This window comes from Aegilops tauschii, chromosome 3 (assembly GCF_002575655.3).
Source record: "Aegilops tauschii subsp. strangulata cultivar AL8/78 chromosome 3, Aet v6.0, whole genome shotgun sequence".
In the NCBI taxonomy this organism is placed as follows: domain Eukaryota; kingdom Viridiplantae; phylum Streptophyta; class Magnoliopsida; order Poales; family Poaceae; genus Aegilops; species Aegilops tauschii.
The window spans coordinates 376,751,965-376,824,053 of NC_053037.3; positions in this window are offsets into that span (position 1 = coordinate 376,751,965).

Below are 72,089 nucleotides of genomic sequence, written 5' to 3' on the forward strand. Positions count from 1 at the left end.
TGAAAGGGAAAATGTTTTTAAACACATATTTCAGGGGTATATCCTTCCCAAGGACAAGCGGAGCATGATATCCATGACAGGATATAACAAAGAAAACCATTTAGGTAAGGGGAAACAAATTTCATGACGTTACCCATACAACGATGTTTGGATAATTGATCAAGAAAAATAAGCATTGCGCTCCAAATATTCTTGTTGATGAACGGAGTACCAGAGACATGCTTCGAGATAGCATTGACATGGTCACTGGGTAAAGATCAGACTTTGGAAACACAAAGGATTCATCAGGAACAACTTATAGAATAAGTCTTTCAATTTCCTTAAGGAAGAATGGTTAACCTTGCTAAAAAGGAAACTATAACAATAGGGCCTCCGGCCAGGTGCTCTAGGCATGACATCATCTTACCGGGTCATATAAAGACCAATATTATAACTCTTGGAAATATGTTGCAACCATCATATCTGACCGAGATTCAGATCTGATTGATGTTAGGATACCTCAGACTCAGCATGCCTGAAAACAAAAGGTGCAACACAATTGACGAGATGACATTGTTAGATTCTCGGAAATAAACTATGGAGGCGAGTTCTGAAACAAGAGTTCATCATTAAACAAAGGAAAGGGGGTGAGGGGTGGCTGATGGACTCAGAGACAATTCCTCGGGATTTCCAAAAGATGGATTCACACAATTAAGTGAACAAGGTAATAGCATTGGACACACCAAAGTATATAATGAGGTATGTTCGATGATAACATCCACAATTAAATATTGAACGAAAATGCACCTGGAAATATGGACCAAGTAGGACGATCAAAGTTAGAATAGTGATTCGATAACGAAACTATCGACCATTCACTTCGAAACAATAGGGTTGCTAGAGATATTAAATTCTCACAACAGAGTTCACTCGACACGGGGGGCCAAGAAACAATGGTGATGGCGAGAAGCATCACCGCATCAAGAATTTCTTAAGAGGTGGTGAAATTCTCACAACATTCTTGACATAAAAGATGGTAATACTCCAAGGTAAAGAAGAACAAATGCTGGATAGCAAGGAACTCAAGGTATAACACAGAACACGAACAACTTTGTGTTGGAGGGAAGGCAATAAAGTGGTCGATGACAACACAAATTCCAAGGGACAAGGATGGTATTTCCCATGAAGAATTCAATAGATATCTTGGAAGAGCTCGGAATGATGATGATCACGACACATTTGTCGAGAGATTTCAAGATGTAATCGATCGGCGATGACATCAATTCAAAGGAATGGTGAAGCAAAGGGTTATTGGAACCAAGGGTACGTCACAAACTCGAAACCAAGCTCGCTGTTCAAGGCGAAATGATATGATGAGGAAGATCGACGTAAGCTTAGCTCATCGTCGAAAATTATGCTCCAAGAATAAGGACCAGGTAGCACAGTTTAAGCTTTAACATGACGATGATGATGTAGCCAATTGGTTGGGAATGACATCAGCAAGTACAACTCGCGGGTAATAAGGATTACAAAGAGTAGTTGAACCGTAGAACGGACTCGATTCAGTTATCGGTGTTTCGAGTGACAAACAACTCAAAACCCGAAGAAAATTGGAATCATCGAGAAATAATAGTTGATGAAGAACTCACAAGAAGTTATGTAGTTCGGTGATATTCTCGAGATACCAGAGTGTAATACTCGACGACAGATCAAAGTAGAGGTTGGACTGGGGTATTGACCCACAGAAGACAAATGCTTAAACTTGCCCGAGAAATGGGATCGAAGGAGAACAATATGGTCAGAACCATAGCTGCAAGGGATCCAGTAATGACACCGAAAGAATTACCTAAATGACTAAATATTTTGCAAGAAGCTTCCATGATAAGTTCCACATCGGGTCCATGGGCATGAACACAAAGTTCAAGGTCGACTCCCACTTCTTTAATGCATGACCTCTCATTCACTTCTCGTCTTCAAAGAAGTTGTATGGTAGAAAATTATCTGGTAAAACACCAGAAGGCTATGACTTATCAAAACTTTCGGGTTTACACGGTTTTTAGAGAAGGTATAGGTTCAACCCATCGGGGCATCGTAGAAAGATATACCACAAACTTCAGGAGTAAATAACACAAGCTCGAAAGTAGAGCATGGTTGACAAAGCAGATGATACAATTTACCAAAGGCATTATGTATCCGAGGAAAGGCTCACAGGCTTATTGAATATGAAGTACGCTGTCGGATAAAATCCAACAAAGGATCTGGTGGTCCACAAGGGATCTGATGTGAGCATCGGTACTCCACTAGAGGAAGAAGAATGCAAGGAGATCAGATTATAGAAACAACTGACTAACTCAAAGCTCAAATGCAAAGGAATTATGATTTCCAAATCAAGGGATCCGAAGCAATGCTCTGATTAGGGATGGATAAGTTGAATAGCCTTAGGGGTACAATCAACGGCAATTTGATTGGTCGAGAACCAATTCTAGTTAAAAGAATGGCAGCTCAGCCGGAAAGGTAATTTATAAGGATCAACGATGATTGTGGGCATTCGCAAACATATTGAATCAACATACTCAAAATGATAATGACAAAGAATGCCAATATGATTACCGGACTTATGGGATTAATCATAATGCTAGTAAGCAAGAATTTCAAGAGCATTAGGATGTCAAGGATTTCTAGAAGAACGAATGGTATTTCGAAGACTTTTGTGAAATACAGGAATCAACTATGGATGAGCGGATACTCGATAAGTGAGAGCAATTATCCGTAGGGGTATTCATGTGGTAAGGAACTGCAAGGCAGTAAGCTCAAAGGATTCTCGGGACAACAGAGAGTATTTCGGGACATCTTGTAATAACAAGATCAACGGGGAATGATTGTATGAATGGCAAGTGTATGCAGTTTTCATAGGGGTTGACAGTGGAAGGAAATCGCAATGCGATGGCTCAAAGACTCGAGAGAACATCGTAGACTAACTTCGGAATCTTCTAGTGCAGCAGGCGATCATCTGAAGTGAGGGGCTCTCCGGGACGAAGTACTTTCGAGAACCTAAAGTAAATTTTGTTTTTAGCAAAATCATTTAACCAGAATAGAAGAGAGCTCAGAGTCCCAGAGTAAAGATTGAGGAGTAAAAGATCCTAATACCACCCACTGGCGACGTGGGCCCGTAAGGCACACAGCCATGTTAGTAAAAGTTTTGCAATGACTAGACTCGACTTCGGCCAAGGAGTGTTGAAGGGGGATTCCTACAGGCAGTCGGCTCTGATACCAACTTGTGACGCCCCCGATTCAATCGTACACTAATCATGCACGCAAACCTGTACGATCAAGATCAGGGACTCACGGGAAGATATCACAACACAACTCTAAAACATAAAAAAGTCATACAAGCATCATAATACAAGCCAGGGGCCTCGAGGGCTCGAATACTAGTGCTCGATCATAGACGAGTCAGCGGAAGCAACAATATCTGAGTACAGACATAAGTTAAACAAGTTTGCCTTAAGAAGGCTAGCACAAACTAGGATATAGATCGAAAAAGGCGCAGGCCTCCTGCCTGGGATCCTCCTAACTACTCCTGGTCGTCGTCAGCGGGTTGCACATAGTAGTAGGCACCACCGGTGTAGTAGGAGTCGTCGTCGATGGTGGCGTCTGGCTCCTGGGCTCCAGCATCTGGTTGCGACAACCAGGTAGAAAGGAAAGGGGGGAAAGAGGGAGAAAAGCAACCGTGAGTACTCATCCAAAGTACTCGCAAGCAAGGAGCTACACTACATATGCATGGGTATATATGTAAAGGGCCATATCGGTGGACTGAACTGCAGAATGCCAGAATAAGAGGGGGATAGCTAATCCCATCGAAGACTACGCTTCTGGCCACCTCCATCTTGCAGCATGTAGGAGAGAGTAGATGGTAAGTTCACCAAGTAGCATCGTATAGCATAATCCTACCCGGCGATCCCCTCCTCGTCGCCCTGTTAGAGTGGGATCACCGGGTTATATCTGGCACTTGGAAGGGTGTGTTTTATTAAGTATCCAGTTCTAGTTGTCATAAGGTCAAGGTACAACTCCGGGTCGTCCTTTTACCGAGGGACACGGCTATTCGAATAGATAAACTTCCCTGCAGGGGTGCACCACATAACCCAACACGCTCGATCCCATTTGGCCGGACACACTTTTCTGGGTCATGCCCGGCCACGGAAGATCAACATGTCGCAGCCCCACCTAGGCACAACAGAGAGGTCAGCATGCCGGTCTAAATCCTATGCGCGCAGGGTCTGGGCCCATCGCCCATTGCACACCTGCACGTTGCGTACGCAGCCGGAGAGCAGACCTAGCAACCTCCAACTCAAAGGAAGTTGCGTTACGCGGTCCAACCCGGCGCACACCGCTCAGTCGCTGACGTCACGAAGGCTTCGGCTGATACCACGACGTCGAGTGCCCATAACTGTTCCCGCGTAGTTGGTTAGTGCGTATAAACCAAATGGCCAGACTCAGATCAAATACCAAGATCTCGTTAAGCGTGTTAATTGATGTAACCACGGACACCGACCAGGCCAGGCCCACCTCTCACCTAGGCGGTCTCAACCTGCCCTGTCACTCCGCCACAAAGATCCACCCAGAGGGCCGTCGGGACAAAGGTCCTTTCAGCCCCAAATCCGTGAATCACTCGCGGGTGCTCCACAAGCCGACCCGACTTTAGTCACCACATGTATAATGTATAAAGTATATAGTATAAACCCGTGATCACCTCCCAAGTGATCACAGCCCGATAGTATAGCACAGCAGACGGACAAGAATGTAGGGCCACTGATGGAAAACTAGCATCCTATACTAAGCATGTAGGATTGCAGGTAAAGGGAACAACAGTAGTGGCAAAGACAGGCTATGCAGCAGAATAGGATTAACGGAAAGCAGTAACATGCTACACTACTCTAATGCAAGAGTATAGAGAAGAATAGGCGATATCTGGTGATCAAGGGGGGGCTTGCCTGGTTGCTTTGGCAAGAAGGAGGGGTCGTCAACACCGTAGTCGTACTGGGTAGCAGCGGCGTCGGTCTCGGTGTCTAACGACAGAAGAGGGGGAAGAACCAATAAATATAATGCAAACATAAGCATGACGATGGAAGACATGACAATGCGGTGTGCTAGGTGTGCCCTAACACGGTAGGAGGTGGTACCGGCGAAGGGGGGAAACATCCGGGAAAGTATTCCCGGTGTTTCGCGTTTTCGGACAGATGAACCGGAGGGGGAAAGTTGCGTGTTTGCTATGCTAGGGATCTGTGGCGGGCGAACGGGCTGCGTATCCGGATTCGTCTTGTCGTTCTGAGCAACTTTCATGTACAAAGTTTTTCCATTCGAGTTACGGATTATTTTATATTAATTTTTAAATTTTTAAACAATTTTCTAAAAATTGTTTAAATTATTTAATTCAAAATATTTCAAAAGTAATTTGCTAGGTGTACTCGAAAAGGTACCCAGCAGAACAGCACAGAGGCTGACCGGTGGGGCCCTGGTCAAACCGTGAACAGTGTACGTGGGACCTGCATGTCATTCTCTTTGGTAATTTTAACACTGATATAACATTTACACTAAGCAGCGGACCCCATCTGTCATTCAGTGATCTATTTATCAAACTTTTAATTAACCCCAGTGATGTTAATTAGGACGGTGGGGTTCGATTTCAGTGGGAGTTAGCGGTTGATTAGTGCTTAACTAAACAGTTAAAGACCCAGGCCCATGCGTCACAAGACACTAGCCAGATTCTAATGCATGCGCGTGCTGGTGCACGCCGGCGACCAGCAGAGGCAACGGTGGCCCACCGGAGACGCTCTCTGACGACCAAACGGGCGGTGGGCGCCACCTACATGAGGTGCACGACGCGCCGAGGGGGGAGCAGGGTGCGGCCCCGGACAGGAGTAACGCCGGCGAGGCGCGGGCACGGCGGGGCGGCCGGGCACGGCCGGTGCGGGATTGGGTGAGGCCAGCCGCGAGCGACGATGGGTGAGCAGCAGCAGAGGGAGGCGAGGCCATGCGCGGGCGAGGTGGTACGCGGAGCGGCGTGCGAGGGTCAGGCAGTGAACACGGCGAGGAGAAAGAAGAGGAGGGAGGCGCTCACAGCCGTTGACGGGCAGCGAGGGCGGCGAGGCGTGGCGGCGACCCGCGAGGAGGAGGTCGAGGAGGTTCCAGCGATGACGACAACGGCGGCCGGCGGTGCTGCAGGGGCGGCGCGAGGATGGCGAAGAAGCTGCGGGCCGAAGGCGGCAGTCATCGGGCGCGGGTGTGCTCGCCGGGACAGCAGGGAGCAGCGGTGAACGCGGCTGGGACGGCGAGGCGTCGGCTCGGGAAGGGCTCCGGCGACGGGGAGGTCGGTGATGGTGATGGGGCATCGGGGCGAGTCGGCGGAGTCGGGGCGCGTGGGTGCGCGATCTAGAAGGGGAGGGAGAGGTCGTGGGGAGTCGTGGGGGAAGTGGGGAGGAGAACGCTAGGGTTCGGTCTGGTGGGAGGGGATAAGGTGAATGGGTGGGCCGGCCGGCTGAGGGAGTGGCCGACTAGGCCGGCCTGTTGGGTCGGTGCCCAGTGGGGGGGAGGGTTACTTTCTTTTCTTTTCTTTGTTTTGTTTTCTCTTAGTTTGTTTTTCTGTTTTCATTTTAGTAACTGATATTTTTAGTTTCTTGAAGATACTAAGTTAGCACCTAAATTAGTATCATCAAAATAGGACACTGCCAAACCTAGTTTGGACCCAAAATAAATTAGTTTAATATTTCTATATTTTCAAAAGCAATTAAATTATTATTTTAGCCACTGGTTTTAATTAGTTTTAGGGCATTTAAGCACTTTGAAAAAGGTTGGTTCCACCACCAAAACTAGTTAGGAATTATTTGCCACATGATGAACATTTTAGTTTTAATATTTGAAAACTTTTATTGTTTGCTTGATTTTGAATTTGAATTTGAATCGGTTTTAAACTAACGCGAGTTTATCGACAGTAACCGAGGTGACATGGCATCATTAGCAGAGGTTCACAGTAGCTTAATTACCTGGGCATCACAAGTGTGAAGAGAGCAACACTAGCAAGCAAGCGCAGAGGCTCATGCCTATATAGTGGAGTACTACTAGTTTTCTTTTGTCTACCGGAGCCGGCTTGACCTCGTCAATGACTGTCGAGAAGTCTTCATGCACGTGCCCCGGAGGCGCAGTTGTCGTCATTTTGATCTGGAGCACCGGATAATAACATATAACACGAAAAAATGCCACATGACAAGAAACCATAACCTCACTGCCCAAAGGAGACAACATGAATCCCGACGGACAAACTAGAAGAGGATCAAAGCTCAAATTAAAGATAAACTCGTAGAAAAGGGGTCCATCGATAGATGTCCTAATTAACATAGCTGGCTTGACCTAGATGGCAGCCGGGTAGTCTTCATGCATGTGCCCCCCATGACTAGCGCCTTGGAGGAACTCAGTTGTCGCTGTTTAACCCTCGCAGTGCTCCGAAGCACATGACACCTAATTTTGCGAGATGACAAGAAACCATTTTTTAGATTTCTCACCAGAACTACAGCCCTGTACAACACAGCCTGCACGATATGTAGACGATAGCCAATCCAGGTGTGTGTGCTGGAGTCTGGTCACATGCATGGACGAACTGATCTTCCGTGTCATGCAGGGATCATCCAGGCACCAACATCTATACAACACTTCTCTAGTACTACGGCTCGTCTCTCTCTTCTATTAACTCACCCGACTTGCGGGGCCGGGGAGTGTGCCTATGGTCGGTTCTCAATTGCGGTCCCACATGTGTCTACAAACGCAATATGACGCGTGTTCCATTCGGAGAGCGGCGTGCCAGACCGACCGACCGTCTAGGGTGCGACGCGAACGCGACGGGCGTGCTGTATACTCCGTACATGTGTACCGCCGTTTTCTTGAGGCTTTGCTCCATGACGCAATCCATGGATACAAAATTAGTATGTTGTACTATTTAAAAGTCGAGGGCGAGGCTTTTCCCACGCGGTAGGCGGGGCAGTTCCGCCTAGTCGGTTCGATAGAGACGCGAGAATATGAGGGAGTATGCTGCTGCAAACGTAGGGCTGTGTGATTTGACAGCGAGCTACTGCTGGACAGGTGGGGCCCCGTGATTTGAGTTGCCATTATCATTTTAACTGCGGCGGTACGATCGGCGTGAGTCTCCCGATTCCTGACCACCTCCATACAGGTGCCTCTCCAGATGCTCCACCATGTAGAGGCTGGCTCTTGCATGAGAGCCCACTCCTCCACTTTTTCCTTGCCTCTTTCCCCCACATATGCAAAAATACCATGTGAAGCGGGCTTATAGCCCACTATTGTACTTGATCCTACAGGTGCTAAGCCTGCCACATAGGCATAAAGTCTGATGTGGCAAGTTAATTAAGAAGAGAGAGACTAGTTTGGTGACCCCAGGAAGAAACGGTGCTAAGCGCGTGTACCTAGGTGAAAAGACAATTTTGAGTCTATAGTAGCTAATTAAATGAAGCAAACTTAGCAACAAAAAACTAAGCACCTATGCATTGGGGACTTGAGTTGCTAAGCTATTTAATGCCCATAGCACCTCATCTAAGCACCATTTCATTGGAAGAGGTCACTCCTTGGCAAATGTAATAAATACTACGAAGAAAGAGATAGAGAGAAGTAAAAAAATAGTCTTATAGCCAACCTTATAGCTAACCTTGTTGTAGTATGAGTGACTAAGTGATGACTATGTATGACATGCCAACATCATATAGCCTAACGCACCGTGTTAAATCTCCAAGGGTGCGACCGCGCAAGCGAGGCGACGGTCGTGGTAGGCGCGACCATGATACGGGCTGCTGGCAGCCCTTGGATCTGAGATCGAACGGTCGCATGCTAAGTTGCTGAAATTTCCAGAATAGCCCTCCAGGATAGGATATTCACCCATAGGTCTAGAATCACACCATGCAACCGTTCGATCTCATATCCAAGGGCTCTCGGAAGCCCGTACCATGGGAGAATGGAAAGCTTCATATCACCTGTAATTTTCCCGATGCTTGACATGACATCAAAAGCCATTTAATTGGGCGTCGAGTAGACATGACATCTAATTGGGCCCCCATAGTACTGTGCATGAATCCATTTATCCACCAGGAAAGCCACTACCCTGCCGTTCGCATGCCCCACTCAGCATTTTTACAATCGAAAAACCGCTGGCAGTTCGCTCCTACTCGTCCCCAGACGTCCTTTAACATTACGGCAGTTCTCTCCTAGTCGTCTCGTCCTTTCACATTACGGCAGTTTCACTAATCCTAACCCTCCTCCCAAATCCATGGCGTCCTAAATCTCCATGATCAGCGGTGAGTATAAGGTTAGAATCATCACCGGCGATGAGTTCGACATCATCTACACCCGTTCTTCCGCAACGGTGAAAGGATGCCTTGCTCGCTTCAGACGCATGTTCAAAAACTCAAATGATGAGTGGGTCGCTGGGCTAGATGTTGAGTACACCACAGTCCTGGAAAAAGAGAAGAATCTAAAGGAGGAAGAGAAGAAGAAGCCCGCCGTGATCCAGGTTTGCGTGCATGACTTATGCTTGGTCTACCACGTATGCCATGCTGACGTTGAGTGCGAGGAATTTAAGAACTTCCTCAAGGCAGGCCGAGTCAAATTTGTTACTGTAGACTTTACGAACGACGGAAGAGTCCTGGATCGGATAGGCCTCATTGTAGGCAACCCCTTCGACCTCCAGAATAATGGGTTGGTGTCCTCCCATGAACAGCCTTCAATGTTGACCCTGGCAGGAGCCATGGTTCATCCTTCGTACGGTAATCTGAAGAAACCTCCGCACACGTTTCATCGTGCATGGCAGTGGAATGTACTAGATATAGACCACATCCACTACGCTGCAATGGATGGCTACCTTTGTTTCAATATCTACAAGGGTTGGATGAAGAGCAAGAGCCGGTTCAAGCAAAGAAGTATCGGCCAAGAGGAAGAGGGACAAGGACGAAGTCGAGGACGTGGGCGAGGACTCCGAGTAAGGTGGCAATGTCGTTGCTCATGATGGCTCTAATGCAGTGTCTACCGGATTAGTTGCTTAGTTTAATTTCAAGTGTGCTTAGTTTTATTTGAGGGGTGTGTTGTGTTGAGCCCCCAGCAGAACTATGTTATGTTTCTTCTCGTTATTTTAACTCTTCAGTACGTACATACTAGTATTTCTTACGGTTCATCTTTTAGTTGGTATAGTACTACCACTTGTTTCTTCACATTATATACGTACAATATATATGGCCAACATCATATAGCCAGGAGTTTAGTTGTCAAAGAATTTCAGGGTGCTTAGTTTTGTCAAAGAATTTCAGGGTGCTTAGTTTTATTTGAGGGGTGTGTTGTGCTGGACACCATTATTGTGACTCAAATCTCTTTTTCCATGTTATAATGACATAAATACCAATGGACCAACATGCCAGCTCTCCCTCTATCTCACTACAGTAAAATAAAGTGTGGGCCCTACTTGATCCCAACAGCGTTCTTATTTTCCAGTAAAATTGTTCGCTTGGTTACTCCAGACAAGCGGGGCCACACTTATCATTGTGAGAATTGGCTCGTTTTTGTCATGTAACATGGTCAACAGGTTTGATGTGAAAATCACAATGTCTAATTGCATTTTTGAGCAAACATCTAACTTAACGATGGCATTTTTGAGATATCTAATTGCATTTTTGAGCAGGCATCTCACGGATCGATGGTATTTTTGAGTAGTTGTAACTTCTAATGGCAAAACTGAGTAGTGATACACAACTAGTGGCATAAATAATAAGAACCCAAGAATTAAATAGGTATGCTAATTTCTTTAATAGAATTTAGCACCCCATTTAAGCACGTACTAGCTTTTTTAATATTACTATATGCATAATTTGGCGATGAGCGCTCTCTATATGTACCACCTTTTTTCTTTAATTTCATCTTGTTAGTTTTGCTCCATGGCGCAATCCATCGATCCTACTACTGTACAAAAGTATACATTTTTTAAAAGGTTAGAGGGTGGGACAGTCTAGCTAGGTCGGTTTCAAGAGAGGCGAGGGCCTTTGTGATTTGACAGCTCATTACTGCTAGAGGGCGGGGCAGTCTAGCTAGGTCGGTTTCAAGAGAGGCGAGGGCCTTTGTGATTTGATGGCTCATTACTGCTGTAAGGCGGGGCCTTGTGATTTGATTGCTCGTATAAATGTGCCGACAACCTGAGGAGAGCAAAGAACCGTGCGGTATACTCAAGTTTTCCACTAGAGTATGATGGAGGAGCACGAAACACGGCAGCCCAGTGCCATATCTCTACTCTCTACTCTTATTATATATTACTAGCAAGAGGCCCATGTGTTGCATGGAACATCAAGATGCATTTATACGAGCTGTTTATCTCGTGGGAGACGAATATGAACGAGGGAAGTCCTTATATGCAAATGTGGAGAGGGGTGCGGGTATCTTTTTGCAAAATTTTCATAGTTTGCTTTCTATCCGTGAGATATAGATCGGACGGTCTATATTGCAGGATGGCAAGCACACCATCATCACCAACTCGGTTTTTTTATAAGAGTAGAGATTATAAAAAACTGAGTTGGTGATGATGTTGTGCCTGCCATCTTGTAATATAGACCGTCTGATCTATGTCTGACGGATAGAAAGCAAACTATGAAAATTTTGCAAAAGATACCCACACCTCTCTCCACATTTACAGATAAGGCCTTGCCTCGTTCATCCTAATCGCCCACAACCTCATTGCTAAGCAATTAAAAAAGGAAGTCTCTGGAACAATCTAGCATGGTGGCCGCTGCCGCGTGCCGGCGCTGTCCATCCCCATGCCTCCGCCCAGTCCGACCACCATGCCCCACTCCTCCTCACCTTATCTCTCATCTTTCTCGAGATATCATTTTTTCGATGAAATTCTCGAGATACCATTTTTCCGATAAAATTCTCGAGATATCATTAGTTTTTATACATGGGATTACTCCTGCATGGGTCAATCACAACAGGTGTTTTGTAAAAAAATGCATCTTGATGTTCCGTGCAATGCACGGGCATCTTGCTAGTGGCGATAAAAAATGATCTAATTTGCTAGTCATCTCATTGTTAGCATTGTTCTATTCATGCCTCGTAGAGAACGTGACACGTGCGGCGAAACACCCGAACAAAAAGAAGAAACACAGGAGCAAAAGAAGAAGGAAGATTATCAGCCCAAAAAAAGAAGGAAGGCGCACACACAAGTCTGGGGCGCTGCTCTCACTACATGAAGGGTTGCTACCTGCGGAGTCGTAACTGCTTCTTCATCGCCTCCATGACCTCCATCTCCTTGCGTGTCTCCTCCGCCATCTTCTTCATTCTGTCCATGACGCGGGATTTCTCGACATGAGCCTTCATCATCTGCTCCACGGCTGCATTACGTACCATGACAGCCGTCGGGTGCTCGATGCAGAGCTTCGCCAACTCCTACTTCTGTTCCATGACGAGGGCCTGCAGCATCTTCATCGAGGAACTACTATGCTCATGCAGCTTCTTCCAGCCGGCGTTCTCCTCCCTCAGCAGGTTGAGCTCGTGGAAGAGCTTCGCCTTGTCCTCCTGAAGTTGCAGGATTTCGCCGGTCGCCTTCTTCTCCGAGGCAATGCTCTTCTTCAGCATTGAGCTCAGCGGGCATGTCGTCGAGGCTCTCCTTCAGCAGCTCCACCAAGCCGTGGTGAACTCCTTCTGCTTATTGAGGTGCTTATTGAGCTGATCGGGCATGTCGTCGAGGGATAACGACTCCAGCGCTGCCAGCTCGGCATGTTCCCTCCGCGGCTAGGGCGCTCCTGGGAGCCATCGCCTGCCCGTGAGAGATCTTTCGAGGTCTCAGCGTGGCAGCGAGCCCTCTCTTTTTTCCGCAGCCTTGGTTACCGCTCCCTTGTTACGAGTAGTTCTCGACCTAGAGCTCTGCACACCGGCCATGGCAAGGACGGACAAAGAAGAAGGACTTATGAGGAGGAAGGTAGAGTAATTTTCGGTTAGGTAGTTCCCCTTTTTATAACCTAAGTACTAGCACTAGTACTAAAACCTGCCTAGTGGGAACACGTTCAGGTTTGGTACGTACTAGTAGGTGTGAGCAGGCTTGCACTTAATTGTAGCACTAGTACTTTGGAATGTAATGGGAACAAGGTAAAGATTAATTGATGGTTTTGGTTTCAAGGCCCGAAACGGCTCCCGATGAGTTTAGTGGAACATAAATTTCAAGTACTCCCTCCATCTCAGTTTACAAGGCTTGCACGTGTATCTAGGTCGTCAATGTAACTTATATAAAATAAATTGTTTAACGTAAAAAATATATCATTAAAAATAGAATATTTGAAGTTTGTAATGATATATTTTTCGTAATGTATGCCTCTTATTAAGTTGGTCAAATTAACGACCTAGGTACACGTGCAAGACTTGTAAACTGAGATAGAGGGAGTACTACACTGCTCAAATGCGGTCGCATAAGTCAGTGATGTAACTGGTCGTACATGTCAGACCAAAGCCAATGTGTGTTCCTTCGGTGAGATGCGGGTCCGACTGACCGTCTGTTGGTGTGATCGATCGTAAAGTATTACGCGATGGAGACTTCTGGTTGTGGCTTTGGTTGATTAACCAAGCATTCTAAAACTAGTGATAAATCAATTACTATCTTTTTCCAAACGACCAAGTATTTTCACAGGAATACAATACATATAGATGGAGTGATTGTCAAGGTTGCAAACCAACATGGCGTTGCAATTCACTGCAGCAGCAACCGACTAGGTCACTGCATCGCTGGCGTGGAAGGAGGGAAGCTCACCTCGCCTACGATGCGTGCCCAGCGACGCCGCCGCAACTGGTCTCGGGATTTGGCTTCTCCTACCGCCCATTTGAACAGTTGCACCGGCTGCTCATGCCATTGCGCAGGCATGCACGTTCTTTCCTCCGCGGTCGACTCCGTGAATATGATCTCTGCCATTAGCCCTAGCTTGAAATCAACGCGACGCTGCCAGATGCTGACATCCCTCAGCATCTCTCCCCTGAGATCGACTTGCGCCTCCGCCTTGTGCTGCGCCAGGTGTAGCTCCTTGGAACTTCTCTCCAATCGATGCGACGCTTCCTCGATTCGATTTGCCCTTGCTGCCCACCACCTGAAATGCAGCCTTGGCATGTCCTCCGGCGCCACCGATATGTGATTCCAGAGCAATGGATCCCCTCTAAAACACATGTGGGTTTCGCTCAAAGGCGGCAGTGTTGCGGGCCACAGCGAGAGGGCATCACGCGGGATCCTCCATGGCGGGATCCGGTGGGCCAGGCGGGGAGGCGAGCCTAGGCGCTGGGAGAGCCCTACAAGGCTAAGATAAAGATAGTACTACTCCACTCCGTCCATATTTAAATACAAATGCCACCAACATTAGCCCTGGAAAAAATTGATCATGCTGCCTGAGTCCTGATTTATTGGCCCCCTTTTTTGTGCCACTTTTTATGACATGCATAAATATTTTGTTACTTACAGATATGGTCAAAAAGTGGCACAAAATACGAAGGAGACCAATGGAAGTACTAGCAACCCATGATTTAACTACTCGCATGCGCGCAGTGGAGTAGTAATGTCTTTCTTCCGCCCTCACGTCCACTCAATTTGCATGCGCTGTATTAATTGACCATCAATGAAGTAAAGGACTTTACATGCGTCAAATTATCACATGGGGTGGATCTTCGTACAAAATTGCATCCCCCCTTGTACCCGCGTGTGCGTGCGGGGGAATGAGTGCATGCGTGGCGTGCGTGCCCATCTTCGCTTCGTGCATGTACCGCCAGTGTGGCTCAGAGAGGATGAGTACATTCTTCTGGAACCAGCAGCACATAACTGTGATCAATCCACACAAGGAGGTCACGGAAACGCCTCCACATGTGCCACGTGGCTTCATGAACTGTAAGAGAGACACTATGTAACGTGCCATTGGAATTCTAATTTACGTGTTTTGCACATACTCCAAGTACTAGTAAGGTACACGTGCATTTCATGCATCAGATTTGGCAACCAAATTATGAATAAATACCACACTATAGCATGTAAGCTCAGAGTCATATATGCCCGATGTAGACCTTCGTTTAATTCTTATAGTTCATATCATTCAAAATAAATTAGTTTTTATAAAAAAGCTAGGGCCTCTTTGATTCGTAGGATTTCCAAAACGCGGGAATAGGAAAAACATGGAGCTGTACTACTGTGTCCTCTGGCCAGGCTCAGCTGCTCGTGCGGCTGTAGGGGCGGATGTAATTTTTTTACACCCGCGCCCTACGCGGTAGTACCGCCCCATGCGCGCGGTAGTACCGTGAGTCCTAGCCTGGCACAGCAACATGAGCGGAAGTAGGGGCGGATGTAATTTTTACATCCGCTCCCTGCACGGTAGTACTGTATGCCTTGTGCGGTAGTACCGTGTTGGATTTTTGCATCGACCCCAACTCAGCGGAAGTTGCCATGGATGTATTTTTATATGTCTGTGCCTTCCCGAAATCTGGAACTTCCCTGCCTTGCGGTACCGCAAGGGGGAGCGGTAGTACCGTGCCAACGGTTCTACCGCCCTCCGCTTCAGTGCGTTTGGGCTGTCCAGGTTTGTGCTGCTCGGGCGGTAGTACCGCGGGGCTCTGTGGTAGTACCGCATGCCCGTGCGGTAGTACCGCGTCCCTGGCGCGGTAGTACCGCGCTGCGCAGGCGGGGTTGGTGGATAACGGTTGGATTTGTCCCACCACTATATAAGGGGTGTCTTCTTCTCCGAGTTGACCACCTCTTCCAACCCTAAGCTCCATTGTTGCTCCAAGCTCCATTTCCGCCCGATCTCTCTCCCTAGCCAATCAAACTTGTTGATTTTCTAGGGATTGGTTGAGAAGGCTCCGATCTACACTTCCACCAAGAGAAATTTGATTCCCCCACTAATCCCTTGCGGATCTTGTTACTCTTGGGTGTTTTAGCACCCTAGATGGTTGAGGTCACCGCGGAGCCATAGTCCATCGTGGTGTCGTTGGGAGCCTCCAATTAAGTTGTGGAGATTGCCCCAACCTTGTTTGTAAAGGTCCGGTTGCCGCCTCCAAGGGCACCAATAGTGGAATCACGGCATCTCGCATTGTGTGAGGGCGTGAGGAGAATACGGTGGCCCTAGTGGCTTCTTGGGGAGCATTGTGCCTCCACACCACTCCAACGGAGACGTACTTCCTTTCAAAAGGAAGGAACTTCGGTAACACATCCTCGTCTTCACCGGCTCCACTCTTGGTTATCTCATGCCTTTACTTGTGCAAGTTTATTTGTGTTATATCCCTTGCTTGCTTGTGTGCTTGTTGTTGTCGCATCATATAGGTTGCTCACCTAGTTGCATATCTAGACAACCTACTTTGATGCAAAGTTTAATTTGGTAAAGAAAATCTAAAAATTGTTAGTTGCCTATTCACCCCCCTCTAGTCAACTATATCGATCCTTTCAATTGGTATCAGAGCCTCGTCTCTTTGTTAAGGACTTTGCCGTCCGAAGAGTATGGTTGACACCGTAGACGGTGTGGAGGAGCACTCCGGTGTGAATCCGGTCTCGTCTACGGGCGACGGGGGAACCGCGGTCTCTCGTGAGGAATTCAATGTGGCTTTGGACACATTGAAAACCTCCATGACGACCGAGGTTGAAAGCATGTTTAATAAATTCATTGAAGGGCTTAAACTATCCACCGCACCGTTGAAAGTGGGTGATCCCACTAACAAGGTGACGGATGCTAACTCCGACAAGGGGGAAGCTACTAGTGAAAAAGCTCCTTCTTCTAGTGGTAAGAATTTGCCCATGTGGAACCTCCACTTGTTTATGGTGGACCGATTCCTTCTACTCATTTGAATCATGTCGGTCCTCCCCCTAAGATTGTGAAAAATGAGGACTTTGATTCTTGGGTTTATCGCTTTAAGCGTCATTTAAATCATGTGAATACTAATCTTTGGAGAATCATTGAAGAAGGTTTCTATCTGCATGACCGAAGCAACTTCACCCCTAGAGAAGACGCAGATAATCAATTAAATGAGAATGATATCTTCATCATCCAAGATGCAATTCCACCCGAAGATCTCCCTCATCTTCAGCCCTTCGCCATGGCCAAAGATGCATGGCATTGTGTTGTCTCCCTCTATCGGGGAAGCGCGAGCATTCAACGCTCCAATTATGAAGTGGTGCAAGATGAAGCCGATGAGTTTGCAATGAAGGAAGAATGAAGAACCTCGTGAGCTTTGTCGGAGAGTAACCAAACTCGCGGTCTCACTCCGAGATAATGGGAGCAAGGACACGAATGACAATTGGATCAAGCGCAAATTTCTCAAGGCAATGATGCCTTACCACAAGGCCATGTCCTCCGTCATTCGTCAAAGGCCGGACTTCCACACCTTGTCCTCAAGTGAAGTGTTGGATGAGTTTGTGGCTATGAGCATCTTGGACAAGACCGCCGACAATGCGGTGCTACGCTCTCAAAGGACAAAGAAGCCCAACCCTGCATTGAAGGCCAAGGTTGGTGTTGAAGAAGAAGAAGAAGAGGAAAGCAACCCCGAAGATACAAAGTATGCCTATCATGAACACATGGCTCTTGCTTCAAGGCAATTTTGGAGCAAAAAGAACACAAGGCCCAACTTCAACAAGAGCAACTCAAGTGGCACGAAGGTCAAGCAACGAGTGAGGACTTGCTATAATTGTGGCAATGTGAGCCATTTTGTTGCGGAATGTCCTTACGGGAAGAGGGAGGACAATGGTGGCAAGCTCATCCGAAAAGACAAGGCCAAGTCTTTCCCCAACAAGAGCAACTTCACCAAGAAGACTCCTCCCAAGGCGTTGGTGGTCTAAGAAGAATATAATGAGTATGATGATGATGATGAAGATGGTGTGTCGGTTGCCATGGCCTCCGTTGCCATTGCGACAACTCCACGGGTGTCCCTCTTCGACTCACCCAATGAGAGCATCACCGCCAAGTGCCTCATGGCTAAAGCCACCAACAAGGTAACCCCCAACATCAAAACTACCATCATTAATAATCCTTCCTTGATGGATTGCATTGATGAACATGAGGGTTCCAATGTGGAGAAGAATGAGTTTAAGTCTTTTATGAGTAAACTCAAGGGTAAATCCAAGAAGCACTTCATTGCTCTCTTGGAACAACTTGGTGAAGCCAATGACATGATCGAGGCTCATGAAGATACCATCTCTAAGATGGAGGGGCATAGTCGTGACTATGCCGATGAGATTTCGGATCTTTCCAATGCTCTTGAGGAAGAGCGTGGTCTTCGTTTGGCTCTTGAGGAGTCACACAACGATGATCATGCTAAATTAAAGAAAGATCTTGATCATGCTCTTGTTGTATCTCATGCGCTAAATTCTGAGAAGGCCAAACTTGGGGTTGATCTTGCTAGACTCAAAGAGGAGTTTGATATACTTGACAAGGCTCACAAGGCCTTGAAAGGTGTTCATGCTAGCCTCAAGGAGTCTCATGATCAACTCCAAATGAAGCTAACCAAGGAGAAAGCCACCTTTCCTCATATGGTGTTAATTGATAATGCAAATGCTACTAACCCTTGTTGTGAGCATGTGCATCTTGTTGAGGAGAATGCTAAGTTGAAGGAGCAACTTGAGAAAGGCCTTGTGTCGTGCATACAAGGTGAGAAGAACCTCAACGACCTTTTGAGCAATCAAAAGGAAGTTGTGGCCAAGGAAGGGATTGGGTTCGCACCCATCCCCAAGAACAAGAAGAAGAATGACTAGACCAAACGACCCCCCCCCCTCTCAAGCAAACCTTTGTGAAGGAGGGAGAGGGTGCTTTCAAGGAGAAGAAGAACAATGTGAAGGGTGGTGGTGTCAAGAAGGGCAATGCCACCCCTTCCAACAAAGCCGGCGACTTTAACCCTCCTTATGTGTTGTGTCGTGCTAGTGATGGGCATGTTTATGCCAAATTTGTTGGTTCTCCTTATGAATACATTGAATGGTCTATTTGGGTTCCTAAGACCCTTGTCACTAACATCAAAGGACCCATTACAAAATGGGTACCTAAAACCAAGCATTGATCTCTTGTAGGTGTTTGCTTCCGGTGGGGGATCATGGTTGCTCGATAGTGGAGCCACTAATCATATGACCGGAAGCAAGGACTTGGTGGTGGACGTTCACAAGATTCCATCTATGCCCACCAATGTCGAGTGGGGTGATGCCTCATCCTCTAAGGTATTGGGGCTTGGCAAGGTTGTCATTTCTCATGATCTCACGATCGAGAATGTCATGCTTGCTGAGTCCCTCGCATACAATTTACTTTCCGTTTGTCAACTTGCACTCATGGGCTTTGCCACTTTATTTGATATTGATACCGTGGCCCTCTTGTGGAGCAAGACTCTTAAAGTAGCCTTTGTTGGGCATGTCGAGAACGGTCTCTATGTGATTAACTTTTCGGAGCGACCCACTAAGATCGCGACATGCCTAATGGCTAAAGTTGACGTGGGATGGCTTTGGCATCGCCGTTTATCCCATGTCAATATGAGATCTTTGCAAAGTCTTCTCAAGGGGGACCATGTCCGTGGACTAACAAATGTTAGTTTTGCTAAAGATCGTGCTTGCAGTGCTTGTATCAAAGGAAAGCTTCATGAAAAGGCTCACCCTCCCACGACTATCATCTACTCGAAGAGGCCTTTGGAGCTCCTTCACTTGGATCTCTTTGGGCCTCCATCCTTTGATAGTCTTGGGGGTAGAAAGTATTGCTTGGTGATTGTGGGTGACTATTCAAGATACACTTGGGTATATTTCTTCAAGAGGAAGAGCGAGACCCAACAAACCGTCATTGACTTTGCAAATGAAGCCCAACGTCAACACAATGCAAAGATCTTGACAATAAGAAGTGACAACGGCACCGAGTTCAAGAACTACACCTTGGATGAGTTTCTTAGTGATGAGGGGATCAAGCATCAATATTCCGCACCATACACCCCTCAACAAAATGGTGTAGCGGAGAGGAAGAACCGGACGTTGATGGACGTGTCAAGGACCATGATGGCGGAGTTCAAGTCTCCATACAACTTTTGGGCCGAAGCCATCAACACCACTTGTCATGCATCCAATCGGCTCTACCTCCACAAGGGCTTGAACAAGACTCCTTATGAGCTACTCACCGGTAACAAGCCCAACCTCAAGTACTTTCGGGTGTTCGGGTGTAAGTGTTTCATTCTCAAGAAAGGTGTTCGTTTGTCTAAATTTGAGGCTAGAGCTTATGAGGGCATATTTGTTGGTTATGCTACAAACTCTCATGCTTACCGTGTCCTCAATAAGTCCACGGGGCTTATTGAGGAGACGTGTAACATGGAGTTTGATGAGAATAACGGCTCCCAAGTGGAGCAAAGTGGCACTTGTGATGTAGGTGATGAAATTCCTCCTCAAGCCATAAGAAGATTGGGAGTTGGTTTTATCCTACCCATTGAGGAACCACTTGTGGCCGAAGGAGAAGGACAATGCTCCACTCAAGTGGAGCCATCACCAACCCAAGGCCCACACGCTTCCAAAGAACAAAGTGAAGGCCCTCAACCTCATGAACAAGACCAAGGGCAAGACTAATCTCAAGATGGTGTTGAAACATCAAGTGATGCCCAAGGTCAAGTTCTCTCCTCCGAGCATGTTCAAGATCAAGAGCTTCCTCGAGATCAAGAACAAGCTCAAGATGATCAAGTGACCGCTCCTCAACTCACCCCCGAGGAGGAATTGGAGCGTCGTGCCGCCAAGATTGCATCCAAGCTCTCTACCAAGGGTCATCTCATGAAGAATGTGCTTGGAAGCATTCAAAAGGGGGTAAGCACTCGTGGACAATTGGCAAACTATTGTGAACATCACGCGTTTGTCTCTTGTGTTGAACCCCAAAAGGTCTATGAGGCGCTCGAAGATCCGGATTGGCTCAATGCCATGCATGAAGAACTCAACAACTTCGAGTATAACAAGGTGTGGAGATTGGTGCCAAGGCCAACGGGGAACCACAATGTCATTGGAACCAAGTGGATATTCAAGAACAAGCAAGATGCTCATGGGACCATAGTTCGCAACAAGGCACGATTGGTAGCACAAGGCTACTCCCAAGTCGAGGGTATCGACTACGGTGAAACCTTTGCTCCCATTGCTCACCTTGAATCCATTCGTTTGTTGATTGCTTATGCTTCCCATCATAACTTTAAGTTACAACAAATGGATGTGAAGAGTGCTTTTCTTAATGGTCCTATTAATGAGTTGGTTTATGTCAAGCAACCCCCCAGGTTTGAGGATCCCTACTTCCCCGATCATGTGTATCAACTCGATAAGGCACTCTATGGCCTTAAGCAAGCCCCACATGCGTGGTATGACCACCTTACCGAGTTGTTGCAAGATCGTGGATTTGAAGTTGGGCAAATCAATCCCACTCTTTTTACTAAGAAAGACAAAGGGGAGTTGTTTGTGTGCCAACTATATGTTGATGATATTATATTTGGTTCCCCTAACAAAGCTTTCAATGAGGAATTTGCCGCTCTCATGACCTCTAAGTTCAAGATGTCGTCGATGGGAGAGTTGAAGTTCTTCCTCGGTTTCGAAGTCAAACAAAGAAGAGAAGGAACCTTCATCAACCAAGCCAAATACACTCAAGACATGCTAAAGAGATTCAAGCTAAGTGATGTCAAGCCGGCTTCCACTCCAATGCCCACCAAGTGCCAACTTGACATTGATCCCAATGGTAAAGTGGTGGATCAAAAGGTATATCGCTCCATGATTGGCTCCTTGCTTTACCTTTGTGCATCTAGACCGGATATCATGTTGAGTGTGGGAATTTGTGCATGGTTTCAAGCCGCACCTAAGGAAAGCCACTTTGTGGCGGTCAAGCGAATCTTTCGATATTTGGCTCATACCCCAAACTTTGGCCTATGGTACCCAAGAGGAGCAAACTTCAAGCTTGTAGGTTATTCGGACTCAGATTGGGCCGGAGACAAAGTTGATAGGATGTCCACTTCTGGAGGGTGACAATTCCTTGGTTGCTCTTTGGTAAGTTGGTCTTCTAAGAAGCAAAGTTGTGTGTCTCTCTCGTCCATCCAAGCGGAGTATGTGGCGGCCGGTAGTTGTTGTGCACAACTCCTATGGATGAGGCAAACTTTAAAGGATTACTGTGTCATTTGTGACAAAGTGCCTCTTTGGTGTGACAATGAAAGTGCCATCAAGATTTCTCTCAACCCGGTGCAACACTTCAAGACAAAGCATATTGAGATTCGGTATCACGTCATCCAGGATCACATTAGGCGAGGGGAGATCGAGCTCAACTACGTCAACACTCATGACAACCTTGCAGATATTTTCACGAAGCCCTTAGATGAAGCAAGATTTCGCGAGTTAAGGCATGAACTAAATATCATTGATTCAAGCAATGTTGTTTGAACCCTTGCACATCCCACCATACTCATCATGTTATCTTGTTTAGGTGTAGGCATGGACATAGGGGGAGTGTTGTTCTCTCAATGAACTCTCCCCCCCATTATGAATAAATTGATCAACTCTTTCACACTAGCCATTTTTGATGGTACTTGTGCTTCAAAGACGATCTTTGGTCATGGGCCCAAGGATAATTCTTCGCGGTGCCATACCAATTGACTCAAACATAGGTGGCTCCGGCCACCGCCCTCTCTTTAGAGAGGTTGTGCTGAGTGTCTTAGTCCTTGTTGTCTCTTGTCTTCCTTTCGTCGTGTCCTTCTTGTTTGAGTTGTCTCGTGTGTCAGCGTTTTGGTGTGTCCGTACGCTTGAAGGTTGCCTTGCAAACACTTCATTTTTCCCTTTCTCGAAACTTGTGTCTTCTTGAGCTCACGGTACTACCGCGGCCTCCCACGGTACTACCGTGTGAGGAGCGCACGGTACTTCCGCACCCAGCGTGGCAGTAATTTTTTACTGCCGCCTGGGGAGCGGTACTACTACTATCGTGTGGTACTTCCGCCCTGGCGGTGCTACCGCGATGACGTGCGGTACTACCGCGCTGCCGAGGGCGCGTGGGGGTTAAGAGCGGGCAGGGGGAGTTCCAACTCCCCCATACCCATTTGTCTATTACTCTCCCCGCCGCCTCTCTCTCTCTTGCTCAAGAACGGCGCCGGAGACCCTTGCCGGATCTCCTTCTCCGGCCGCTCTCCTCAGATTCCGACCGGTGGGATCGTTCCCCACTACTTCCTCTTGCCATGGAACAAGGTTTCTCCCCAAATCCTTCTCTCTTCTGTTCGTTCTTTCGCTTCTAGGCTTTTGGGGAGATGCATGTTGTTCTTGAGATTTTAGGCCAAATCTGTGCAAGAGTAGGATGTAGGAGAGTAGTGATGCGTAGAAATTGTACTTGATATGTTGTCCCGTAGTAGATTTGATCAACCGTAGTATCGCTCCGTTGTCGCGGTTGTTCTCAGATTCAGTTGGTTCGGATCTGACGCCGTGCGGTACTACCGCATCTCAGGTGCGGTACTACCGCTCCTCAGGAGAGGTACTACCATGCGAACCGTGGTACTAAAGTCCTATTGCTGCTCCGAGCCCTGGTACTACCGTGCCTCCAGTATCGCGACTAGGAGCGGCACTAAAATTGTAGTGTCGCGCGACGAGCAGTACTACCGTTGCTGTCAAATCTTCTTCTTGGCAATTACCAAGTGCGCATTCTACCTGTTTCCCTTGTTTTGTTGTGGTCTTTGCATTGATCCTTCTCGCTTCTCGTGCGTGTTTTGTGTCTTAGGTGGTGGCTCCAGTGCTTCTGCTCGCCGTTCCAATCCCAGTCGTGACACGGGTTCAAAGCGTCTGCGCAACCAAGATGAAGCTCCAGAGGGCTCCAATGCCCCCAACGCAGGACCAAGACCACCGCCACCAAGCAGAAGGAGCCCACCATGGGCATGGATGAGATCCCTCTGGAAGAGTTTATCTCTCGAAGGAGGATCAACCCTTATGTGAATCCTCGTGCCAACATCAGAGGCAATGATCTGTTCTGGACCAAGCAGCAGAATCTCATCTATTTGGATGTGATCAAGGGCAAGAAGAACACTTATGTGGACGTGCACTGGATTGATATGAATCACATGAGGGAGGAGAAGCACCGTGCCTAATTTGGTGAAGCCTTGGATCTCGTGGAGCAGTTTGCCATTGAGGATGTGATCTCCTTTCACCTGGACTTTGATCCCAAGCTTGTGGCCCAGTTCTTTGCTTTGGTACACTTTCACACTGGGGAGGAACGGAGGATGACCTGGATGACCAATGGACGTCACCTGACTGCTACATGGAAGGAGTTCATGGATTTGCTCTGTATACCTGATGAGGGGCTCAACTCACCTATTGGAGTTCGCCCTCATGCAAACCCGAGTCTGCCAACAAGAACAAGCTCATGCAATACTATGTTGAGAAGCTCCTTCCAAGTGGCAAGAAGGCGTGGGTTCTGAACCCTTTCCTTGACATCATGCACCGGATCTTCTGCAACTCTCTTTTCCCACGCATTGGGGACAAGGACAAGGTGCATGCTTATCTTGTGGACATGTTGCTTCTCTGTGAGGAGGCGCGTCTCTCTCAGTCTCAGCCATTGGACGTCTCCCACATCATGTGGTGCGATCTTCGGTTTGCGGTGTTCAACCGTAAGGTCCCAATCTATGGACCTTATCTGTTTCTTTTGATCTCGAAGACATGGGAGAAGCTATTCCCTCAGGATGAGTTTTTGGCCCCTGACTGGATCCGTCATGACCCCATCAGCCTCCGCATCAAGCCCCAGTGGGCTAACACTACTACTCGTGCTGAGGCGGCGGCTGCTAAGATGGTTGTTGATGGGGAGGAGAGTGAGGCGGAGGATGCAGATGAGGACCGCTCTGCTGGGTATGCCCCTCCCTCTATTGAGCCCTCATGGGCTAAGAAGCTGAAGGCCAAGATGAAGGCCTTGTTCTGCATGCAGGCAAAGGGGCAGTACAGGACTCACGTTGCCTCCAAGGAGAGTCGTCGCCGCGACAAGAAGATTATGAGGGTTTTTGGAGAGGAAGTTTCTGGCGGTTCCAAGTAGCACATCACTCCAGAGGCTGAGTGGATGGCAAAACAAGTCTACAAGTGGACTGATTCTGAGGAGGAGCCCATCCCTGCTGCCGAGTCTGATGAAGAGCGTGCGAGTGACTACTCCGCTTGAGCCACCACTTGTGTTGTAGGTGTCCTCTCTGCCTTTTTGGCGTCTCGATACCAAAGGGGGAGAGAGTGTAGGGATTTGTGAGTCGTGTGTCGTGCTTTGCTTGCCTTTGTTTCCGTTGAACCTTGTTTGCTTTGGTTTGGTTTGCGCTTGTGAGGCTTTTCTATCATATGGTGTAAGACATATGCACTCTATCGTACCTTATTGAGCTTATGCTATCTTGTCTACTTATATTATGCTCTTGTTTACTATCTTGCTTAGTGTTAGCCTTATTGTTGCAAGATATGCCTTGTCTATAAAATATAGGGGGAGTGTTGATCCTAGTTTGTGTGCCGTGCAGTCCAAAGCACTTATCTAGATTGCACACATCTAGGGGGAGCCCGTCTATATTTTAGAGATGTGGGGTTTGCTCATGTTCTATATTTTCTCCCTTGTGCAAATCCCGTATTGTCATCAATCCACCAAAAAAGGGGGAGATTGTAAGGGCATATTTATCCCTAAGGTGTTTTGGTGATTGATGACAATGCTTTTGTGGACTAATCGTGTGCCTTGAGTATTTCAGACTTTCCATCACTAGGCACAAGACGGTTTGGTGCCCCTCGAAGACTTTTGAAGATGGCGTTTTTCTACGTTTCTTTTCGGTGGATTTGAGTCGTAGGAAGGCCGTACTATTAAGAGGGGGTTCGCTGTGGAAAGGCTTGGGTGGAATCATCACGTATACGTTTTCTCCTTTGCACCGCCTTTCCCTTAGCTCTTTGGAGCATCCTCCGTTTCCTCATGTTTATGCAAAAAGAAGAATTCCTAGTGTTGCTGTTCTAGGGCATGTAGTAGTACTGCTCTTCGGAGCGGTAGTACCGCAGGTCCCTGCGGTAGTACCGCAGGTCCTTGCGGTAGTACCGCAGGTGCCCATGGTAGTACCGCTCCTTAGGAGCTGTACTACCGTGGCCTCTGGCCAGGCTCAGCTGCTCGTGCGGCTATAGGGGCAGATGTAATTTTTTACATCCGCGCCCTACGCGGTATTACCGCCCCATGCGCGCGGTAGTACCGTGAGTCCTCGCCTAGCATAGCAACATGAGAGGAAGTAGGGGCGGATGTAATTTTTTACATCCGCTCCGTGCACGGTAGTACCGTATGCCTTGTGCGTAGTACCATGTCAGATTTTTGCATCGACCCCAACTCAGCAGAAGTTGCCACGGATGTATTTTTATATGTCCGTGCCTTCCCGAAATCTGGAACTTCGCTGCCTTGCGGTAGTACCGCAAGGGGGAGCGGTAGTACCGCGGCAGCGGTTCTACCGCCCTCCGCTTCAGTGCGTTTGGGCTGTCCAGGTTTTTGCTGCTCGGGCGGAACTACCGCGGGGCTCTGCGGTAGTACCGCATGCCCGTGCGGTAGTACCGCGTCCCTGGAACGGTAGTACCGCGCTGCGCAGGCTGGGTTGGTGGATAACGGTTGGATTTGTCCCACCACTATATAAGGGGTGTCTTCTTCTCCGAGTTGACCACCTCTTCCAACCCTAAGCTCCATTGTTGCTCCAAGCTCCATTTTCGCCCGATCTCTCTCCCTAGCCAATCAAACTTGTTGATTTTCTAGGGATTGGTTGAGAAGGCTCCGATCTACACTTCCACCAAGAGAAATTTGATTCCCCCACTAATCCCTTGCGGATCTTGTTACTCTTGGGTGTTTGAGCACCCTAGACGGTTGAGGTCACCGTGGAGCCATAGTCCATTGTGGTGAAGCTTCATGGTGTCGTTGGGAGCCTCCAATTAAGTTGTGGAGATTGCCCCAACCTTGTTCGTAAAGGTCCGGTTGCCGCCTCCAAGGGCACCAATAGTGGAATCACGGCATCTCGCATTGTGTGAGGGCGTGAGGAGAATACGGTGGCCCTAGTGGCTTCTTGGGGAGCATTGTGCCTCCACACCGCTCCAACAGAGACGTACTTCCCCTCAAAAGGAAGGAACTTCGGTAACACATCCTCGTCTTCACCGGCTCCACTCTTGGTTATCTCGTGCCTTTACTTGTGCAAGTTTATTTGTGTTATATCCCTTGCTTGCTTGCGTGCTTGTTGTTGTCACATCATATAGGTTGCTAACCTAGTTGCATATCTAGACAACCTACTTTGATGCAAAGTTTAATTTGGTAAAGAAAAGCTAAAAATTTTTAGTTGCCTATTCACCCCCCCTCTAGTCAACTATATCGATCCTTTCACCAGCCCCACTACACATAACCCAGACTCACGCAGATTGTACCCCTACCCAGTTGGACAGAGAACCACCTACACCCCTTCTAACCCCAACCCCAACAGATAGTAACCCAGTTCCAGTTGACACAGCACCGTCTCCACCACAGAGCACCCAAACACGAGCAGTTAGTAAGGCAACTGCAGTGCCCAAAGCACGAGGACCACCACTCTGAACCCCAAGTCAACGCTTAAAGAAGAGGAAGAATTGTTCTCAGGTCAGGTTTCGTAGTTATGGTTCATACTACTTTGCTCTTGCATCACTGTATTTACTCATACCAACTAATTTGAAATTTGAAGGATGCAATTGGAACTCCAATGGCGCAACAGGTATGTTTTAAACTTGTTTCTTTAATGTGTTTGCTATTGTAACTTTCTCTATGTTGATTTCAGTTTCAATTGAATAAACAGTTATGTTCACATGCCATGCACATTACAAGTGTTGTTATTGCTGTTTAATTTTCCACACTTATATTCTGTCTATGCTGCTTTGTCTTAAATAGATATGATTCGAACTGTATCTATCTTGATTTGGCAACATAAACTAGAATGATATAGACCATACAGTGACCATACTACATAGATATATGTTTGTTTCATGATGTTATCCTGTCCACCTTACTACTGAACTGGTTTACCAAAATGAGTTTCATATACTACATTGTAAACCTGTGATGTGTTTGTTTGTTTCTCTTTTAGAACGCAGATAAAATATTGGAGAAGAGTACCCCGTTATGCAATGGTAAAGGAAGTAATGCAGATAAGGTTCAAGATAGTGAGACATCCATGTTGGTCTCCAAGAAAGCTGATAAAAACTATATTGAAGACACTGACACAACCCCAAAGTCCTGTCTTGATGTAGTGTTCGAGTTACTGGCTACTACTGCTGGCACCAGCTCTTTGAACTCGCTACCTGAATCAGTTCGGCTTCTTGAGTCTCAACTTCAAGTTGAAAGACATCGATCAGATGTTATGCGACAGGAAACCGAAGGACTGAGGAAGTCCCTGCAGAATTCAGATGCATACTTTCTGGTGCAACAACAAGTGCTGGAGGATTTAAGCGCCAAACAAGAGAAAGTTAATAAGCTTGCTAAGCATCTTTCCAGCATTATGGGTACCCAGGATATTGTTTCTTGAGCTCTTCTGAAGTGGTTTTAGTTCTGGACTTGTTTTGCTGCGGCGTTTATTTGCACTGGTCGCCAACTTTGACAACCAGTGTATATGATATGCTGCTTTGTTTCCTATATTTGCACTGCTGGCGAACTTTGATGCCTAGTGGATGTAATATGTGTAATAGCCGTGATAGCCTAGCGTAAGTTGCTTGCTTATTTATTTCCTTGTTGTCTTGTTTATTTGTTTGCTTGTAGTCAGTGCAGTTCTTTTTCCGCGGTTTGCTAGTGGCCGCAATAACCTATTTTTAAAAACTAGGCCACAATAACCATGGGCTACATATTTACTATAGTTACCATGGGCCTCCTACGGGCCATAGAAACAATGGGCCTTCTAAGGGTCGTAGAAACAATGGGCCTTCTTTGGGCCGTAGCATCAATGGGCCTTCTACGTGCCGTATGATCGATAGGCCAAACATGGGCCAATAACAGACCGCATTATGGGCCGTAAACGGGCTAGATTTGGAATCGTCCGTTCATGGGCCGACAATAACGGGCGTCGTTAATCGGCCGTATTTGATGACGCTATGAAAACAGCCCAACGGATTAACGGGCCGCAAATGGGCCGATTGTAACCGTGGGCTGAATTTGGCCCACAAGCAGAAAAGGCCAATAACGTGCCGCAAGTAACCGAATGCTGGAAATGAGCCCAAGAATAAATGGGCCCTGAGAAGGCCGAAAGATAGCACGGGTTGGAAACGGCCCAATGGAATAATGGGCCGTTAATGGGTATAAAGGGGTACACTGTTCATTGCAGGCCAGATTCACCACGTGTCGTTAATGGGCAAAGAGTTACAAATGGCCTCGTTTGGGCCAAAAGACATCATGGGCCATACATGGGCTGGAAGTTACAACGGGCTGGAATCATATTGGATGGCCCAGATGAAGCTACTGGGCTTAATTCCGATAGGCCGTAACGGGCTGTGAGTTAGCGGGCCGTAAATGGGCTATTTACGAACATGTCGTTAACATGCTTTCTGTGGGCCGGCCCGTTACCTTTTGACCAAGTCAAACGGGACGGCCTTTTCACCGGAATGGGCCTCTGTCGGGCCGTGCCACGTGTCGACGTATCATAGGTGCCTCCTGTCCAATGAATGGATGACATTTGTCCCAAAGGTGAGCCAACACGTGTTTCCTCCGGCCAATGAGAATTTTACACGTGGAAAATCCTCATTGGTCCGGGCTGTTAGCGGGTTATCGGATCCAAAACCGGACCCGATAGCTTAATGGCGACCCGTTACAGTGGATGCCACATGTCGGTCACCCTTGACGAAAGCACTTCCATGACGCGCGATTTATCGTCATGGAAGTGGACACTTCCGTGATGATAATTTTGGTAATGCCACGGAACACTTCTACGACAGCACATGTATGACTATCTTGATTCTGTCATAAAGTTGTCATGGATGTACATGCATGACAGAAAACATGACCTACTGTGACAAACACGTATCATCACGGAAGTGTGTTTTTTTGTAGTGCTTGGTCAATCCCTAGGTAGGTATGGTGGACACTTGAAAATAAGATTTGGATTTAAGGGTTTTTGGATGCACAAGTAGTATCTCTACTTAGTGCGGAATTTTTGGCTAGCAAAAATAGGGTCAAGCACCACATGTTAAAGGATCCATGACAATATGACTTCTATGTGAATATGAACAAGCATAAATCATTACGTTGTCTTCCTTGTCCAACGTCCACAATTTCGGCATATAATATTTTGATGAGGGCTCACAATCACAAAAGATTTCTAGGATAGTATATTTATATGTGAATCTTCTCTTCCCTTATTAATTCTTTCATGAGTTGCATCATTGACTAATGCTATGTTTGTCAATCTCTAATAAAATATTCTATTTATACTTCTCCTTATGTGGTGCCATCACCTACCATAAGATTAGTATATGATCTTATTGATTTAGTTCTTTCATTTTATTTATTTCCTTTCTCTTTTCTTTATTTGCAACATGAAAGTAAAGAAACCAAAAACTCAAACTGAACTTTATTATATAACTTGCACACGATTACAAGGATGGATCACTAAGCAAACTCTCAAGGAAGAAAGGGTCGAACTAACTTTTATTCATTCTAAAGCAAAAAACCGAACTAAAATAAGTAAAAGCAAAAGGTAGTGGGATGGTACAATAACGGGGCACCTCCCCCAAGCTTTGCGGAAGCCAAGGGGAGTGCCCATACCCGATACTCAGTTCTCCTCTGGTGATGAAGAACAAGGTGATGGTGGTGAAGAGGCGATCCTGTCCTTAGGATCAAGAGATTCTCCAACCGACGGATGATGCTTCGGAGTTGGATGATATGCTCTTCATGTAGAATGTTTTTGCGAGTGAGATACTTATTTTGTATGTGAACTATTTCAATGACACGAAAAGCTTCAATCTTAGCAGGAGTAAGGTGAATAAGGTAGGGCTTTAAGGATATCTTCTTCCTCCTCCTCGGCCAGCAGTGCTTGTGCTGCCACCGGGTATGGATGTACGGTAGCTTCCTAGCCCTTGTCTCCCTTGACGGGGCCCAAAGGCTCCTCCCACTTCGTCTCAATCTTCATCAACCAAGCATCTTCTTCCATGTTGTTGGAGGAGCAGGAAGACATGATGCCTGGCTTGATAAATCTGACCGGAAACAACAATAAAGGAGAACAAAGGATTTCTTCGCGATACGGAGGTTAGCAGGTTCGGGAAGTATATATAGATTTTTATCTTGGAGGACAAGCATACAGAAGAAAAACAGAGTCCGGAAGGTGTCCCAGGTGGGCACAACCCACCTGGGCGCGCTAGGCAAGCCTGGCGCTCCCTGGTGTCTTGTGCCCACCAGGGGACGCTTCCTAGAAGTTTCTTTATTTCCTAAATTCTTAAATATTCCAAAAGTGATAAAAAATATTTTTGCGGATTTTTTGGAGTCCGTTTACTTACCGTATCACGTACCACCTTATTTTCACGATTCTGGAGTGTTCAAGAAGGAATCTTTTATGTGTTCTTCCGGTGTCAGAGTTTGGATAATATTACTTTTAGTATTAATGGGCGTACCTAAGATATAATGTTTTATTCGTTTCCCGTTGACAACCTTCGGGATTATTTATTTTGACGGCTCCAGACCGATAAAACTCCTCGATGACATATGGGCCTTCCCATTTTGTGAGGAGTTTTCCTGCAAAGGATCTGAAACGGGAGTTGTACAAAAGAACATATTCTCCAAATTTAAACTCACACTTTTGGATTCTTTTGTCATGCCATCTTTTAGCTTTTTCTTTGAATAATTTTGCATTTTCATAAGCTTGGGTTCTCCATTCATCTAATGAGCTAATATCAAATAACCTCTTTTCACCGGAAAGTTTGAAATCGTAATTGAGTTCTTTGATTGCCCAAAATGCTTTATGTTCTAACTCAAGAGGCAAATGACAAGCTTTTCCATAAACCATTTTATATGGAGACATACCCATAGGATTTTTATATGCTGTTCTATAAGCCCAAAGTGCATCATCTAATTTCTCAGACCAATTCTTCCTGGACCTATTAACAGCCTTTTGCAAAATTAATTTTATTTATCTATTTCTAAGTTCAACTTGACCGCTAGACTGAGGATGATAAGGTGATGCAATTCTATGGTTAACATCATACTTGCCAAGCATTTTATGGAAAGCACCATGAATAAAGTGTGAACCACCATCAGTCATTAAATATCTAGGGACTCCAAACCTTGGGAAAATAACTTCCTTAAGCATTTTAATAGAGGTGTTGTGATCAGCACTACTGGTTGGAATAGCTTCTACCCATTTAGTAACATAATCAACAGCAACCAAAATATGTGTATACCCATTAGAGGAAGGAAAAGGCCCCATGTAATCAAATCCCCAAACATCAAATGGTTCAACAGCAAGTGAATAGTTCATAGGCATTTCTTGACACTTACCGATATTACCTATTCTTTGACATTCATCGCGAGATGAGACGAACTTACGGGCATCCTTGAAGAGAGTAGGCCAATAAAATCCAGACTGCAATACCTTGTGAGCAGTTCTATCTCCAGCATGATGCCCTCCATAAGCTTCAGAGTGACATTTCCGTAGGATTTGTCCCTGTTCATGCTCAGGAACACAACGTCTAATAATACCTTCTACTCCTTCTTTATAAAGATGTGGGTCATCCCAAAAGTAATGTCTTAAATCATAGAAGAATTTTTTCTTTTGTTGGTAAGTAAATCTAGGTGGTAAATATTTAGCAACAATGTTATTAGCATGATCAGCATACCAAGGAGTACTGTGAGCAACATTTATTGCAGCTAACTGCTCATCAGGAAAACTATCATCAATAGGTAGTGGGTCATCAGGCACATTTTCAAGCCTAGATAAATTATAAGCTACGGGGTTCTCAGCTCCTTTTCTATCAATGATATGTAAATCAAATTCTTGTAACAAGAGAACCCATCGAATAAGTCTAGGTTTAGCATCTTTCTTTTCCATAAGATGCTGGTCTGTGTGAACAGTTACTTTGGAATCAACAATATATGGTCTAAATTTATCACAAGCAAACACCACTGCTAAAAATTCTTTTTCAGTAGTAGCATAATTTCGTTGAGCACTGTATAGAGTTTTACTAGCATAATGAACAACATTCTATTTCTTATCAACTCTTTGTCCTAGAACAGCACCAACAACATAATCACTAGCATCACACATAATTTCAAAAGGCAAGTTCCAATCAGGTGGTTGAACAATAGGTGCAGAAATTAAGGCTTTCTTGAGTGTTTCAAAGGCTTCTAAACAATCATCATAAAAACAAAGGGAATATCCTTTTGCAAGAGACTAGTGAGAGGCCTAGAAATTTTAGAAAAGTCTTTGATGAATCTCCTATAGAAACCAGCATGACCTAGGAAACTACGAATACCTTTTACATCTTTAGGACATGGCATTTTCTCAATTGCATCAACCTTAGCTTGGTCCACTTCAATACCTCTTTCAGAAATTTTATGACCCAAGACAATTCCTTCATTAACCATAAAGTGGCACTTCTCCCAATTCAAGACAAGATTTGTTTGTTCACATCTCTGTAAAACTCACTCAAGATTGCTTAAACAATCATCAAAAGACTTCCCATAAACAGAAAAGTCATCCATGAAAACCTCAACATTATTTTCACAAAAATCAAAGAATGTAGCAGTCATACATCTTTGAAAGGTAGCAGGTGCATTACATAAACCAAAAGGCATACGTCTATAAGCATAGGTTCCAAAGGGACAAGTAAAAGTGGTCTTTTCTTGATTAGGTTGAGAAACAGGTATTTGTGAAAAGCCAAAATATCCATCAAGGAAGCAAAAGTGTATGTGCCTAGATAATCTTTCAAGCATTTGATCAATAAAAGGCAAAGGGTAATGATCTTTTCTAGTTGCTTTGTTTAATTTTCTAAAATCAATCACCATTCTATAACCCGTAACAATTCTTTGTGGAATAAGTTCATTCTCATCATTAGGAACAACAGTAATACCTCCTTTCTTAGGGACACAATGAACAGGACTTACCCATCTACTATCAGCTATGGGATAGATTATACCTGCTTCCTGAAGTTTTTAATATTTCCGTTCTTACCACTTCTTTCATCTTCGGATTTAACCCACGTTGGTGATCAACAACGGGTTTAGCATCAGGTTCCATATTAATTTTATGCTGACATAGAGTGGGACTAATTCCCTTTAAATCATCAAGAGTATATCCAATAGCAGCTTGGTGCTTCCTTAGAACTTTCAATAATCTTTCTTCTTCATGTTCTAAAAGGTTAGCACTAATAATAACATGATATATCTTCTTTTCATCAAGATAAGCATATTTCAAAGTGTCTGGAAATTGTTTTAATTCAAACACAGGATCACCTTTAGGTGGATGTGGACCTCCTAGAGTTTCAATAGGCAAATTGTGTTTAAGTAGAGGACGTTGTTCAAAGTAAATTTTATCTATTTTATCTATTTCATTTCTTTGATGCATATGTAAATCATTTTCATGGTCTAGCAAATATTGTTCTAAAGGATCAGTAGGTGGTACAGCAATAGAAGCAAGACCAATTAATTCATCCTTACTAGGCAATTCTTTTTCATGAAGCTTTCTACTAAACTTGGAAAAATTAAACTCATGAGACTCATTACCAAAGCTAACACCGACAGTTTGTTTATCACAACTGATCTTAGCATTAACTGTGTTCAAGAAAGGTCTACCAAAAATAATGGGACATAAGTCATCTCGCGGGGAACCAAGAACAAGGAAATCGGTATTTTATTTTCCCACACAAGACTTCAACATCTCTAACAATCCCAATTGGTGATATGGTGTCTCTATTAGCAAGTTTAATAGTAACATCTATGTCTTCTATCTTTCCAGGTGCTATGTCTTTCATAATTTCTTGATATAAGGTGTAAGGAATAGCACTCACACTAGCACCTATGTCACATAAACCATGATAATAGTGATCTCCTATTTTAACTGAGATGACAGGCATGCCAACAACTGGTCTATGTTTATCCTTTTTATCATGTTTGGCAATTCTAGCAGCTTCTTCACAGAAGTAAATAACATGCCCATCTATATCTTCTTCTAAGAGATCTTTAACCATAGCTATGCTAGGTTCTACTTTGATTTGTTCATCAGGTTTAGGTGTTATAATATAGCTTTTGTTAACCACGGTTGAAATTTTAGCATGTTTCCTTATCCTAACAAGGAAAGGTCGTTTCTCAATATAAGCAGAAGGAACAACTGGATCAACATTATAAATTGTAGTTTCTTCTTTAATAGTACCGGTTCTTTGATTTCTTCTTTAATAGGTGGGTGATATTTAAACCACTTCTCTTTAGGGAGTTCAACATGAGTAGCAAATGATTCACAAAAGGAGGCTACCAGAGTCAAGTCCATATTTAGTGCTAAACTTTTGAAAAACATCGGTATCCATAAAAGATTTAACACAATCATACTTGAGTTTAATACCTGACTCTTTACCTTCGTCGAGTTCCCAATCTTCAGAGTTGCGTTTAATTATTTCCAAAAGATCCCACCGGAATTCAATAGTCTTCTTCATAAAAGAACCAGCATAAGAAGTATCAAGCATGGTTTGATCATTACGAGAAAGCCAAGCATAAAAATTCTGGATAATAATTTCTCTTGAGAGCTCGTGATTGGGGCATGAATATAACATTGACTTAAGCCTCCCCCAAGCTAGAGCGATACTCTCTCCTTCACGAGGCCAAAAATTATATATATAATTCCGATCACGATGAACTAGATGCATAGGATAAATTTTTTGGTGGAACTCCAATTTCAAACGATTCCAATTCCAAGATCCAATATCATCGCATAGCCTATACCATGCCAATGCTTTTCTCTTCAAAGATAAATGGAAAACCTTTTTCATAACTTCATCTCCAGGTAAGCCTGCAAGCTTAAACAATCCACAAATTTGTTCTACATATATCAAGTGCATATCAGGATGTTCGGTTCCATCTCCTGCATAGGGATTAGCTAGCAGTTGTTCTATCATACCCGAAGGAATTTCATATTCAATATTTTCAGTAGGTGCAGTAGGTTGAGGGGTAGCTAATTGTGGTTCCGGACGAGGTGAAGATACCCCGACCAAACCCCTCAAAGGATTGTTTTCCATAGTAACAAGTGACTATAAATTTCAGCACAGTATATAAATCTTTCCTTGCCAAATTCCACTTACCAAAGGCACTTCACTTCCCGGAAATGGCGCCAGAAAATAGCCTTGATGACCCACAAGTATAGGCGATCAATTGTAGCTCTTTTCGATAAGTAAGAGTGTCGAACCCAACGAGGAGTAGAAGGAAATGACAAGTGGTTTTCAGCAAGGTAATGTCTGGATGTACTGAAATTGTAAGTAGCGGAGTAGTTTGATAGCAGGATAATTTGTAACGAGCAAGTAATGGTAGTAGTAAAAAAAGTGCAGAAAGGTAGCCCAATCATTTTGAGGCAAAGGACATGCCAAAATGGTCTCTTATGATAAGCAAAGCGTTCTTGAGGGTACACGGGAATTTCATCTAGTCACTTTCATCATGTTGGTTTAATTTGTGTTCGCTACTTTGATAATTTGATATGTGGGTGGACCGGTGCTTAGGTGCCGTTCTTGCTTGAACAAACCTCCTACTTATGATTAACCCTCCCGCAAGCATCCGCAACTATGAGAAAAGTATTAAGAGTAAATTCTAACCATAGCATTAAACTTTTGGATCCAATCGGGCCCTTACCGAATAGCGCATAAACTGGGGTTTAAGCTTCTGTCACTCTCGCAACCGATCATCTAATTGCTACTCCAAATGCATTCCCTTAGGCCCAAATATGGTGAAGTGTCATGTAGTCGACATTCACATGACACCACTAAGGGAATGACAACATACATCCTATCAAAATATCGAACACATATCAAGTTCACATGATTACTTGCAACATGATGTCTCCCGTGACCTCAAGAACAAAAGTAACTACTCACAAATGATAAACATGCTCATGATTAGAGGAGTATTAAATAGCATAATGGATCTGAACATATAATCTTCCACCAAATAAACCATATAGTAATCAACTACAAGATGTAATCAACACTACTAGTCACCCACAAGCACCAATCTATAGTTCCGGTAACAAGATTGAACACAAGAGATGAACTAGGGTTTGAGATGAGATGGTGCTGTTGAAGATGTTGATGGAGATTGCCCTCCCCAATATGGGAGAGTTGTTGGTGATGATGATGATTTCCCCCTTCGGGAGGGAAGTTCCCCCGGCGGAATCGCTTCGCCGGAGGGCAAAAGTGCTCCTGCCCAAGTTCCGCCTCAAGATGGCGGCGCTCCATCCCGAAAGTCCTCTGCTTATTTTTTCTAGGTCAAAATGACCTATATACCAGAAGATGGGCACCGAAGGTGGGCCTAGGTGAGCACAACCCACCAGGGCGCGCCCAGGTGGGTTGTGCCCACCTGGTGAGCCCCCTCTGGTAGTTATTAGCTCCAATAATTCTTAAAATTCCATAAAAAAATCTCCGTGAAGTTTCTGCTTTTTTGGAGTTGTGCAGAATAGGTAGCCTGGCGTAGCTTTTCCAGGTCCAGATTTCCAGCTGCCGGAATTCTCCCTCTTGGTGTGTACCTTGCAAATTATGAGAGAAAAGGCATTAGAATTACTCCAAAAAGCATTATTATGGATAAGAACATCATAAATAACAGTAAGAAAACATGATGCAAAATGGACGTATCATCCAACGAATCACTGATCCAATGCCTACGAATTTATCCTATATTGTTTCTACTAAGTTATTACTGCTATTGTTACTGTTTCACTTGCTACAAAATTACTGCTATCACTGATACTGTTACTATTGCTACTGCTACTATTATCAAAACTATCATACTGCTTTGCTACTGAGCACCTTGCTGCAGATAATTAATCTCCAGGTGTGGTTGAATTGACAACTCAGGTGCTAATACTTACAAATATTCCTTGGCTCCCCTTGTGTAGAATCTATAAATTTGGGTTGAATACTCTACCCTCGAAAACTGTTGCGATCCCCTATACTTGTGGGTTATCAAGACCTTTTTCTGGTGCCGTTGCGGGGGAGCAAAGCTATATTTGTTGAGCCACTTAGGATTATTATCAATTTATCACTATGAAGAATCTGAAGGATGCTAAGACTAAGATTTATCCCTCTAAGACGAGGGGAGGTAAGGAACTTCCATCTAGCTCTGCTTTAGATTCACCTTCTGTTATAAGTAAACTTGCAACACCACCACATGCTATTAATCCTAATATGTCACAAGTTGTTGATGATGCTACTTCTTCTATGAATGATACTTATGATGATGCTAGTACCTTGCTTGATGATGATGATGTGCCACTTGGTGATTTTCTTGATGAACAAATTGCTATAGTAATACAACATGATGTTGTTGAATCTGATGATGAGCTTGAAACTGAAACTCCTAAAACACCTGCTAGAACTAGCCTTCCTAGATATGAATTGCCTAAGGTACCGGAAGGTTATGTTATGAATGAGGAGACAACTAGAGATATTCTTGCTTGTAAGGTTAGAGATGATCTAGACAAACTATTATGCAAGTATAAAGAAAAATCTCTGAATGCTAGAATGCAATATGATCCTAAGTTTGCTACCTCACCTATCTTTATTGATGATAAGGATTATGAATTCTCTGTCGACCTAGAGTTAATTACTTTGGTTGAATCTGATCCTTTCCATTTATGAAACTGAAACTGTTGTGGCACATCTTACTAAGTTGAATGACATAGCCACCCTTTTTACTCATGATGAGAAAGCTTTCTATTACTATATTCTCAAATTATTTCCGTTCGCATTAAAGGGTGATGCTAAAGCTTGGTACAATACTCTTGCTCCTGGTTATGTGCGTAGCCCCCAGGATATGATTTATTACTTCTCTGAAAAATATTTTCCTGCTCATAAGAAACAAGCTGCCTTACAGGAAATATTTAACTTTGTGCAAATTAAAGTAGAGAGTCTCCCACAAGCTTGGGGGAGGCTTTGCCAATTACTTAATGCTTTTCCTGATCATCCTCTTAAGAAAAATGAAATACTTGATATCTTCTATAATAGACTAACCGATGCTTCTAGGGATTTCCTAGATAGTTGTGCTGGTTGTGTTTTCAGGGAACGAACTGTTGGACAAGCTGAAGAATTATTGAATAACATATTGAAAAATTATGATGATTGGACTCTTCCTGAACCACCTCCTAAACCCACTCCGAAGAAGAGGGGTATATTATATCTCAGCCCTCAAGATATGCAAGAGGCAAAGAAACTTATGAAGGAAAAAGGTATTAAAGCTGAGGATATTAAAATTTTACCTCCTATTGAAGAAATACATGGGCTTAATACACCACCACCACCCAAGGTGGTAAAGGTAAATTCTCTAATGAAATTCAATGATAATGATAATCCTCATAATATGCACCCTATTCAATGCCTTTATGAATTTCAGAATTACATTAGAAAGCAAGATCACTTCAATGCAAATGTTATGAAGCAATTGAAATACAATTATGATATGATTGCTCGCTTGAGTGACTTGCTATTTAGAATATCAAATGATGTTAGAGGTGTGGGAAAGCATGCTTCTATGGTACAAACCCAGATAGAACAAGTTGCTAAATCACAAAGAGAATTGCTTGATGAAATGAATAACAACGTACATGACTTTGCTGTTAGAGTTGCAACTAGAGGAGGTAAAATGACTCAGGAACCACTTTATCCTGAGGGACACCCAAAAAGAATTGAACAAGATTCACAAAGGAACAACACCACTACACCTAGTCTTTCTAAAAAGAAGAAGAACAAGAAAAATGATAGGACTTTGCATGCTTCTAGTGAACCTGAAATAGAAAAACCTCCTGATAATGATAATGATGTTTCTATTTCTGATGCTGAAACTCAATTTGGTAACGAACATTCACCTAGTGATAATGAAAAAGATAATGTTGATGTTCATGAAAATACTCAACCATAAAATGAAAAAGAACCAGATAATGATGTTGAGATAGAACCTGCAGTTGATCTTGATAACCCACAACCCAAGGATACAAGATATGATAAAAGAGACTTTATTGCTAGGAAACACGGTAAAGAAAGAGAACCGTGGGTTCAAAAACCTATGCCTTTTCCACCCAAGTCAACTAAAAAGAAAGACGATGAAGAATTTGAACGCTTTGCTGAAATGTTGAGGCCAGTCTTTTTGCGTACTCGCTTGACTGATATCTGGAAAATGCCTCCTTATGCAAAGTACATGAAAGACATCATCACCAATAAGAGAAAAATACCGGAAGCTGAAATCTCCACTATGCTTGCTAATTATACTTTTAAAGATGGAGTACCTAAAAAACTTGGAGACCCAGGAATACCAACTATACCTTGCTCCATAAAAAAGAACTATGTGAAAACTGCCTTATGTGATTTAGGAGCTGGTGTTAGTGTTATGCCTATCTCTTTATATAAAAGACTTGATTTGAATAAACTCACACCTACTGAAATATCTTTGCAAATGGCTGACAAATCAACTGCCATACCTATCGGTATTTGTGAGGATGTGTGAGGGAGTCCTGGATTAGGGGGTCCTCGGGTGTCTGGGCTGTGTGATATGGGCCGCACTAATGGGCCGTGAAGATACAAGGCAGAAGACCTTCCCCCGTGTCTGGATAGGACTCTCCTATGCGTGGATGGCAAGATTGGTGTCCGGATATGTAATTTTATTCCTCTACAACCAACTCTGTACAACCCTAGGCCCCTCCGGTGTGTATATAAACCGGAGGGTTTAGTTCGTAGAGGCTATTAGAATTCATATAGGCTAGACAGCTAGGGTTTAGCCATTACAATCTCGAGGTAGATCAACTCTTGTAACCCCTATACCCATCAAAGACAATCAAGTAGGAAGTAGGGTTTTACCTCCATTAAGAGGGCCCGAACCTGGGTAAACATCGTGTTCCCCCTGTCCCTTGTTACCTTCGATCCTCAGACGCACAGTTTAGGACCCCCTACCCGAGATCGGCCAGTTTTGACACCGACATTGGTGCTTTCATTGAGAGTTCCACTGTGTCGTCGACGGAAGGTTCGATGGCTCGCTCGATCATCAACAAGGATGCTGTTTCCAGGGAAACTTTCCTCCCTGGTCAACCTTTTGTGTTTTGCGGCTTCGCTCCGCGTGCCAATTCAACTGGTCACCTTGAACAGATTGACAGCTATGCCCTTGGTCATCCGATCAGGTTCGGAAGCCTGAACTATGTCGCTGATATCCGAGGAGATTTGATCTTCGAAGGGTTCACGGCCTCGACCATTGTTCCTTATCTTCAAGAAGGAAACTCGACAAATCCACCATCAGGCTCCGTTCAAGGATCAACTATCTTTCCTGCCCTGGCCCTACACCCAGAGCGGACCACCTTGTCTGAAGACGGGAGCATGAACCCCACTGGACCTTCTCCTACTACGGTGCTCCTTGCCGGAGACCTAGAGGCGACCATATTATCGGCAGATCTGAAATCGAACAGGGTTCTCCCTATCGTCGGAAAGCCAAACTCACCTCTGGATGTTAAATCTGAACTCTTGAGGTCTGCGTCCATTGGGCATAGCCAAGCAGCGTTCATCAGACCCAGCTCCGCAGATCCTTAGCCACCCGTCCAGTTTTCACTTCTAAGCGAAGCTCCGGACTTAATGCAATCTCTCGCCATCACCGAAGCATCGCTTCCGAACTACGCCCAACCCGAACTAGGGGCTGAGTGCGGGGAATTTTGCGTCCCACCCACCACCCACTTAGTAGCCACTATCGAGGACTTAATCGACATGCTAGATTATGCCTCCGAAGACATCGACGGCATGGACGACGATGCGGGAGCCGAACCAAGCCAAAACCCGCCTATCACCGGGCGTTGGACGGCCACTTCTACATACGATTTGTACATGGTGGATGCGCCCAAAAAGGACGATGACACTCAGGATCCGATCGAGGACAAGCCTGTCGAGGCACCACCAAAACGCCGACATCAGCGGCGCCGCTCCCGACCGCGTCGCGAAAAGGAAAGCAATACCGGCACCAGAGACAATGACACACCGGAGAATGTTGAAGAATCTGACCACCCCGTCGAGCCCGCTATTGAGCAGGATGATTGGGAAGATGGACAAGCCAATCCGGACGAGCTTGTCGAGCATGAGGATTCGGAAGATAGTAACTATCTACAGGACTCTGAGGAGGATGTTAGCCTCAGCAACGAAGATTTCATCGTGCCAGAGGAACCCCTCGAGCAAGAACGCTTCAAGCGACGGCTCATCGCTACTACGAGGAGCCTGAAAAAGAAACAACAACAGCTTCAAGCCGAACAAAATACACTCAACGACAGATGGACCAAAGTCCTGGCTGCCAAAGAATATGGCCTTGAGCTATCCAAAGAGCTATCCAAAGCACCAGCTACTACCACAATTTGACAATGAGGCCCTCGAGCCAATACCGTCAAGATATAACCATGTTGACGAACCTGACCGACCACCACGTGGACGAGACAAAGTGGCTACTTACGCCGAACACCAGACCGTGCCACCTCACCGTAGAGGCAAAGAGCTAGCGGCACCGGGCTATACCTACGACTTATGTCAGGACCTGGACAATAGAACTGGTCTGACTAGATCAATCTACGGATCAAGGGGACACGCCCCAACACGAGACGATGGCCATCAAGCCTGGCACAATAAGCATAACCAAACTCGGCCCGAACACCGAACGTGGATGCCGTCTGAACTCCGTCATGACGTTGCCTGATACAGAGGCGCTGCACACCCCTTGTGCTTTACCGATGAGGTAATGCAACACCAGTTTCCGGAGCGGTTTAAACCTGTAAACATCGAAGCATACGATGGAACGATAGATCCCGCTGTATGGATTGAAGATTTTCTTCTCCATATTCACATGGCTCACGGTGACGATCTCCATGCCATTAAATACCTCCCCCTAAAGCTAAAAGGACCAGCGTGACACTGGTTAAACAGCCTCCCAAAGAACTCTAATGGCAGCTAGGAAGATTTGGAGGATGCCTTTCAAGACAACTTCCAAGGTAGTTATGTTCGGCCACGGACGTCGATGACCTTAGTCACATAGTCCAGCAACCCGGAGAGTTAGCCCGCAAACTCTGGACTCAGTTCTTAATTAAAAAGAACCAAATCGTCAACTGTCCAAACGCCGAAGCCCTAGCGGCCTTTAAACATAGTGTCCGCGATGAGTGGTCGCCCGACACCTCGGTCAGGAAAAGCCGAAGTCTATGGCAGCTCTTACCGCACTCATGACCCGCTTCTGCGCGGGAGAAGATAGCTGGTTAGCTCGTAGAAGCAACAGTACCAGCGACCCTGGCACCCCCGAAGCCAAGGATGGCAATGGAAGGCCACGATGCAACAAACATAAGTGCCGGAACAACAATGAAGAAACTGAAGATACAGTGGTCAACGCCGGATTTAGTGGCTCCAAACCCGGTCAGCGGAAGAAGCCATTCAAAGGAAATAAGGACGGTCCATCTAATTTGGAAAAAATACTCGACTGGCCTTGCCAGATTCATCGCACCCCTGACAAGCTTGCCAATCATTCCAACAGAAACAGTTGGGTCTTTAAACAGGCCGGTAAGTTAAATACCGAACATAAGGGGAAAGGGACGCCAAGCAAGGACGATGATGAGCCCCGCCCACCGAACACAAGGGGACAGGCGAAATTCCCCCCTGAGGTGAAAACAGTGAATATGATATATGTCATGCATATCCCCAAGAGCGAGCGCAAGCGCGCATTAAGGGTCGTCTACGCCATAGAGCCTGTCGCCCCAAAATTCAACCCATGGTCGGCTTGTCCGATCACTTTCGATCGGAGGGACCACCTGACCAGTATCCGTCATGGAGGTTCGGCAGCCCTGGTCCTCGATCCAATCATTGATGTATACCATCTCACTTGAGTCCTTATGGATGGCGGTAGTAGTCTTAACCTGATCTATCAAGACACTGTCCGTAAAATGGGTATTGACCCGTCAAGAATCAAGCCTAGTAACACCACCTTTAAAGGAGAGATACCCGGCGTAGAGGCCCGCTGCACAGGTTCATTAACATTGGAAGTAGTCTTCGATTCACCGAATAACTTCTGAAGTGAAGACTTGATCTTCGACATTGTCCCCTTTCGTAGTGGTTATCACGCACTGCTCGGACGAACCGCCGTTGCCCGTTTCAATGCAGTCCCGCATTATGCTTACTTAAAGCTCAAAATGCCTGGACCGCGCAGCGTTATCACAGTCAATGGAAACATGGAGAGCTCCCTCTGTACTGAGGAGCACACTGCGACCCTTACATCCGAGGTACAGAGCGGCCTCATCAAGCCGAACAAATCATCGGCCATCAAGCCCCCGGACACCGCTAAGCGAGTCCGGCCTACTCTGTAGAACGACAACTCGGAGGATCCAGAGCTGGACTAGCAGCTTCGCCTCCGCCGGTGGCCCCACACAACCACGACATCTGTACTACGTGTGCATCATTACGCACTCAAAATACCCTGGGCAACAACGGAGGCACACTGCGGACAAGGTCTATAGTGCGGCTTGACCCTACTTGGACCTCAACTTTTCTTCTTTGATTTTTTCTCCCTCATACTACACGTTCATTAAAACCTAGCTACCCTACGATCGTGCAAGGGCTCTTTCCAGGCCCGTTTTGTATAAACGACTGTCGACTGCTCCTTTAAAAGGATTTTTTTTTACCAAGGAGAAACGGTGCAGACGTGCGGCAGGGCATCAATGGGATCTTCAAGACCACCTTTTCCTTTTTAGGCCATGTATACAACTTCCCCTTGTGTTCAAATTCTCTACATGTAAAATAGCCTTGATGTTTTCGGCATTATCTGTAATAGCACTTCTTGACGTATTAATCAGAATATAAAGGAAACAGTTTATCGCCAACCCCTGTTTGATATTGGTTTATTCTACCATCTGTATTCCCTCCTTGCTTCAGATTGCCACATATACTTTGGTCCGGCCTGCATGCCGGGGGCTCTATTCGGCCACGTATATTTTCAAAAGTCTGAACACTTCTGGGGTACACTTCGGCGTCCCGAATATTGCATTATATGCATCAGCTCTGAATCATGTCTTTGGTTTATAGTTGGGTTGTCCGGCTCCTGTGATTACCACCTTACGTACCGCTAGTTCGGCTAAGGTAGTAAAGGGAGAACTACTGTGATTGTGTTTCTGGTTTGTCCGGTCAAACACCTCAATAGAGAAAGCCGAAAACTGAATATCATGATACTGCGAGAGCTGGTCGGCGATTCGGCAACTCACTCAAATCTTTCATGATTTATTCTGTGTTATACGAAGGATTGGTCTTCGCCCAGTCATGCGACAAAGGCATCCTAGTTCGGACGGCCGCTTACGCACCAGGGGCTAGTACTTAGCCCCACCGTCAAACTCCTATGGCTAAGTGAAAGTAATAAAGCCGCATAGTTTGATTGCCTGGTTCGCTGTGTAGACACCTCCTTTATGGGCCAAGACGTTGGGTCAAGTGTGATCACGCGCTATAGCGAACACCCCCGTAGCATCTACGTGGGGGCTGAAGCTGACGACTAATAAACTTTCATAATTGAAACGACCGCACAGGAGGAAAATAATTTCAGATAAAGGCATAAATATATTACAAGCCTTGGTTCATAAAACAAAGTTTGGACAGCCCAGATACATTCACTCAAACACAACATCCTTTGAGCATTGGCCCTCTACTATTCGGGCACCCGCTAGGACATCTTCAAAGTACCGCTCAGGCTTGTGGTGGTCCTTGCCTTTGCGCGGGCCTTCGATTGCCACGACGGTGGCCTTCATCTTCGCCTAGTGCATCTTGACACAGGCAAAGGCCATCCGCACACCCTCTATGCATGACGAGCGCTTCACAACTTCAACTTGGGGTAGCGCATCGATGAGTCGCCTCACCAAGCCGAAGTAGCTGCTAGGAATGGGTTCGGCTGGCCAAAGCCGGACTATGATATCCTTCATGGCCAAACCGGACATCCTATGCAGCTCCAACAGTTGCTTCATCCGGTTGTTCAACAGCACCGGGTGCTCCGGCGCCAGGAACTGTGACCAGAACAGCTTCTCTGTCGAGTTCCCCTCCTGGGCTTGGGAGAACTGCATGGCGTCGGCGACACTCCTCGGAAGATCCGCAAAGGCGTCTGGAGAACTCCATAGTCGAGTGAGCAAGGCATATCTTTGACCCCCCAAATATACTCTGCAAAAGAAAGGGCTTACCAGCCGCTATTTGTTCGGCCTGCCGGATCTCTTCACGAGCACTCCGGGACTCGATCCGTGCCTCCTTGGCCTCATGGATGGCTTTGGCGAGATCGGCAGCTTGGGCCATAGTCTTCTCCTCCAAATCCTTGCACTTGGCGATGGCATCCTTCAGCTCTTGCTCCACTTCGGCCGCCCTCTCTTTGTGCTGGCGGCGGGCGACCTATTCGGTCTTTAATTCCGCAGCCGCTTTGTCGGCGGCTGCTATATTCGCCTTCGCCTCCTCCTTGGCTTGGGCAAAGGCGCTCTTGAGGGTCTCGACCTCGGCCGCGCTACCTACACCCATAATCACAGCAGTACATGAGCTACAATCTGAATTTGCATATCACTTCAGATATATGATCAAACTCTTTTACAGTACACACATACCTTGCACCTCATTGAACCGCTTGTTAACGCGGTCGATCTCATCATCAGCCAGCTTCAGTTTCCGATTGAGTTCGGAAACTTCAGCTGCCTGGGCGGTTTCCGCCAACAAGGAAGCCTATTATAAATATGTTACCTCGAATACTATGTGATCCTCTGTTCGGCTTTTTTCAAAAACCGGACAGAGTTTCAGGGGCTACTATCTATATATAGGTATATTTCCTTCATATGAAAAGCGTCTAGAGCATTACGTCGCATACCTTGAAGCCTGTTAGTAGGCTGGTGAAGGCTTCATTCAGCCCGCTCTTGGCAGACTGAACCTTCTCAACCACCACACCCATTAGGGTGTGGTGCTCCTCCACAATGGAAGCACATCGTAGTGCTTCCACCAGAGCGTTCGGCACCACCGGATTAGTGGAGGTCGCCATCGGAGCTGATGCTTCCCCCTCCTTCAAAGGGGGCTGCTCGCCCGATTCCGGAGCCACATGGGTCTTCGGAATGATGTCCGGCTGGGGGCCGGACTGGTCAGGGCCCGTGCCGTTGGTCGCCATGGGGATCGCACCCCATGTCTTCGGCAACCGAGGTATTACCCTCAGGCGCCGTTTTGGCAGCCTCGCCCACCCCTCCGCGGGCTGGAGAGGTCCTTCGGGACAACACCTCGGTGTCGTCAGCGATGATTGGCGGAGAGGCTCGCGGAGGCGTCTTGCTCTCTGCCATCTTCGGCGGCAGAGAACTCCCCTCAGATAGTGAGGGGTTGGGGAGGTCGTGAGCATGGCTGAAAGGCATACGGTGTAATATGTTATACTATAAAAACATAAGGGACCGAAGACATACAATAAATCCTTTGATACTTACGATTCGGCCAGGGGCTTCACCCTGGGGAGTCTCTCGGGGATGGGTTCGGTTTCTGAATCCGAACCATCCGAGAGGGCTATCTTCCCCTTCTTGGGTGCCTCCTCCTCCGGGTCTGTGGAGGCTGCCCTCTTCTTCTTCCTCCCCTTAAGAGGGGAGTCGCTTTCCGCCTCCTCCTCCTCGTCGTCTTCATCTCCCTCGCAGGAGGAGGGGATTTCGTTCTCTCCGGACACTGCGTCCGAAGGACCCTTGCGGAGGAGGTCTCCCTTGGCCTCCTTGCCTTCTTCTTCTTGGCCTTCTTCTCCGGAGCCTAATAGGGCGCCGGGACCAGCATCTTCGTCAGCTGGGGTTCAGCCGGATCTTCAGGCAGCGGTGTCGGACACTTGATCCGCCCCGCCTTTGCTATCCATCCATGTACGAGGGACGGAAAACTCATTATGCCTAAAAACTTATTGATCAAATATATATATTCGGGAATAACACACTTACTGGTGTGGCTGGATTCTCGCTGACAAGACCGATGTCTTCGGTCTTCTTCGGCCATGTTTTCTGGGCCTTAAATAGCAGCTTCCAGATATCTTCGTGCGTCGTGCCGAAGAAGTGTTTCAGGTTCCGTGGGTCTTCCGAATTGAACTCCCACATGTGAGAGGGTTGGAGTTGGCAGGGAAGGATCCGGCGGAAGAGCATCACCTGAATCACGTTAGTGAGACTGGTGTTCTTGCCTATCATGTTTGTGATGCGCTTTTGTAGCATCAACACTTCCGCCATGGATCCCTAGTCTAGACCCTTAGTGATCCATGAGGCGAGCCGCATAGGGGGTCCAGATCTGAATTCAGGAGTGGCCGCCCACTTGGCGTCGCGGGTTTCGGTGATGTAGAACCACTCCTGTTGCCACATCTTGACGGTCTCCACGAAGGCCCCCTTCGGCCAAACTGTGTTGGGGAGCTTGCTCACTATGGGGCCGCGGTAGTCCGCATGCTACCCGTCGCCCACCTTCGGCATCAAGTTGAAGACTTTAAGGCATAGGCCGAAGTGTGGGGGGATGCGGAGTAGCGCCTCACACACGACGATGAACGCCGAGATGTGCAGGAAAGAATTTGGGGCTAGATCATGGAAATCTAGCCCGTAGTAGAACATGAGGCCACGCATGAAGGGGTGGAGGTGAAACCCTAGCCCACGGAGGAAGTGGGGGATGAGTACAACCCTTTCGTCGGGCTCCGGAGTGTGGATGATTTGATCCTTAGCGGGGAGCTTGTGTGCGATGTCCGCAGACAGATATCCCGCCTCCCAGAGCTCCTTGATATCTTTCTCCGTGACGGAGGAAGCCTCCCACTTGCCCTTTGAACCGGACCCAGACATGGCTGGAGAGGCTGGTGGCGGTGGGAATGATTGAGGTTTGGGTGCTAGAGCTTGAAGATGGGGAAGCAGGAGAAGGAAGAAGGCGTGGGGAAAAAGAGGAACCTTTATCCTCTTATATAGGCAATGAATATCAAACGCCCCCCTCAAGTCTTAAAACTCGCCTGTTCCCAAGGGGTTGTGCGAATGGCACGCTTGGATTACCCAAAACTGTATTGATAAAGACCCCATGATAAGCAGACATGATCTCTGTTTTGACAAGACGTGTCAATAGAGGTTGTGCCTCAAAACGCAAAGCGGGAGGCAAAAAAACTATTTGAAATGTTAAGAGGCCAGACGTGACGTTTCGCCAAAAAGTTGTTCGTTGACAGACATTATTTTGATTAAATATCTTGCCTTTATGGCTAAGGGTCGTGACTATTATACAGAGCTAGATATAGTTCTTTTGTTCAAAAGATTGCTTTGAAGTACTCAGGAGGAGGAACCCGCCTTGCAATGTCGAAGACAACCCGCATGCCGAACATATCATCATTGAAGACTGGTTCAGGGGCTACTGAGGGAGTCCTGGATTAGGGGGTACTCGGGTGTCCGGGCTGTGTGATATCGGCCGGTCTGATGGGCCGTGAAGATACAAGGCAGAAGACCTTCCCCCGTGTCCGGATAGGACTCTCCTATGCGTGGATGGCAAGATTGGTGTCCGGATATGTAATTTCCTTCCTCTACAAACCGACTATGTACAACCCCAGGCCCCTCCGGTGTGTATATAAACTAGAGGGTTTAGTCCGTAGAGGCTATCAGAATTCATATAGGCTAGACAGCTAGGGTTTAGCCATTACGATCTCGAGGTAGATCAACTCTTGTAACCCCTATACTCATCAAAGACAATGAAGCAAGAAGTAGGGTTTTACCTCCATTAAGAGGGCTCAAACCTAGGTAAACATCGTGTTCCCCCTGTCCCTTATTACCTTCGATCCTCAGATGCACAGTTTGGGACCCCCTACCCGAGATCGGCCGGTTTTGACACCGACAATGTGCCCGTTGTTGTTGCTAATGTTACTATTTTGACTGACTTTTTTATACTTGAGATGCCCGAGGACGACAATATGTCGATTATCCTTGGTAGACCTTTCTTGAATACTGCAGGGGTTGTTATTGATTGCAATAATAGCAAGGTCACTTTTCATATCAATGGTAATGAGCATACGGTACACTTTCCGAAGAAACAATTCCAAGTGAATGGTATTAATGTTATTGAAAAATCTCCGACAATCAATATTGGAAGTTTTCAGCTACCTCTACCTACTATTAAAAAGAAATATGAAATGCTTATTGCTGGGGACATTCATATCCCTGTTTAGGTAACTTAGTAATTTACGAAAGTTCTTCGGTTTCATGCTAATCGAAAGTGGTTGTTAATAAGATTTGATCAACCTTATTAATGTATCATTTTTGAGACGTATGAAGTTGATGAATTTAGTAAGCACTACCTTTTGTCCCTACCTTTTTGTTTCCTGTTTTTAGTAGTTAAATAAAATAAAATGCCATGTTTTGTCTATTTTTTGAATTTCCTGTGCAATAAAAAATGGCCCAAAAAATAAAAGTGCTCAGAATGCTCTGAAAATTTAATATGATTTTTTCGAATATTTAAGAATTTATGGTGCAAATAATATCATAGGGAGGTGCACCAGGTAGGCACAACCCACCTGGGCGTGCCAGGACCCTGATGGTAGCTGGAACTATGTCGGTATTTCCCTGGAGAGGGAGGGATGATGTAGCACAGCGAGGGTAGGTATTTCCCTCAGTTATGAGACCAAGCTATCGAACCAGTAGGAGAACCAAGCAACACACCGTAAACAGCACCTGCACACAAACAACAACACCTCGCAACCCGACGTGTTAAAGGGGTTGTCAATCCCTTTCGGGGTATGGCGCTAGAAATTAGCAAGGAGATGGGAGAAATTGTGATAGATTGAAATAATAGATCGCAAATAAAATAAAGTGCAGCAAAATATTTTTGTATTTTTTGTTTAATAGATCCGAATAAAAATGCAAAGGAAAAGTAGATCGCAAGGCAAATATATGAGAAAGAAGACCCGGGGGCCGTAGGTTTCACTAGTGGCTTCTCTCGAAAAAGATAGCAAACAGTGGGTAAACAAATTACTGTTGGGCAATTGATAGAACTTCAAATAATCATGACAATATCCAGGAAATGATCATTGCATAGGCATCATGTCCAAGATTAGTAGACCGACTCCTGTCTGCATCTACTACTATTACTCCACACATCGACCGCTATCCAGCATGCATCTGGTGTATTAAGTTCATGGAAAAACATAGTAATGTAATAAGAACGATGACATGATGTAGAAAAGGTCCGTTTATCTATATGGCGGTAGATATAGATCTCGTCTTTTTATCCTTAGTAGCAACGATGCATACGTGTCAGTTCCCCTTCTGTCACTGGGATCAAGCACCGTAAGATCGAACCCACTACCGGGCACCTCTTCCCATTGCAAGATAAATAGATCAAGTTGGACAAAAAAACCAAATATCGGAGAATAAATACGAGGCTATAAGAGATCATGCATATAAGAGATCAAAGAAACTCAAATAACTTTCATGGATATAAAAAGATATAACTGATCATAAACTCGAAGTTCATCAGATCCCAACAAACACACCGCAAAAGAGTTACATCATATGGATCTCCAAGAGACCATTGTATTGAGAATTCAGCGAGAGAGAGAAAGCCATCTAGCTACTAACTAAGGACCCGAAGGTCTGCAAAGAACTACTCACGCATCATCGGAGAGGCACCAATGGAAGTGGTGAACCCCTCCGTGATGGTGTCTAGAAGTGATCTGGTGGTTCTAGACTCTGCGGTGGTTGGATGAATATTTCGTTGATGCTTCTAGGGTTTCTGGATTTTTGGGGTATTTATAGAGCAAAGAGGCGGTCCGGGGGGCACCCGAGGTGGGCACAACCCACCAGGGCGCGCCTGGGCCTCCTGGCGCGCCCTGGTGGGTTGTGCCCCCCTCGGGGCACCCCCCAGGTGCAACCAGGGCCCATTGCCTTTCTTCTGGCCCATAAAAAATCATCGTGGAGTTTCGTGGCATTTGGAATCCGTTTGATATTGATTTCCTGCGTGTAAAAAAACATGGAAAAACAGCAACTGGCACTTGGCACTGTGTGAATAGGTTAGTACCAAAAAATGATATAAAATGATTATAAAACATCCAAGATTGATTATAAAACAGCATGGAGCAATCAAAAATTATAGATACGTTGGAGACGTATCAGCATCCCCAAGCTTAACTCCTGCTCGTCCTCGAGTAGGTAAGTGATAAAAATAGAATTTTTGATGTGGAGTGCTGTTCATCAAGTCATATCATATTGTTTTATTCATAGCATGGACATTTGGACTTTTATGTGATTCAAAGCAATAGTCTAGTGTTGACATAATAATTTAGATACTCAAGCATATCAACAAGCAATCATGTCTTTCAAAATATCAATGCTAAAACAAGTTATCCCTAGCCCATCATGCTCAAACATTGATCCATTCATGAAACACACTCGAATATTAGCTACACCCAATACTTAAGTACGATCATATTGCCTCTTAGTTGGTGCTTTTGTAAGAGAAGATGGAGACTCCAAATAAAAATTGCATAAAGTAAAAGAAAGGCCCTTCGCAGAGGGAAGTAGGGATTTGTAGAGGTGCCAGAGCTCAAACCGAAAAATTTGAGATAAAAACATTTTGGGAGGTGTATCCATCCCACCACGAAAACAACGTAGAGCTACGAACACTTTCCATGCTAGATATGCCATAGGCGGTTCCCAAACAGAAAATAAAGTTTATTCCTTTTTCCATCATACTTTCACTTTCCGTGGCTAGCCGTATCCACGGGTGCCTTCCATACCAACACTTTCCAAGGAATTTATTATTTGACAACATAAAGTAAATTCATTTTTGCATTTCGGGACTGGGAATCCCTAAAACCTTTGCCTTACTCTCGTGCAATGACAAGTGAATAAACACTCATCGTGAGAATAACACATCCAGCATGGAAAATATTAGCCACCCGTTACCGTTCCACGAGCGAAACAAATACACAAAAGAGAAGTTTATTCTGAAAATTAGAGATGGCACGTGCAAATTTGCTTAGAACGGCAAAAGAATACTGCATATAGGTAGATATAGTGGACTCATGTAGCAAAACTGGTTTAAAGGATTTTGGATGCACAAGTAGAGGTCATACTTAGTGCAAAATGAAGGCTAGCAAAAAGATTGAGAAGCGACCAACCAAGAAACGAATAATTTCGTAAAGCAAGCATTAAGCATAAGTATCACCGAATAATGCACCACAAGTAGGATATAATTTTCATTGCATGATTATTGACTTTTGTGCATGCATAGGGAATCACAAACCTTAACACCAATATTCTTACTAGAGCACAATTACTCATCAACATAACTCACATATCACATCATCATATCTCAAAAGTATTACTAAGAATCAAGTTTATTTTGTCCAATGATCTTCATGACATTCTTTTACTTTATCCTTCTTGGATATCTATCACTTTGGAACTAATTTTCATGTGTTGCTTTTCATAAGCTCAAACAAATATAAGTGAAGATCATGAGCATACCAAATTTTCTTTCTGTCAAAAAAATTTAAGTGAAGCAAGAGAGAATTTATTAAAACTTTAATAACTCTCAAATAAATCTAAGTGAAGCAAGAGAGCATTTCTTCAAAAATAACAAGCACACCGTGATCAAAAAGATATAAGTGAAGCACTAGAGCAAGTCCTAGCTCATAAAAGATTTAAGTGAAGCATAGAGAGCAATTCTAACAAGTCATGATATAATTTTGGCTCTCTCAAAAAGGTGTGTCCAGCAAGGATTGATAACTTAAAACACAAAATAAAACAAGCAAAGACACATATCATACAAGACGCTCCAAGGAAAACACATATCATGTGAAGAATAAAAATAAAGCCTCGAGAAAAATACCGATAGTTGTTGGAAGAAAGCGGGGATGTCACTCGGGGGCATCCCCAAGCTTAGTTGGTTGCTCATTCTTGGATAGTAGCTTGGGATGCCGGGGCATCCCCAAGCTTAGGCTCTTACATCCTTCCTTCATCCATCGTAAGATAACCCAAAACTTGAAAACTTCAATCACACAAAACTCAGCAAAACCTTCGTGAGATCCGTTAGTATAAGAAAGCAAACCACTACTATAAGTGCTGTATCAAACCAATTCATATTTTGTTTTTGTATTATATATACTGTATTCCAACTTTTCTATGGCAAAAACTCATCAAAGAAAACCATAGGGCTATCAAAATAAGCACACAACACAAAGAAAGCAGAATCTGTCAAAACAGAACAGTCTGTAGTAATCTGACTTTGGAGAATACTTCTGTAACTCCAAAAATTCTACCAAAATAGGACGTCCTGGGTAATTTTTATATTAATCTTCTGCAAAAAGAATTGGCATTTTATCACGTTCTGGTGATTTTTAACAATTGTTTTCGTGAGCACAAAGTTTCTGTCTTTTTCAGCAAGATCAAACAACTATCACCCAAGAAGATCCTATAGGATTTACTTGGCACAAACACTAATTAAAACATAAAAAGCACAATCATACCAGTAGCATAATGGTGGAAACACACAATAACATAAAGCACAAAGCAAAAATAAATTTTATTCATTGGGTTGCCTCCCAACAAGCGCTATAGTTTTACGCCCTTAGCTAGGCGTAAGGCAAGGATCTAAGTTTTGTCATCCTTGTCCTTTTCAAGGCAAATAGATAATTTTCTATCAATGGTATTTAATCTTCTATTTGCGAAAGCACATGACCATTGGTAGCAGAAGGAAGATTAAGCATATTGCAAAAATTCATATCCAAACTAGCCTTCATCTCTTTGATTGTTTCATTCTCATAAAAGCATAGAAGGGTAATTGGCACAACATGATCTCCCTTGGGATGCCCAAATATGGTTTTCATCTTTTCATAAGTATCAACGGCAGCCCCTTCAAGAAAACCATTTTCAAATATCGAATCCAAAACTATCTTAAAGGAGGAAGGCAAACCAGCATAAAAACTTTTCAAGTATATCTCTATCTGATATTGGGGCACATAGCTAGCTCGAATTCTTAACAGCCTATCCCAAGCATCTTTCAAAGGTTCATCAAGTAAGTAACAAAAAATTTTGGGATCGTCTTCATCAAAATTGTCAAGATTTTCCTTAACAACCCCGGTAAGTCCTTCCACAGCATCATTGTTTATGAGCTTGGAGAGGACGGAGGGGCTATCCAAAGCATTAAATCTCGGGAGTAAAGCCCTAGCCTTTTTAGAATCAGCCATGACAACGGAAAAACGGCAAGCGAAGAGAGGCGAATAAAACGGTAAATTTTTGTGAAGTGGGGGAGAGGCAAATGAGAGGCAAATGGCAAATAATGTAAATTGCAAGGAGATGAGATTGTGATTAGGAACCTGGTTATGTTGAAGATCCTCCCCAGCAACGGCGCCAGAAATTCTCCTTGATGGTAGCTGGAACTACGTCGGTATTTCCCTGGAGAGGGAGGGATGATGTAGCACAGCGACGGTAGGTATTTCCCTCAGTTATGAAACCAAGGTATCGAACCAGTAGGAGAACCAAGCAACACAACGTAAACAGCACCTGCACACAAACAACAACACCTCGCAACCCGACGTGTTAAAGGGGTTGTCAATCCCTTCCGGGGTACGGCGCCAGAAATTGGCAAGGAGACGGGAGAAAATTGTGATAGATTGAAATAATAGATCGCAAATAAAATAAAGTGCAGAATTTTTTTTGTATTTTTAGTTTAATATATATGAATAAAAATGCAAAGGAAAAGTAGATCGCAAGAAAAATATATGAGAAAGAAGACCCGGGGCCGTAGGTTTCACTAGTGGCTTCTCTCGAAAAAGAAAGCAAATGGTGGGTAAACAAATTACTGTTGGGCAATTGATAGAACTTCAAATAATCATGACGATATCCAGGAAATGATCATTAAATAGGCATCACGTCAAAGATTAGTAGACCGACTCCTGTCTGCATCTACTACTATTACTCCACACATCGACCGCTATCCAGCATGCATCTAGTGTATTAAGTTCATGGAAAAACGGAGTAATGCAATAAGAACGATGACATGATGTAGACAAGATCCATTTATCTATATGGCGGTAGATATAGATCTCGTCTTTTTATCCTTAGTAGCAACGATACATACGTGTCGATTCCCCTTATGTCACTGGGATCCAGCACCGTAAGATCGAACCCATTGCTGGGCACCTCTTCCCAGTGCAAGATAAATAGATCAAGTTGTCCAAACAAAACCCAAATATCGGAGAATAAATACGAGGCTATAAGAGATCATGCATATAAGAGATCAAAGAAACTCAAATAACTTTCATGGATATAAAAAGATATAACTGATCATAAACTCAAAGTTCATCAGATCCCAACAAACACACCGCAAAAGAGTTACATCATATGGATCTCCAAGAGACCATTGTATTGAGAATTCAGCAAGAGAGAGAAAGCCATCTAGCTACTAACTACAGACTCGAAGGTCTACAAAGAACTACTCACGCATCATCGGAGAGGCACCAATGGAAGTGGTAAACCCCTCCGTGATGGTGTCTATATTGGACCTGGTGGTTCTGGACTCTGCGGCAGCTGGATGAATATTTCGTCGATGCTTCTAGGGTTTCTGGGTTTTTTTGGGTATTTATAGAGCAAAGAGGCGATCCTGGGGGCACCCGAGGTGGCACAACCCACCAGGGCGCACCTGGGCCTCCTGGCGCGCCCTGGTGGGTTGTGCCCCCCTCGGGGCACCCCCCCCCCCCGGTGCAACCAGGGCCCATTGCCTTTCTTCTAGCCCATAAAAAATCATCATGGAGTTTCGTGGCATTTGGACTCCATTTGATATTGATTTCCTGCGATGTAAAAAACATGGAAAAAACAGCAACTGGCACTTGGCACTGTGTCAATAGGTTAGTACCAAAAAATGATATGAAATGACTATAAAATGATTATAAAACATCCAAGATTGATAGTAAAACAACATGGAACAATAAAAAATTATAGATACGTTGGAGACGTATCAGACCCCCAGGCGCGCCCTGGTGGGTTGTGGTCCCCACGTGGGCCCCCTCACTTATCTCTTCACACCGCATCATCACCTACCTCCAGAAAAAAAATCACCATTGCTCTCTGTCTCTCTCTCTCTCGTGTTCTTGCTCTCAAACCCGCGGATTTCGATCACTTTGCTCGAAGCTCCGTTTCTGAAACTGTTTTGGGGGATTGTTGCTTGGTATGTGACTCCACCGTTTGTCCAATTAGTTTTTGTTTTACTGGTTTATATTTTGAATGATTAGCTACACTTGGTGCTGCTGTAGATGAGCTTGCATGTTGAATTCTTAAAGTTCTAAGTAGTTTGAATGCTTGTTATGGCCTCTAGGCATCCCTATGAGTAGTTGCTATCAATTTTGTAAAGTTTTGCTGATAAAATTTTGACATCCAAAATTTTTCAGAAAATTGTACGCGAACACGACGAACCTTTTTGGAAGGAGTTCTTCGAGGAGGAGATCCTCGGGGGCATCTTCTAGTGACAGCTCCGTACGACGGTCTTATGTTGAACCAAGTGAGAGTTCCATACGAGATGCCGCCACCAAAACATGCTTATGGCCTTGCGATGATTATATGGTGTGTGTGGGCATTAAGGAGGAATTTGAGCAATATGTTCACAATGCTGGCCTCGGTCCCTACATTTCAGATAAGTTCAATCAACACCACACTCTCACTGAATCGTTTGTCAAAGGATTTAAATTTCACCCCTGTGAGTCTAGGGTGTCATTTAAATTGTATGAAAGTTCATTTACGATCCCACTAGAGAGATTTGCTCACCACTGCAAAACCCCATTCTAGGGTTCGCTTGACGAACCGTCGAGGGCTAAGTACCAATCATTCTTGACTAGTCTTTGCTATGGTGAGACGAGGGGAGTGATGCAAGGAAGAATAAGCAGCATTCATTTTCCCGTAATTCAGTATTTTGCATTATTTAATGGAAAATGTGTAGTAGGCAAGCAAGATTGTAGTACGCTTTGTGCTCCAGACTTGAGCCTCATACGCACCGCTCTCACCGGTGATAGAAGTTATAATCCTGGGGCGATTGTTGCACGTAGGTTACAACATAACGCTAATAGTGGCTATTTCTATGGTGGAATTTATGCCACGCGTTTAGCGAGAGAGCTGGGTGTTTCACCTTTGCCCTTTGATCCTATTCTACCCACGCAGTATTTAGACTATGATGCTATGAAAAGTCCTAAGATCCTTAAAGGAAATATTCATAATTTCACCTATAAATTGTTGTTTAACCAAGATTCTGTGCTGTACACATATTTGCCTGCACCTGCTCTCTTTGATTATCATAGCAAGGGAAGGTATTTTGTTCTTGAGAGCGAGGCATGAGCTCAAAACGCAGCGGTTGAGGCGGCACGACAAGCCGAGGCATTCGCACCGAGAACCTCCGTGAGCTACCACTCTGACTACTATCCAGGCTCTTGATTGATTATCGAGCTAGGCCAAAAGCCTAAGCTTGGGGAGTACGTATTCCCACCGACATTTCATTCATGTTCACACATTTCACTTCAGTTGTCGGTGTCCACACATTTTCATTGTATTATCCGTGCTTAGTTTATTTTCTCGCTTTCTTCTTGTGTGTTTGAAAAACCTTGAGAAAATACAAAAATATTTCATACTTCTTTTTGTTTTTCTTTCTAGAGTAGTTAGATGTAGCACTAAAAAGAAAACCCAAAAAGATTTCCTTGTTCTTCTTTTGCTTGTTGGGAGCTTTCCTGTGTAAATAGTTTTTCTCGTTTTGCTTTTTCCTCTTATTTGCTTGTTCAAGAGAACCGAAAACTCCAAAAATATTTCAGTGTGTTTCTCTGAATTTCTTTTCTTTTTATTCGAGTCGTACCAGGGAGAAGACCACGATGAAAATGTTGAGTGGCTCTTATATGCATTATTGTTGATCTAACAAAGAGCCCATTTTACCTTATCTTCTTCGGTTGAATAAAATGTTCGCAGATTCCAGCTTAGTCCACGGCAATCTCGCACTATTATTATATTCTTATCGTTCGGTCGTGCAAGTGAAAGGCAATAATGATGACATTCGATGAACTGGGCGTGGCAGATGATACGCTCTGTCGTATCTATAATTTTTAATTGTTTCATGCCAATATTATACAACTTTCACATACTTTTGACAACTTTTTATATGATTTATTGGACTAACCTATTGATCCAGTGCCCAGTGATAGTTCTTGTTTTTTGCATGTTTTTGTATCGCAAAAAATCCATATCAAACGAAGTCCAAATGCAATAAATTTTTACGAAGAATTATTTTGGAATATTGTGATTTTTAGGAGTTGGAATCACCGCAAACGGAGGCCCACAAGACACCAAGGTGCGCTAGAGGCCCCTGGCGCGTGGTGGTGGGTTGTGCCCTCCTCGAACGTCGGTTGGAGCTCTACTTCGGGCGCAAGGAAGCTTATATTCAGAAAAAAAATCGTGTTAAAATCTCAGCGCAATCGGAGTTACCGATCTCCGGGAATATAAGAAACGGTTTTCGGCCAGATCTGAGGAGTGCGACACAGAAGAGAACAGAGAGGGAGATCCAATCTCGGAGGGGATCCCGCCCCTCTGCCGCCATGGAGACCAAGGACCAGAGGGGAACTCTCCTCCCATCTTGGGGGGGGGGGAGGCCAAGGAAGAAGAAGGAGGAGGGGGCTCTCTCCCCCTCGCTTCCAGTGGCGCCGGAGTGCCGCCGGGGCAACGATCGGGACGGCGATCTACATCAACAATCTTGCTACCGTCAACACCAACTTTCTCCCCCTCTATGTAGTGGTGTAACACCTCTTCTCCCCGTTGTAATCTCTACTTAAACATGGTGCTCAACTCCATATATTATTTCCCAATGATATTTGGCTATCCTATGATGTTTGAGTAGATCCGTTTTTCTCCTGTGGGTTAATCGTGATCTTGGTTGGTATGATTGTATATTTTATTTATGGTGCTGTCCTACAGTGCCCTCCGTTCTCACGCAAACGTGAGGGCCCCCCGCTATAGGGTGTTGCAATATGTTCATGGTTTGCTTATGTTGGGTTGCAAGAGTGACAGAAGCTTAAACCCGAGTAAGTGGGGTATGATGTATGGGAGTAAAGAGGACTTGATACTTAATGCCTCTGGTTGGGTTTCACGACCTTAATGATCTTTAGTAGTTGTGGATGCTTGCTAGGGGTCCAATCATAAGTGCATATGATCCAAGTAGAGAAAGTATGTTAGCTCATGCCTCTCCCTCATATAAAATTACAAGAATGATTACCGGTGCTTTTTATTGATTGCCTAGGGACAAATAACTTTCTTGTTGACACAAACCCTTTTACTAAAAACCTAACTTTTATTATCTTGCAAAGTACTTCTAGTTTTATTCTTGCAAAGTAGTTCTAGCATCACACCTACAAAATAGTTTCATACTTGGTTTCAGTAAAGCAAACGTCAAGTGTGCGTAGAGTTGTATCGGTGGTCGATAGAACTTGAGGGAATATTTGTTCTACCTTTAGCTCCTCGTTGGGTTTGACACTCTTATTTATCAAAAAAGGCTACAAACAATCCCCTATACTTGTGGGTTATCAGCAGAGAGAAACGGGTATGAACTTGACTTGTTCTGTTTTTGTAAATATGTTTAACCTAGTATCCATGACTCATCCTATTATGATCAAACACGTTTGCAATGGCAATTAGAGATTAGTTTCTCATGCCATGCATAAGTAGTTAGGAGTGGATAATGATTTATCTTGGATATCAACATTGCGTTAAAATGATTGTGATGTAGCATGATGATATGGTATCCTCCGCTGAATGTTCGAGTGGCTTGACTTGGCACATGTTCATGCATGTAGTTGAATCAAAACCAACATAGCCTCTATGATATTTATGTTCATGGTGTTCATATCCTACTCGTGCTAGTGTCCAATGTTACTTATGCATAATGCATGTTCATGACCGTTGTTGCTCTCTAGCTGGCCGCTTCTCAACCTATTTTCTAGCCTTCGCCTGTACTAAGTGGGAATTCTGCTTGTACATCAAAAACCTTGAACCCAAGTTATTCCAGATGAGTCCAACATACCTACCTATATGCGGTATTACCTTGCCGTCCTAAGTAAATTTGCATGTTCCATCTCTAGAAACTTCAAATAAATATCCTTTTTGTGCGCCTGGATCGTTCATGGAACGACAGGAGGTTGTCGGTATCTTCCATGCTAAGCGGGTTATTCTCAAGTTGAGTGTTTATTCACTCACCATCGCACGAGAAAAGGGCGGTAATAGGGATTCCCAGTCCCGAACTCAAAAATGCAAATAATTAAACAAAACTCCCCCAGGACTGTTGTTGGTATGGACGGCACCCATTGTTTCGGACAAGCCGTGGAGTGTGATTGATGGTGGAGGGGGAGTAAACCTTTACTTTTATCGCTTGGAAACCACCACTAGCGTGCTTAGCATGGAAGATACTGATAACTGATGGTCGTGAAGTAAATGAGAAGGGTGCATTTCTCAAAATATCATTTACCTCTGTTTTAAAACTTGAGCTCTGGCATCTCTGCAAATCACTGCTTCCCTCTACGAAGGGGCTATCCATTTACTTTTATGTTGTGTCATCACCTTCTAAAATAAGCGCCAGAACATGAGAGCACTGTTGTCATGCTGATGCATTGTGTGTAGCTAATGTTGGGTGCATCATGACTAGATCTTTTCTACCATGAATTACAATGTTTAGTCGTTGCTTGAACTTTGGAGGTGTTCTGCATTTATGTTTTGCGGTCTCAGAAAGGGCTAGCGAGATACCACTATTATTATATTATATCATGGTTGTTTTGATAACATGTTGCTGTTTGAGATATCTTATTATTGCTCGCTAGCTGATTATCATTGATATGAGTTAATATAATTTTTAAGAGTTATTGTCGGCATGATTAGTTATAATGTTGGCTGAAAACCTAGGAGCTGTTTAAGCTTATTTATGCAAACAAGAGCAAAAGAGTTCGTAAAAGTTTTTCTTTTTCACTTTCAGTTTATCAACTGAATTGCTTGAGGACAAGCAAAGGTTTAAGCTTGGGGGAGTTGGTATGTCTCCAACGTATCTACTTTTCCTAACGCGTTTCCTCTTGTTTTGGACTCTAATTTGCACGATTTGAATGAAACTAACCCCGGACTGACGTTGTTTTCAGCAGAACTACCATGGTGTTGTTTTTGTGTAGAAATAAAGGTTCTCGGAATCACTACAAAAAAGACACTTCCGTGATGATACGTGTTTGTCACAGTAGGCCACGTTTTCTGTCATGCATGTACATCCATGACAAATTTATGACAGAATCAAGATAGTCATACATGTGCTGTCGTAGAAGTGTTCCATGACATTACCAAAAATATCATCACGGAAGTGTGCACTTCCATGACGATAAATCGTGCGTCACAGAAGTGCTTTCGTCAAGGGTGACCGACACGTGGCATCCACCGTAATGGAACACCGTTAAGATATCGGGTCAGGTTTTGGATCCGATAACCCGTTAACAGCCAGGACCAATGGGGATTTTCCACGTGTAAAATTCTGATTGGCTGATGGAAACATGCGTCAGCTCCGCGTTGGCACAGGTGTCACTCATCCAATGGGCGAGATGCGCCTATGATATGCTGACACATTGACCGGCCCAAAAGTGGCCCATAAAGTTTAAATGGGCCGGCCCAACTAAAGGCCCATAAGATTTTGCGGTCCATAATGGGCCAGCCCAGCAAAAGGCCCACGAGATTTTTCGTATCATAATGGGCCGGCCTAGCTAAAGGCCCACGAGATTTTGCGGGCCATAATGGGCCGGCCAAGCTAAAGGCCCGTGAGATTTTGCGGACCATAATGGGCCGGCCCAGATAAAGGCCCAACATTCTCAGTTAAGGCCTGTATGGCTAGTGTCAAATCGGTCCGTCAATGGCCTGTCCTAAACTTGTCATCATCGCGACCCATGATCACTTCTGGCCCGTTAACAGTCCGCTAAGTATATGGGCCGAATTACGGCCCGGTGTATTTCCGGCCTGTTAAAGGTCCTATTTCATTTGGGCCCATTTACATGCCATTGAAACTTTTGGCCCATAAACGACCGTGAAGGATTTCGGTCATATTCGGCCATGTCTGACATTCGGCCTGTTAGCGGCCCGCCATAGATTTGGGCCACTTTCGGCCTGTTGTGATTTTCGGCCTGTTAACGTCGGACGAAATCCATGGGCCATAAGTGGCCCAACGTCACATCGGGCCCATTAACGGCCCATATAAAAATGACGATTATCTAGCCCGACCGAACTTCCGGCCTGTTAAAGGCCCGTGTATTAGGTCGGCGCATTTATGGGCCGTCTGAATTTCGGCCTGTGAAAGATCCGCATCGTAAATGGGCCCAATCTCACTTTCGGTCTTTTAAAGGCCCATGTTTTTTATGGGCTCGAGATATTTACACCTGTAAACGGCCTATTGTTACTGAGGGCCCAAATTATGTTTAGGCCTGTTAAAGGCCCACTATGGGCATAGGCCTACCAGAAAAATATGAAATCTTATGTTGATTTAGGCCCAGATATTTTTAGTGGGCTACATGCAAATTTCGGCCCATAATCGTTTTTAGCCCAATTGGAATGGGCCCAACGAATGTTGGCATGTTGGGCTCCTACGAAGCTTTCGGCCGAATACATTACTAAGATAAACCTACACTATACAAAAATAGCGTCGTAATTATTGCAGCCTTTGGCAGCAGCATAAATGTTGTATCACAACAAAAGGCCTGTTGGCATAAAGTTTATAGTCCTTGCAGATAAAAGCACCATCAGATGTATAGAAGCACAGATCATTTGACCTGAGTGCTAATGTTTCAGGCTGTAGAATCTGATGGAGCAGCACGATCTTCACCTTTTTTCCGCCATTGCTCTTGAACAACGAAGCGAATGTCTGATAGTCTGGTTTCAAAACCATTCATATCTTGACGACATTTGTCAACCACTATTCGTGTTTCCAAAATGACGTCCATTAGGGATTGGACTTGTGTCTGGAGCGCAGATATATCACTCTGTCTAGCAGGAAGATTTTGTTCAGTAGGCGATTTGGACGAGGTTACCTTGACAACCAACCCAGAATTATGCAGGAAGGTGCTTTTTGCACTGTTAGTGGAGAGATACTGACGCACTGCAGCAAGAGGTGACATTGTGCCTGTGGTAGCCTCGTCACCTTCAGGTGGTTGTGGCTGTTCAATCATTTTTTCCATAGCTTCCTGAAAGTTTGAACTTGTAGATTAGTGTACCAGATAAGTTACTAATGAGACAAAAACAAACAAAGTAGGTTACACGTTTATACATAACTTATTTTGGTGAACTACTGTAATACATTAGCATGTATTGTAGTGCCAACTACATAATAAAATCACTTTCGGAACATATGTCCATGTAGCATGCCTACTGTATTGTCTATTTCCTCACATTCGTTGACATCTAAGGATAAAGAGACATGGTTTAAAGTAGGATGAACATACTATGACATCATTCATATCATGGGCAAACAGATATAAAACAGACAAGCTATTTTATCATTGTGTGCGCACGTGAACATAACAACTAGAATACAGATCAAGACCAAAAGAATACCTTCGTCTCTTTTAAACCATGTAAGGTGAAATGATACGTTAAGACAACTGTTTATAAAAGTGAACAGAGTAACTGACATTGGCTGCAAACCAAGTAGTTAAATGAACACATCACAGTACCAATCAGTTCAAAGGCAGGAGGAGTAAGGACTTACAACAACGGCTTGAACTGGTGTGCTCATGCCCTTCATCTTGCTGGTGTGGCAATCCTTGAAGATTTGCACTGCATTCGGTTCAGGTTCTTTCTGGTCCGCACAGGCTTTCCTCTGTATTTGGAACAAGTCAATATAGATACGATAATATGGCACAGAAAAAAGAAGGAAGTAGCAGCTATTTATAAGAGCCTCGCAGTGTGCAATATAGCTACGAGATCCTGTTGTCTGTTGGAATTTCACTTTAGAACGGTTGGTCTTGTTCTTCAAACAGTTAGCCTAGAAGAAGATACACTTGTAAGGCACATACATAAATACAAGTTCAATATGTGGTCTGATCAAATACATATAGCCTACCTGATACTTTGGATCAGACCAGTGTTTAACGAGGGCTGTCCAGTCTTCATCTGTAATATATTCCACTGGAGATGTTTGGGCGATTTCATTGTTAGCCTTGCCTTCAAAGTGAGATTTTCTAAGGTGGTACCGATACTGTCGCAGAGCAGACTGAAAAACATGAGTGCATGCTTGTTTAGTCACATCATCTTTCGGATCCAACTTGAACCACATCTGTTGAAAAAAGAATGTGAGTCTTATTAGGAGGAAGCTAGAAAGTATGGGACAGAGCAAGACAATATTACTAATTGCGATGAATAACATTACTTACGGATAAATGGTCAAGGACAGTGTTAAACTAGGTATTGTCTTTCTCATTCTTGTACTGGATCCACGTTGGGAGGATACGTGCATGACACCTAACGGCAACGGCTGCCTCTGATACTAACTTGGCTGACTCTGTAGCACCACGTGGCCTTTTTAAACCTGCCTAAAAATGGATCTCCATTCTTCCTCCTTTAGATTTTGTTAATCTGTCAAGCATTATCCCTGATGTCTGTTTTCGCTTGCGTCGTGGTGCTAGTTCAACAACGAATATGGAAAGTGTTAGTGTACATCAAACTATGAGAGTACATATAAAGGAGCATGCAACTGCAACTTGACTCGGTCAGGTACCGTCTTGGTGTTGATGCTCATGAGGTTCATCTGATCTTGCCAAGTCATGTTGCGTTAGCAGTGCTTCGGTAGTAGTGTTATGTGTGAAGGCAGCTTGGGAACTGGCCAGTTCCAGAGCAAACGAACGAGTAACTCGTTGAGATGCTGGTACAGTTGAAGTGGATGCTGCAGCTGGTGGAGCAGGTGATACTGTGTTTGTAGATTTAGCCGGTGGACTTGGACCTTCTACTGCACTATAAGTACCAGCAGAATCTGGGCGGCCGATCCTTTTCCGTTTCACCTGATGAGTAACACCACTCCCTACTATATTATTTTCCTTGCTCTTTTTTGACTTTGCCATGTCAAGCTGTACCCACAACACAAAAGAATAAAATCACTCTTCAGAACTCATTGATGCATGATACAAACAAGCAATACTTTGATGTAAGATAACCGTATGAGGATGGAATATGTAAGGAAAACAGGACGGCATGACATATTCACAGCTACAATGTGTAAACTAAGCAGAAGGATTTTCAAGAAAATAGAAGTGATGCAAGCTAGACACCATATGAAAGATGCAACCAATATTACTCTGCCAAGTTAAAAGTGTCTTGTCATAAGTGGCAATTCGAAAATTAGAAGCAGTACAACATAGAAATCAATGCAAGATGCAACCACTATCAAACTGCCATGTTAAAAGTGTCCAATCATGAGTGACTGATGCGGGATACACAACAGCAGTACTTTGATGTAAGAACATGGTATGATAGATAGATGCAGTGTATTCTAGACACAGAACGCCATGTCATATGCACACATATAACGTATGAACTCAGCAGGTGCAATTTAATCAAAATAGAAGAAATACAGGCTAGACAACATATGCAACATGAAACCAATTATCACACTGTCAACTTAGAGCAAGCACCTGCGATGGAGTACGGGAGATGAACTCATCATGTAGACTTGGGACTTCAACTTCATTAGCAGTAGCAGTGGCAAATCTAGAGAGTCTCTGTTTGCATCGGTGCGGAGGACCACCAACATCCCCTAACTTACTCTTTTCCTTCCTATTTTCTGATATTGCCTTATGAAGTCAAAACCACAAGAAAATGAATAAAATTAGCTCTGCATAACTGGTTGATGCATGATACAGACGAACACTACTTTGATGTAAGGCAAGCGCAGGATAGGAGGATGGAATATATACAAAAAAAGACAGCGTTTCATATTCACACGTACGATAGGAGGATGGAATATATATGAAAAAACAGTAAGCGGAAGGCATTCCAACAAAATTAGAAGAAATGAAAGCTAAGCACCATATGAACATGCAACCAATATCACTCTATCAGGTAAAAAGTGTCTCGTCGTAAGTGCCATTTCAAGAAATTAGAAGCAGTACAAGCTAGAAGACAATGCAAGATGCAACCTACATCACAGTCCCAAGTTAAATGTGTCTTATGGGTAAGTGATCGTTGCAGGTATAAGTTGTAAGCTACGCAGATGCAATTCAACATAATCAGAAGCAATACAAACTATACATCATACGGAAAATGCAACCACATATAACAGTTCCAAGTTAGAGCAAGCACCTGTGATGGTGGAGTAGGGGAGATGTGCTCATCATGTACACGTATGTTCTAGAAACAGGAACACGTGTCATATTCACAGGCATTATGTGTAAAGTAAGCAGATGCAATTCAACAAAGTTAGAAGCAATACAAGCTAGACATCATACGCAACATGCAACCACATATAATAGTGCCAAGTTAGAGCAAGCACCTGTGATGGTGGAGTAGGGGAGATGTGCTCATCATCTACACAACTACGTTGACTGTCTAGCCTTGCGTTGTCTTGCGAATCTTGTTGGGAGGATGGCGGAGTAGAATCTGTAGATAACCTCCATTTCAGTTGCTCGGAAGGACCACCATCATCCAATGCCTTGCCAATTTCCTTCAGCTTTATTGATTTTGCATTGTGAGGTCAAACCGACAAGAAAAAGGAATATAATTCGCTCTTCAGAACTCATTCATGCATGATACTGACGAACACTACTCTGATGAAAGGCAAAGTCATTATACGAGGATGGAATATGTACGAAAAAATGGACGGCTTGACATATTCACACCTATGATGTGGTAACTAAGCAGAAGGCACTTCAACAAATTAGAAGCACTGCAAACTAGACACCATATGAAAGGTGCAATCAATATCACTCTGCCAAGTTAAAACTGTCTCGTCATAGGTGGCGTTCGTCAAACTAGAAGCAATACATGCTAGAAATCATATTCAAGACGCAAACCAATATCACACTGCCAACTTAAAGGTGTTTCATCATAAGTGACTGATGCAGGATACACAAGAAGAGTAGTTTCATGTAAGAACATGGTGTGATAGACAGATATAGTATGTACCAAAAACAGGAAAGCGTGTCATATTCACACGTATCATGTGTAAGCTAAGCAGATATAGTTTACACTAATGAGGAGCAATACAAGCTAGACACCATATGCAACATGCAACCAGATATCACACTGCCAAGTTAGAGCAAGCACCTTGGATGGTGGAGTAGGGGAGCGGAGACTTGGACCTTGTAATGCACTATCAGTACAAGGAGAATCGGTATAGATGCTCCGTTTACGTTGCTGCAGAGGACCACCATCATCGCCTTCCTTACTCTTTTCCTTCCTCTTTCTTGATTTTGCCTTGTCAAGTCAAACCCACAAGAAAAAGGAATAAAATTTGCTCTTCAGAACTCATTGATGCATGATACTGACGAACACTACTCTGATGAAAGGCAAAGTCATGATACGAGGATGGAATATGTACGAAAAAATGGACGGCTTGAAATATTCACACCTATGATGTGGTAACTAAGCAGAAGGCACTTCAACAAATTAGAAGCACTGCAAACTAGACACCATATGAAAGGTGCAATCAATATCACTCTGCCAAGTTAAAACTGTCTCGTCATAGGTGGCGTTTATCAAACTAGAAGCAATACATGCTAGAAATCATATTCAAGACGCAAACCAATATCACACTGCCAACTTAAAGGTGTTCCATCATAAGTGACTGATCCAGGATACACAAGAAGAGTAGTTTCATGTAAGAACATGGTGTGATAGACAGATATAGTATGTACCAAAAACAGGAAAGTGTGGCATATTCACACGTATCATGTGTAAGCTAAGCAGATGCAGTTTACACTAATTAGGAGCAATACATTCTAGACACCATATGCAACATGCAACCAGATATCACACTGCCAAGTTAGAGCAAGCACCTTGGATGGTGAGGGGAGCGGAGACTTGGACCTTGTAATGCACTATCAGTACAAGGAGAATCGGTACAGATGCTCCGTTTACGTTGCTGTAGAGGACCACCATCATCGCCTTCCTTACTCTTTTCCTTCCTCTTTCTTGATTTTGTCTTGTCAAATCAAACCCACAAGAAAAAGGAATAAAATTTTCTCTTCAGAACTCATTGATGCATGATACTGACGAACACTACTTTCATGTAAGGCAGCCGCATGATAGGAGGATGGAATATGTATGAAAAACAGGATGGCGTGACATATTGACATGTATGATGTATAAAGTGTAAACTAAGCACAAGGTGCTTGAACTTGTTAGAAGCAATGCAAGCTAGAAACCATATGAAAGATGAAACCAATATCACTCTGCCAAATTAAAAGGGTGCCCTAACAAATGTATTTGACCAAATTAGAAGCAATACATGGCAACAGGCTAGAAATAATATGCAATATGCAACGAATAAAGGTGACTCATCGTAAGTGATTGATGCAGGATACAGAAGAGAGGTAGTTTCATGTAAGAACAAGGTTAACACATAGATGTAGTGTGTACCAAAAATAGGAAGGCATGTCATATTCACAGGTATAATGTGTAAACTAAGCAGATGCAATTTACCCTAATTAGAAGCATTACAATCTAGACACCGTATGCAACATGCAACCACATATCACACTGCGAAGTTAGAGCAAGCACCTGTGATGGTGGTGTGGGGGAATTGCGGTCATTAACTAGAGAGCTACGTTGACTATCTTCATTTAGCCTTGCTGTTTCTTGAGAATCATGTGGGGAGGATGACACTGCACTCTTTAAACGAGTATGGCGTCTCACACTAACCCACCCGAGTGACTGTCTCATCATAAGTGATTGACGAGGCATACAAAAGAGCATTAGTATGATGTACGAACATGGTTAATAGACATATGTAGTATGTATCAAAAATAGGAAGGCATGTCATTATCAAAGGTATAATGTGTAAAGTAAGCAGATGCAATTTAACCAAATTGGAAGCAATACAAGCTAGACACCATATGCAACATGCAACCACATTTGACAGCGTGAAGTTAAAGCAAGCACCTGGGATGGTTGTGTGTGGCAATTGAGATCATCAACTGCAGAGCTACGTTTACTGTCTCCAACTGCTGACACTGCATCCTTTAGAGCGCTGAAACGCTTAGTGCTTATCTTCGAATTACACTGGAGCGACTTCTGTCTTTTCTTTTCAGCATTCATCAACACTGCGTCAGAGTCTAAAATACTGTAACATCCCAAATTTTCAATTTGGAATGTTATACATAGATCATCATTACATATCATGTTTTGTTGCATTTTGACAAATCCTCGATAAATCCTAAGCAACTCAAGGACCCTCGGAGAGAGTTGGGGATTTTCTCGTATTTTCAAATTTGATTTTTCAAACGAGGATTTTTGATTTTTAATTATTTTTCTCTCCGGAAAAATATTTCAATTTTAAATAAACGAGAGGAGAAAATATGACTTCTCCAAAACATTGAAATACTGGAGGAAAAATGTTAAAATCATTATTTGGAATTTATCTGGATTTTATTTGCAATTTTTATTGCATTTAAAATATGCATGTTTTCAAAATATTTATTTTTGATTTTAAAAATGTTCACCCTATTCTAGATTTTCTAACTAGACGGGGAAATTTATTTCATATTTTTCTGATTTTTATTTATTTTTCTACGCAATATTTTCCGCGGAACTTATTTAAAAAAAACCCTAGATCGGTTTTGTTCGGTTTTCTTATTTCGCGAGCGTTCACCGAACCGTTCGTTTTAACGAACGCGTTCGTCAGTTTTTCTCTGTTAACGAACGTCCGTTATTTAACCGTTCGTCCGTTTTCTTTTTCGTCGGATTTTCTCGTTATTTTCTCAGATTCGATTTCTGATCAAATTTTCGAATCTGTTTAACTTCTCGCTCGTTTATCGGAATCAGGTGATTCAAGCACCTAGAGTTTCGTCTCGAAATTCTATTTCCGTTTAAGCTACTCAAACAAGTTTTTGCTACAGTAAAATTTGACCTAGATCCAGATTAGCAAACGAAGTTTCTTTCTTTCGCCGTTTGACTTTCGTTGCTTCTTTCGAGTTGATTCTTTTTGCGAACCGGAGTTCTTAAGTTGAACTTTCTGGTTGGATCTTTCATTCGAGTTTTACCTGTGCATCAGTTGAGTACTGATTGTATGCTTGTTTGTTTGTGATAGAGTACCCGGAGTGTGCCGCTTGTTACTTCGACTCGCTAGGTTTTGCGGATCATCAGCAAGGCAAGTAACACTTTGATCATACCCCGTTCATACCCAGTTTTATTGCATTAGATCTGTTTTCCTCAAACACATTGCATTGTTAGGATCTAATTAAATTGTGGGATCTGGGAAGTAGTTGAGGTAGTACCTATTACCTGCGTTACTATATCAAACCCTTGGGAGTTACTTCTACGTTGCTTTTATTATTGCCATGCTATGCTCGTAGACGTGGATTGGGTTTGAGAGATATTCATGACAGATGTGAGATGCTTAATAATGGTTCAACTTAAGGTGGCAACTAAAACTCACATCTGGGTGGATTGAGGCACCTGGAGAACCCAGTGTTGTCTGTATGTACAAGGTCCGCCACCCAGGCTCAAAGGGATCATAAGATTATTCATGCTAGAAACTTCCGTGTGCAGCCACAAGCTATTATGGGCTCTAGCATAGCTGAGTAGGTTACAGGATCTCTTGAAGAGGTGGACTAGCAGATGTAGGGGAAAGTAGGTGTACCGGTCCATCCAGAGTAGAGAGTGACTGTATCTGAAAGACTGTGTCTCGGTCATCCGTTTCTCAAACATCATGCAGTGCGAGAATCAAGCGG